The 71,357-nt window shown below is 38.7% G+C and overlaps 6 protein-coding genes across 8 annotated transcripts in view; 5 read left to right on the top strand and 1 right to left on the bottom strand.

Moving 5' to 3' along the window:
* The window catches only part of jade3 (jade family PHD finger 3), an 18,647-nt gene extending 12,337 nt beyond the window's left edge, over positions 1-6,310 (top strand). The window contains 4 exon segments of the mRNA XM_053228014.1: positions 958-1,074; positions 1,158-1,616; positions 1,707-1,824; positions 2,631-6,310. Of these exon segments, the coding sequence (XP_053083989.1) occupies positions 958-1,074; positions 1,158-1,616; positions 1,707-1,824; positions 2,631-3,412 (1,476 nt within the window). The 3' untranslated portion in view covers positions 3,413-6,310.
* Positions 6,311-11,315: 5,005 nt separating this feature from the next.
* On the top strand, positions 11,316-25,171 carry plcxd1 (phosphatidylinositol-specific phospholipase C, X domain containing 1). Of its 2 annotated transcripts, none has more exons than XM_053228028.1 (9): positions 11,316-12,162; positions 12,259-12,389; positions 12,752-12,894; positions 15,945-16,073; positions 17,149-17,304; positions 19,087-19,267; positions 19,339-21,946; positions 22,300-22,406; positions 23,660-25,171. In XM_053228028.1, exons 2-7 carry the CDS (start codon positions 12,266-12,268, stop codon positions 19,581-19,583), a joined length of 978 nt encoding a protein of 325 aa, XP_053084003.1. In that variant the 5' UTR covers positions 11,316-12,162; positions 12,259-12,265; the 3' UTR covers positions 19,584-21,946; positions 22,300-22,406; positions 23,660-25,171. The 2 variants fall into 2 exon arrangements, with proteins under 2 accessions (XP_053084003.1, XP_053084007.1); XM_053228032.1 differs by having other exon boundaries at positions 19,339-20,573.
* si:dkey-66a8.7 (PI-PLC X domain-containing protein 1) lies at positions 22,307-27,669 on the top strand. Its single transcript, XM_053232156.1, has 5 exons — positions 22,307-22,406; positions 25,263-25,426; positions 25,700-25,855; positions 26,001-26,181; positions 27,172-27,669. The coding sequence occupies exons 1-5, from the start codon at positions 22,307-22,309 to the stop codon at positions 27,408-27,410; spliced, it is 840 nt and encodes a 279-aa protein (XP_053088131.1). The 3' UTR covers positions 27,411-27,669.
* Positions 27,574-35,097, bottom strand: gtpbp6 (GTP binding protein 6 (putative)). Of its 2 annotated transcripts, XM_034300293.2 has the most exons (11): positions 34,402-35,097; positions 32,828-32,965; positions 32,669-32,739; positions 32,449-32,579; positions 31,797-31,867; positions 31,542-31,700; positions 30,705-30,755; positions 30,331-30,539; positions 30,088-30,236; positions 29,550-29,702; positions 27,574-27,854 (listed from the first exon to the last, which is right to left on the bottom strand). In XM_034300293.2, exons 1-11 carry the CDS (start codon positions 34,811-34,813, stop codon positions 27,728-27,730), a joined length of 1,671 nt encoding a protein of 556 aa, XP_034156184.2. In that variant the 5' UTR covers positions 34,814-35,097; the 3' UTR covers positions 27,574-27,727. The 2 variants fall into 2 exon arrangements, with proteins under 2 accessions (XP_034156184.2, XP_053083993.1); XM_053228018.1 differs by lacking the exon at positions 30,705-30,755 and having other exon boundaries at positions 34,402-35,096.
* A 2,073-nt stretch (positions 35,098-37,170) lies between these two features.
* Positions 37,171-47,225, top strand: nit2 (nitrilase family, member 2). The gene is made up of 10 exons (XM_026945620.3): positions 37,171-37,254; positions 37,744-37,862; positions 39,270-39,390; positions 39,899-39,987; positions 40,368-40,461; positions 40,564-40,638; positions 41,471-41,549; positions 41,643-41,741; positions 45,094-45,149; positions 45,285-47,225. Exons 1-10 carry the CDS (start codon positions 37,227-37,229, stop codon positions 45,377-45,379), a joined length of 855 nt encoding a protein of 284 aa, XP_026801421.2. The 5' UTR covers positions 37,171-37,226; the 3' UTR covers positions 45,380-47,225.
* A 4,163-nt stretch (positions 47,226-51,388) lies between these two features.
* Positions 51,389-68,274, top strand: LOC113545943 (cystathionase (cystathionine gamma-lyase)). Its single transcript, XM_026945627.3, has 12 exons — positions 51,389-51,698; positions 56,817-56,898; positions 58,230-58,325; positions 58,451-58,560; positions 58,796-58,930; positions 59,592-59,649; positions 59,734-59,811; positions 59,926-60,078; positions 61,237-61,358; positions 61,963-62,015; positions 63,039-63,177; positions 67,675-68,274. Exons 1-12 carry the CDS (start codon positions 51,528-51,530, stop codon positions 67,687-67,689), a joined length of 1,212 nt encoding a protein of 403 aa, XP_026801428.2. The 5' UTR covers positions 51,389-51,527; the 3' UTR covers positions 67,690-68,274.
* The last annotated feature ends 3,083 nt before the right edge of the window (positions 68,275-71,357 follow it).

Here is a 71,357-nt window from a genome sequence, read left to right on the forward strand (position 1 = left end):
GGGTGAATTTTCCCTCAATAAGCCATTAAACAGAAGAATAATAGCTGTGGAAATGTTTATTCTGTGCGTGTGTGTGCATTTACGTAGCTCATATTAGCGATTTAAATCTATTTTAAATAATTATGAGGTTACACTGGCGTCAAACTTACACTTTAAGGTAGATGAGATACAGGAATTGACAGGAAGATTAAATTCTTCGGATATATTTAGCGAAAGTACAAACTTCAAAATAAAAAGGGGAAACAGCTTTTATAAAACTCATGCAGTTGTTCTCAGACAGTAGCTTTTAATGTTGTAACATCAGAAGACATGTAACATCATTGTATGGATGGATAATGTGTGCATTTTATGTTTTCAAAAAAACAGAGCTCCTGATTTGTTGTTCAAATATGAAACGCGAGTCACAAACTGTGTTTCTCGCTGTCTGTTTAATATCAGACTTGGATGAGGTTTTGCGTAAAGAGGAATAATTTAAAACTTGGTAAAAACACAAGCAGCCTGATTTTCAAAAGCTCACACACTCCTCACTGTTATAGTAACCCTGACAGTAAACCTCGCTCCATGTGTGTAACTTTGGATCGGATTTCACATAGCATGAATTCCTACAGATTTGCATAAAATATATTAGACTGGTTTCTTTTCAGAATTACGGAATAAATTTGTGACTAATTATTTTTATTTTTTTTACAGTCGCTGTTAAGTAACACGGTTTGAGTTTCCTGGTCGCAAGAACGCGATCAGTTATGTGTTTAGCTTTTGTAATGTTGATAAAGATTGTGAAAGTGAAGTAGTTTGTGAATGGTGAATGCTTTTGAAATTTAAACTTGAGTCTAAACACAGCTTATATTCAGGATTAAGAAGCTCTTATTAGTTAAAACCCTCCCAGGTACTGCTGATGTGTATAATTTAGGTTTTAGATGCTGTATGTCTCCTAAAAATGCCATTGTGTGTGTGTAGGTGAGCATTGCATGTCCAGAAAGGATGGAACCCATCACTAAACTGTCTCACATTCCACCCAGCCGCTGGTCTCTCATCTGTAGCCTGTGCAAGATCAAAACCGGAGCCTGCATACAGGTAAGACGTGAGGAGAAGTCCGACGTCTGACACTTCCGTAACTTCTGTGCGCTAGTCGTCTAATTCCCCTTAATCCTTTTCAGTGTTCGGTGAAGAACTGCACCATCCCTTTCCACGTCACCTGCGCCTTCGAGCACAACCTGGAGATGAAGACCATCCTGGACGAAGGCGACGAGGTCAAGTTTAAATCCTACTGCCTGAAGCACAGCAAGCCCAAAGCGGGCGAGCCCGGGCTGAGCCCCGCGCGACACAAACCCCCTACGGAGACGGAGAAGGTGGGCCTGAGAGCGCAGAAGCTCCAAGAGCTCGAGGAGGAGTTCTACAAGCTGGTGCAGCCGGACGAGGTGGCGCAGGAGCTGGGGCTGCCTCTCCACCTGCTCGACTTTATCTACCAGTACTGGAAGCTGAAGAGGAAGGGCAGTTTTAACAAAGCCCTTCTGCCGCCTAAAGAGGAGGAGGAGAACCTGCTGAGGCAGCCGCAGGAGGACAGCATACACACACGCATGCGCATGTTCATGCACCTCCGCCAAGACCTGGAGAGGGTCAGTGTCACGCCACGCCACTGTAGTCTGATTCAAACATACATGAGTGTATTTTAATTTCATTTCTGTTGCCTTTTTTTTCCCCCCCAGGTGAGGAATCTGTGCTACATGGTGAGTCGGAGAGAGAAGCTAAAACTGTCTCAGAGTAAAGTCCAGGAGCAGATCTTCAACCTTCATGTCAAACTCATGAACCAAGAACAAGCTGCAGGTAAAAAAAACACGAAGAATGTGTTCAGATTAGAGAGTTTCTATTGTCAGTCTAGCTGTAAAACAAGCATACAGTAGAACGAAACGGCGTTCTCCAAGGCGTTCTCCAAGGCGTTCTCTTGGTGCGACATTACAGAAGTCAGAGTCAACAGATAATCAACACAGTCAACAACAACATATAGAAACTTGAGAGAGACAAAGTGGCAGTGTGCAATACAAGACATTAAACACAACCCAGAACATAATGGTGTGGTGAGAAGGGCAGAAGCACCACTAGCAGCATAGACGTCCCTGAGCTAGAGAAATAAAATGACTCCGTTCCTATGCAGTAATGAGAGGTATTGTGTAGTATTAAATTTGGAAGGGATTAGTCTTTCACAAGGAGGTGGAGTAATTCTTACTGGAGTATCTTTAAGATTTTAGTCCCTATTGAATTTGTCACGTCAAGACTGTACACGCATGTGTCCGGAAACATCACGCTGTATTTCAATGTGTGAACTGACGTGTTGGTAAAGATTGTGTTATATCCTGCGTGAAATGAGGTTTTGCACCTTTTCTTTAGTATAAAGTCAGTCCAGGAAGTGCTCGCTCTTTTCTGTCGTTTCGCCAAAACCAACCTGAGAACATTGAAATACAGACAGTGTTTAAAAGAGCATGGAAATAGCGTCGATTAAATTTTTAATACAATGAGCAGCAATAAGGGCAAATAAAGAACCACAATGCAGTGGAGAGGAAACTAGTAAAAGATTAACGACGTACAAACTTTGCACTATTTTACGATTAATCCACTGTTTTAAATGTGTGCAGAACTGCCGGTGTCGTCAAACGTGGAGAACCTGATTTTCCCGCCTCCTCCCAGGATAACCATCAAACTCAAAATCAAAAGCAAAACCAGCACCAAGTCGGGAAACGGGCCGCTGAGCCCGGATAACAGCAGTAACGTGTATGACGTGAGCGGGACCGGGATAGGGCAGGGCAAACCTCAGCTCCAGCACAGCCGAGCGCCGAGGGAGGAGCGAACCAACGGCATCGTCCCCATCACCAAGCCGACGGGGAAGCCTCTGGCGCTACACGCCGCCCTGCACGGCCACTCGGCCAAGCCCGAGCAGGACAGACCACACCAGCATTCACTGAAATCCAACGGCATCATGGAGAAGCCTGTGGTTCAGAGAAACCCGACTCCACCCGAGCAGGGAACGTGCGAGAAACACTCTGGGAAAGGTCAGCCGGGCGCGTTTCATAAATCCACAATGGAGCACTTCAGCAGAACCCTGAAAGAAGCCACCGTCAGCCTGGTACGGACTACTGCGGATCTCTGGAGCGCCAACAAGAACGGCCATAAAAACAAAGAGCGGACAAACTGCGGGAAAGCACCGAGCGCCGCCGAGCGAGCACCAAAGAGTGGAGGATACCAGGAGAGCGACGGGTACTGCCCCGACCTCGAGCTGAGCGATTCTGAACCTGAAGCCAAAGGCAAGCGACAGAGAGGGGGCAGAGGGTTGAGCGAGAGGAGCCCGGCTGGTGGTTATGGGCGTGGTGGAACTCGGGGGAATGTTTCTTTAGGTTCCAGGACTTCTGTGCAAAGGTGACGAGCTCGCAAAAAAAAAAAAAAAAATCTCCAACCAACTGCTGTAGGTCTGCTAACGTAAAGCGCTGTCGCGTACCGCAGGAGGAACGGTCTCCGGTTGCGCCGGCCGACGGGTCGAAAAAGTGGCGTAGCGGATTTTAGAAAGTGGTCTTTCCATTGTATTGGAGCTGCCTTATAAACTATAGACACGGGAGACCACAGTGTCTGATTTTCAGACCGTCTAGCAGTGTTTGTGTATATACTGGTTAAAGAAGCGATTTTTAGGTTGTGTATATATTAGCTCGTATGTCAGGAGTGTTGATTCCAACATCCTCCAAACATTCTTATAGTTATGCAAATAAATAAAGGCATAAGAACGACACTGTTCGAGTCTGACAACATGGATTTGTGTCTCTCTGATGTTCATGTTAGCATTAGCATGCTTGGCTGATCCTCGTTCCTTAGCGTTCCTGTCGTTCTAAAATCCCGGTGTCTTGTGAGTAGCCGAAACTCGTTTTCTGTCAGTGTTTTTGTACGTGTTGGATGAGAGTCGATTTAATTTTTTAATAATGCTATATTTTTTACTCCACAATCTTTGTATCATGTGTTCATGATATGAATCTGCCAATGAAATTAAAACGTGTTAAAGCTAGGACACTATGTGGCCATTAGGGTGCAGTGTGGGACGAGATTTCAGCATTTTTTATTTTTTTGCTTCAATCACCTTTACGGTTTCGATCGTGAGCTCGCCTTCCCAAAGCATCGCAAAGTTTAACCTGGTGGAGAGAGAGAGTGTTCACTGTGATGCTCGCTCGACCATTTTACGATACTTTTAGAAAACAAGTTCATAAGAACTAAATTAGATACCGGACCAAATCAGCGTTTGTTGTATGAAAGCTGAAAAGAGATTACGTGTCCACTTGCACATTTTGTGTCTTTTCACGTCCTCGCTCTGTATTACTGATGTGTCGTTCGTGAAAGAGTCGACTCTGAGTCGGTTCTTTTTAGCCAAGCGTTGAGAGCTGACTCGCAAATGTGACCGAGTGTTTCCTTCCTCTTTTTTTTTTCTTTTCTAGATGTAGGCAACATTTTTGCTCTTCCAGTGTAAATTTATCAAAATGCTTCCATGAAATCCTCTTTTCAACGTCTGAGCTGTTGGTTAGTGAGAATTAATTCATCTTTAGCAACCGCTTTATCCTGCTCGGGGTTTCAGTAATTATTAAATCAAATAAAACTTTCATTCCTTTGCGTCCCTTATGTCATGATTTATTCGAAAAAAATAAATTCAAAGTATTGCAAACTTTGTAAAAATGGCAAGGAGTCATTTGTGAGCAAAAAGAGTCGACTCTTATTGGTAAGCTGTGCCAAATGATTCACTGACTCACTGAAAAGAACTGGAATTCCCATCCCATGACTTGGCATCATTTATTTAAAAAAAAAAGTTTGCAATATTGCAAAGTTTGTCCAGTTTGAAAAAAATATGGTAATGAGTCATTTGGGAGGCAAAAGAGTGTTCATATTGGTGAGCTGAGCCAAATTGATTCATGGGCTCACTAAAAAGACCTGGAATTCCCATCCCAAGACCAAAAAACAAGAAAAGAAAAACCCTTTCAAAATATCACAGAACTTTGTTGATTTTAGGAAAAAAAAAGGCAGTCATTTGCAAAGAGTCGAGTCTTATTGGTAAGCTGAGCCAAATGATTCAGTGACTCACTAAAAAGAACTGGAGTTCTTATCCCAAAATTGTCCCTTATTTCATCATTTGATCAAAAAGTGTTCAAATTATTGCAGAACTTTGCCCAGTAAAAAAAAAAAGCCAATGAGTCATTTGTAAGCTGAAAGAATCAAGACTCAAATGATTCAATGACTCACTAAAAAGAACTTGAATTCCCATCACACAACTTGCATCCCATATGCCATAATTTCTTTCTTTCTTTCCTTTTTTTTTTTTTTTTTTTTTTTTTTATAAAATGTTCAAAATTTCTCATATGTCCAGTTAAAATGAGTCATTTGTGAACCAGAAGAGTCGACTCTTAATGGTGAGCTGAGCCAAATGATTCAATGACTCACTAAAAAGAACCTGACTTCCCATCTCTCCTCTCTGCTCGTCGTCATTGGGCGACTGTCACTTTGACTCTGGCTTCGTTTTAGTGAAGCCCTCGTCTGATTGGATAAACGTGACACGGCACCCCACCCGTGCTCGTTTGCATAAAGTTCAGATTTGTTTCGCCATCATGCAAACATCACGCACTGCACGAATGCGGCAGATCTCTCCATTGCAATGACCAGCATGTGGCACGTGAAGTTGCGAGTGGACACGTACCATTAAACCGCCCAACCCTGAAATGCTTCATAACACATTGCTTTTAATAAATTTGCATAATTCATTCATAAAGAGGAGGAAGACTGCCATGAGCTAGGAGACTAGCATGTCCTGTCTGTTGTGTATGTACTAGACTAATAGTCTTGCAGTAATGTTATACATACACACACGATCATAATAAGCCAATCTTAAGTGCTTTTTTTTTTTAACATGTCTCCATGTGTCAAGATTCATGACCGAAACAGGGGCTTCTTTTATTTTTCCTCATAAATCACAGGAGAAATCATTTACACGTCTGGTTTCACGCCGCTCTGTGTGACATGAACCTCAGTGTTGCTTCTCTGTAGCTTGTAAAGAGGGCTTAATGATTTTTCTTTATGTTCTTCCAGGAAATCCCCCAAACAGCATTGTGTACTGTGTGCTACTGCAGGCAATAGAGAACACTGTAACAGTGTGCATGAACTATGCGTCACGTTTGGATACGAGTACTGTCTTTTTTTCATTATTTCTTACCTGATGCTATATATTGAAATGGACCTGTTTTTTTTTTAAAGACAGAGCCTCTTGCAATAAACTTTGAATGCTGATTTGTCAGGAGTTCTTACAATTTTGTTCCTTTTTTTTTTTCCCTTGCATTAGCAGTGGAGTGTGTTGGATATGATTTATTGAGTCTGCATTATTTGCGTAGACATTTTCTATAACAGCAGTGCAGGTTTATATTAATGCGCTCCTTCTGATACATTATCGTTTCTATAGAAACAGCTTGTTCACAGGGGACTGAGCCAGCAGACGCTCCATATAAACGTTTGTAATCGTTGATATTGTGAAGTATTCTGTAAGGACACATTTACTGAACATTTCTGGAAGGAGTCTTTAGTGTCAATGCTTTGAAGTAAAACATCTTCAGGACAGACGAGCTTACACTTTGTTACCGTTTCTCAGTAACATGACAAGCTGTGCTTGTTTTAAGAGAGAGAGAGAAAAAAAAGGCTGGTGAGTAAGTGAGTAACTGCTATAAGGTAAGTGAGAACAGGAACTAACTCGTTTTGTGGAAGCACCACAACATTTATCTCTAAACAGATTAAAAAAAAGTACAATGCGTCATTCTTTAATAAATTAAAAATGTCAAATTGCTGTAGTATAGGAGGAATAAAGCACTTTAGGATGTGATGTCTGGTGAGTAACTGTAACTGCTTTATCACACCACCCCATCGTTGATTATTTTATTTTATTTTTTCCCTAAAACAACGTAACACCAAGTGTGTTATTCCTTACATCATGATCATCCTCGCTCCGAAAACAGAAATCAGTCAATAAAGATCTAAATGCACTGGATGAACTTTAAATATTTGCTTGTGGAGTTTATTTGACTAGTTATTGACACATGATTTTAAAGTCAATACACTGTTTCTGTTGGACTTGGTGCTGTTCCAGAGAGCACCTCATGCTCATAAACAGCTATTGGATAAGCCGTGACCAAGACGCCGAGTCTGTAATGACTGATGTGTTTAATATCTGGTAATTTATTGGCTGAATTTGTCTGCATGTATCTCAGACAGAAAGGGATCCTAATTAGCTCACCTTTTTATTTATTTATTTATTTAATTCCAGCTCTGTTTGGAAGCAGTAAAATTAGTGGTACCTCAGGCGTATTGATTATTTGTAAGAGCGAGCTGACTTTGAGTCGAATGTTTGCTTAGTTCAGCCTGAGCAAGTCAATAGGAATCTTTTAGTGGTCATACAGCAGGAACCTGGCGTTAATGGCAGATAATGATAGCCGTCGACTCTACAAAAACGAGTATGCTTTATTTTACAGGGATGGAAAGTGCTGAAATGAGGTTGATGCAGCAGATTCATTACATCCCAATGGAAAGGTTTTCTTAAGATAGCAGTATGAAGGTGTAATGTGGTTTTAAAAAAAACAGTAATGACTTTGGTATGGTTATTCCATACGTGTACACCTAATGCCATCATAAAATATCGTGAATTTATGATATGATTCTATCATAGTCTCAAGCTTGAAATTTTACTTCAAAACCAGACATTGATATACTCTTACTGACCACTTTATTAGGAACACCTGTGTACTTCCTCAATCATGCAATTATCTAATCAACCAAAAAGAATGTTTTTCTAGCCTTAAACTGTACACTTTGAGTCATCCTGTGCCCACTGTAGCCTCAGATTCCTGTTCTTGGCTGACAGGACTGGAATCCAACGTGATCTTCTGCTGTTGTAGTCCATCCACCTCAAGGTTTAACGTGTTGCATGTTCTGAGATGCTTTTCTGCTCACCACGGTTGTAAAGAGTGATTGTTTGAGTAAGCGTATGCTTCCTGTCAGCTTGAACCTCAGCGCTGATCTCTCTCCTCAACAAGGTGGTTCCTTGGATGTTTTTCGCACCATTCTGTGTAAACTCTAGAGACTGCTGTGTGTGAAAATCCCCATTCTGATGTTTGATGCGACCATTAGCTGAAGCTCATGACCTGCATTTGCATGATTTTATGCATTGTGCTGCTGCCACATGACTGGCCTAAATGGATAAATGCATTAATGAGCAGGTGTACAGGTTCCTAACAAAGCAGACGGTAGGCATATAGCACTCCGCTAACGTAAAGAGCTGCTGCAGTGTAATGGTGGTTTGGCCATGAAGTACTTAACTCGTGGCAACTATTGTATTTTAAAATTAGTAAGACAAGAAAAATGGAATAGGACCATTGTTGTCATAGAACCGTAAGTGTGGAGATGCTTAATAATAGTACATTTTAATTCAATCTTTAAATGATGCATAAAGATGTAATGGAGTCAGTGTGACTCCAATGCATACACCATTAGCTTAAGAGTCATCTTAAACAAATTCTCAAAGTGAATTAAAAATTTCACCCGTTCCTGCCAAATAATTAACTATAGGCCAAGTATGATGTTCCAAAACCTGTTAAGTTACACAATTCATGGCCATGACTTTGGTGTCTCATGGCTACAACATTATTCGCGGCCATGAGATACTTAGCTTGTGGTGTCTACACATTAACTATATAACTACTTTACTATATGTGGTCTCTATATATATTAACTATAAACGGAGAAAAAGTACAGTGTCTACGTCTGTTAAAAAAATTGTAATTGTTGGTAAATTGTGATATGAGAGGAATAAAACACTTGGGAACATGCTGTTCTAGGAAAATAATCAACTTCAGGGTTTTAATAGTATCTCTGCTTCCATCACACTTCCCTTGTTGTTGATTAATTTTGTATAACATTACAACCCAGTATGTGTTATTTCTTCCTTCAAAGCACTAAAAGTAAAGCCTAACTGCAATCCTATGTACATTACTATGTATGTAGAAATTATTTTCCATCAGGAAATGTGTTTTCACTGCTAACAGAGGAACGAATACAGAGCTCCACCATACATTATTCGCTTTTAGAGTTTGTGTACAGTATAGAAACACTACAGAATAGCAAGCTGCTGTTATCTAGGCCACATCACATCTTATGGGCACAGTGTAAATGCTCCATTATACCATGAAGCACAGGAGCTTTTTGTTTTTCTTCTATTTTTATGTCACTGAAAAGGTTTTGTTAAGTAAAGCAGGACAAAGAGATAGAGCGAGAAGCTCCATGCCAGCCATTGTAGGGAAATCCACTGAGGTCATTGGAGGGTCAGACGAAGCTGTTGTTTAAATACGGGTTAAAGTGAACGTCCCGGTCAACACAAAACAAAATGAGAGAACATTGTAGCGTAATATGTTAGATTCTGTTAATTCTATTCGTATATTAAAACAAGATATCACATTAATATGAAATTAAATAGCTATACCACAATCCTATATTAAACCAACCTGACGATTACATCAAAGTATGATAGCTGGGATTTCCGCTTGTAGCTAGAAATGACAAACACACCTTGGTCTCATTCTCAACTTTAATGCTGTATGTTAGTGTATGAATGTATCAATGCATCAAACATTTCTTCTACTTTGTCATATGAGACCATTTTATGTCCTTGGTGAAAAAAAAACTGTTTAAGGAAGTGTTGTTGTTTTTTTAAAGGTCTGCATTCTTGGTGATCATAGCCATGATGTTGAACTTGGATTTTGAAAAACAGTGTATCAGAGTTGGGAAGGGTCTCCTTTAATCAGGCTTGTTTTGTCATGTAGATTTGACAATGGAGGTGTTTGAATGTAAGGGGAGTAAAAACAACCTTATCTAAATACAATACAATACAATAAAATAAAATAAAATAAAGCAACAGATGTTTGAAACCTTAAATCAACAGTGTTTTACATCACTACAATCAATTAGGGAAAAAAATCTTTAATAGATTACACCATGTGATGTGAATTCGTGTAATGATTTCCATCAGATTCTTGTTGGTTTTCATTCGGGTTACTACTAAATACAGTGTCTCAGTGTCTTGTCACTGGGGTGGTACCATCAATGGTACATCGGGTACTACCTTTGGTATGTAGGACACAGGAACCATTACAATTTCCATGAAAACCAATACAATTACATTGTTTCCACCTTTGGGAATATAGTACACCTTTAAAAATGATTTAAGAAACATAATTGGACCTTCAGCAGCACAAGATTTACTCTAAAGGTGAGGTACACCAAAAGCACCTTCTGAAGTAAAACACTCAAAGGATCTACATCAGCAACAAGGAAAAGTACAGTTTTTGGTACCTGTATGTATAAGAGTGTATCACTGAAACCCAACCCTGCTGGAAAAAACCCCAAAACAATAGAAACCATCACAGAAATTCTAATGGTTTCCACTACAAATACCGTTACAAACCATCAACTAACCATTAAAACCATTACCATTACCAATCCATAATCGTATCCATTAAACATAACATGTCATCATTAGAAGGCAACAAATTACCAGTAGAGACCCACAGGGACTGTTACAGTTTCCATTAAAACCAGTACAATTACATCGTTTCTACCTTTGGTGTGTATGTTTACTTGAAAATGGGAATATAGTACACCTTTAAGCACCACAAGCTTTACTCTGTAGGTGAGTTAAGGTGAGGTACACCAAAAGCACCTTCTGAAGTAAAACACTCAAAGGATGTACATCAGCAACAAGGAAAAGTACAGAATATGGTCCCCGTATTTCCAAGCGTGTACCACTGAAACCCAACCCTGCTGAAAAAAACAACAGAAACCATCACAGAAACTACAAATACCATTACAAACTACAAATACAGTGTCTGAAATAATGGTAACAAACTGTACTTGTCATTGCGGTGGTACCATCAAGGGTACATCGTTTCTACCTTTAGTATGTAGGACACAGGGACCATTACAATTTCCATGAAAACCAAAACAATTACATCGTTTCTACCTTTGGGAATATAGTAAACCTTTAAAAATAATATAAGAAACATAATTGAACCTTAAGGACCACAAGCTTTACTCTGAAGGTTAATTAAAGGTACATCAAAAGCACCTTCTGAAGTAAAACACACAAAGGATGTACATCAGGATGTCCAGTTTATGATACCTGTATTTCTAAGAGTGTACCACTGAAGCCTAATGGAGCCATGTTTCATAAGCACATGATTACCATCAGACTAAAAATAGCTAGGAACCAGTAAACTACCCTTACAGACCACTGGAAATCCATTAGGAGCTAGGCATCTCTAATGGGTTTTAATGATTTTTGTCAGCAGGGATGGAGGCAGGAGTGTGTTGTGGTTCAGGTGAGGTATTTAGGAAGAAAAGTCCAGCAGTTACTGCAGTGTGCTTCAGTCAGAGCTCAGCATTTTACCGAACAAGCAACATTTCCAGGAACAAAAATAGAAAAAAATATGTATATATATGGTGAAAATGTCATTCAGAGCGGTTATTTTTGTATGCTAGTGTGCTAATTAACCGGCACGCGACCTACAGAACTAGCCGCTGGGGTTTAGCCGGTTGTTGTAGCATGCTACATGCAGCAGAGTGGAAGTGAAACTCCGCCTTAATTTCAACCAACCGGCTCACAAACACCGACCCGGTTTCATCCTTCAGCTCATTTCTCTACCCTAATACAACCACAGCAGGTTGTTGAGGAAGGTGTTGGACTTTTCTCCTTGCTCCAGGATTGATTTTTTTAAGCAGAAACGATGACAGGACGCCGGTTTTCTTGGCGGAGTATTTGTATCGGAAATCCTCTGAACCTGAGACTTGTCATGGCTAACACTTCCTTCCACCTTTCCACTCCTTTCCACCTGGAGAAGCATTTCTGGAGTATTTCCAGTCCTCACTAATGAATGAAGCAGATTTGAATGAACCACTGACAGGCTATAAGATTTCCTGTTTGTATTATTTACAACTCATCAGGGGATTAATCCAACTTCTGGACATCAGGAAAGCAAGTGGTATCTTTCCAGGGTTCCACTCCTACCCTGTCATGTCCATTTGAATACCTTCATTTGAATAGACATTTGGCAGAAGGTTTGTCCTTGCTGCTTTGAAGCTCTTTCGAACTATATTTTCATTTGGGATTTTAATCATTCCAGCACTCCATGATTAAATCAATATAATTTACAGGTTCGACATGTCATCTGAAGCTCCATCAGAAGGAAGCCTGGTGTTGCTCAGAGGCCTGTCCATGGACAGCTGGATGGCGAGTCTGCCAAGCGGACTCTGGGACATCCCTTTATGGAATTTGGCCATTCCAGGTATCCGGGATTTGTTGTCTATACAAATGTCTACCCTTGGAGATATTTCCAGTGTGCTCATTAAAATTTCATTGTAATTGCCACCCAATTGTGCATCATTATAATAACTATGAATCTCTCCCCACTGCGTAATTTGCCATTGTATTTCTCAATAGAGTCCTGTTAAAAGAGATAAATGGCTCACTGAATGGGTGGTGACACAGGCGGTGTCAGGTTGCGTGTTTATGTGCGCCGTCAGCACCGCTTCGTAGTCAAGACTGATGTTAATCCGGGGCGTCCACTTTACAAGATGTCTGTAATGCTTTTCATTCTTCTGTTAACATCATACACTTTGTTCTGCTTTCTTTTTTTCCCCTCCACAGGAAGTCATAATGCTATTACGTACTGTTTGGATAAGAATGACCGCTCTCCCATTGACCTCAAGCAGCCCGATATGCTCCAGAAGCTAGACAAGTGCATGAAGCCCCTCGTACGGCCGTTTGTTTACAAGTGGGCAGTTACGCAGGTAAAGATTACCCTAAAAAAAAATGTTTGTGCTTCCCAGAAAAAGATTATCAGTCTTTACTCTTACCTGGATTCTATAGATTTATACCTAAGAGCTGCTGCTGTAATCATAAAGACTGTCCCGTCGCTCATCCCAGAACACTTATTCACAATTTGCTCATACTGAATATCCTGTATACACACTCAGTCAAACACACTGTTTGTCTTTATAGTGTACAGTTATGGAAGAGTAATTATTTATAATCCCGCTATCAGGGAGTTCCCTTTTGAGTCTAGTTCCTTTCAAGGTTTCTTCCTCATGCCGTCTCAAGGAGTTTTTCCTCTACTCTACTGCCTCAGGCTTTGTGACAATTTCTATTTTTAAAAGTGCTGTACGGATAAAATAGAATCGAATTACAGTCAGCGTGTGTATTCAGAGTATCTACAGTTAGGTTATTAAAAAGTATTTTTAAAAAAAAACATGCCTTAAAAACACTACAGAGTTATATAAATATGAAATATGAAATCTTATGAAATGATACTTTTGAAAAAACAATTGATGGCAAGAAAAATTGTGTTAACGTTACAATATCATACGACAGAGTGCCGGATATCATCTGATCATCTTTGCACTCTGTCAACAAAATTACTTCCACGGAAATGTGGCTGAACAATTCATCAGCTCTTATCACAGGCTTGATTTTCAGAAATATATTTATATTTGAATTTGGTGCTTTCAACAAATCATACACACGTTGTGCCAGTACACCTGAAATGGACTGATTTATACAGAAGGGAAGATCCAAGGTGTTTAAGGCCACCATGAGGCTCCAGAACAGCTTCAGTGCTCCATGGCATTGATTCTACACTGCCTCTGGAAATGTACTAGAGCGATAAACACCGTTCTTCCTAAAAACATTCCTTCAGCCGGTGTGTTTTGGTGATGTCGGTGGTGGAGAGCGCGTTGTAACACTTCACTCCACCAATCCTGCAGTTCTTCTGACTGATCACTTTTATCATATGATGAAATGTTTCTACTCCTTCCTAAGAACATGAGGACACACTCACTGAATTTGATGAGGATGAAAATGATGTAAATCATATGCTTCGTCCTTTACACTCACCAGATCCCAATCCATCGCTCCAGTACAGTTCCAGAGACGTGTAGAATCAGTGCCAAGGTGCATTAAAGATGTCCTGGCAGTGTTCGTGGTGGCTCAACACCTTATTAACACAAACAATTGCTTTGTTTTTTTCCTTTAATTTGTCACCTGTCCAAACAGTACAACGTCCAATCAGATTACTTGACCAGAACTCACTGACTTTTTTTTTTTTTTTTTTTTTTTTCTTCAAGCTTACTAGCTGTGACTAAAGCTGGCTTTACATCGTATGAATATTCAGGCTCAATTTTTCTGCCACAAAAATCACACTTTGTAAAATTAATTGTAGAATGTTTCGGTCGTGAGTTGAGATCAGCAGGCTTAGAGCGCATAATATAAAGTGCTCACTGGCAATTTACTGCCACTGCGACCAACAACAATGAACTTCTGGCAGTGTCTAAAATTATTTTTATGCATGAGCGCTGCTGTAATGCTCGTCCACCAACAGGAAGAAGGCTTACGATGACGCCAAAGTCACGGGACAGCCACAAAACTGGTCGTTTCAATGCCGATACATAAACGACGCATTCTAATAGACAGAAAAAAAATATCCTTATTACCTAAAACTCACTTTGAGGCTTACTTTGGTCAGTTTTATTTAATCACAGATCTACCGTTAGAGGATCTTTATCCCATAGTCTACATTATCACACAGTCTGTTCTAGAAACCTGAAAGATTTTATTGGGATCTCGTACAATGTGATAAGCACTAACCTTAAAAGACTGCTGTAACTGCATAGCCTAAAACCAGCTCAACTAAGCTTCCTTATTTATGTTTATGCTAATATCTTTGCTTTGTCCCTCGTTCAGTATGTTTAATGATTTTGCAGTACTACTGTCCCTGTTCACTGATAATACTCAGATTTGGTGGAACCCATGAAACCCATGAAAATTGCTTCGCAGTGCTTTTTTGCTTTTTTAACCTTAAATCAGCATTAAAAAATACTCACCGGGCATTAAAAAAGCATTACGTTGAATTTGCCTCTAACTGCACATTCTTAGATGTTGGACTTCATTTGCACGTGTAATGCTTTGACATTGACTGTACAATCTACTGCACCGAAAGAAAACCTATTAAACAGGAGCATGTTTCTGTACAGTCTCCGACTCCCGCTGGATCAATCTACCCAGCGGGGAAGAAATTGCCTTCTGCTGCTCTGCAGAAAGCATCCAAGCATTGAAGAGCTGTTTAAGCGCTTTTTTTTCTATACAAAAGCTGACTGAAGAAATGGAAATGTGAAGCTGTGTGACACAGTCAGTGATACAGTCAAGTGCAAAAGGAACTGACAAAGAAATGCAATTTATACGATGATAAGACACAAATACTGTACACTAAAATAATAATAATAGATCAAAATACAGTGCAAAAAAATAATTTTGATTGTGATGAGTATTGTCTAATAACGTATTTCCATCTCCAACCTCTTTCATAACAGCTTTCGGATCCTTTTAGGTCTAAAATCTGGGCCTCCTAGCTCCTTATGCTGCACCTTCTTCCTAATACACCAACATTTCAGTTTTTTTCCTCTTGGATTTCTCAAGAAAAGCACTCGAGTGTACAGAGGGATTAAAATAATTTTAACGCTTATATGACACTATAACACTGTACCAGTGAAAGACCTCTATCCATGCCACAATCGTTCCTCTTTGCTCCACACTCAATCTGGCAGCCATGTCACAGAAAAACAACAGCAATACTGAAAAGAAAACTGTAAATAAAATCGCTACCAGTAAGTGTTAAGTGTTTTCCAATCACCCAATAATTAGAGCAGTGAAAATGCTAATGCCTCATGCAGATATGATCCATTCATTGTTGATTTATGAAGAATAGCTGTAATGTGTTTACCTCGATCAGTCCTGTAGCAATGGCATGTGCATTATTAATGGACGTACTTTACATTATTCACTGCAGGAGCGCAGCGTGCGGGAACAGTTGGACTGTGGTGTAAGATACTGTGATCTCAGGATAGCACATCTGCCCAACGACAGCTCCTCCGATCTCTACTTCTATCATGGAGTTTACACCACTATTACTGTAGAGGTACAGACTTTCAATTCAAAAGCAGTAGTTGTTGTATTTGTCATGCTTTAGTGATCGCTTGGTTGCTTCTCTGGCTAATCCCGGTCACTGATTTTTGGTGGAAGGACTCCTCTAGTCAGAGTCGTGGTTGGAAAAAATATTGTACAACCACGACTGTGACTAGACGAGTCCATCCACCAAAAGTCAGTGACCGGGTTAAGAGGGGATTAGTCAGAGAAGTTGTTGTGGTAACTCTTTACACCAGAACTAATGCTGCATTCGACTAAAGCTTGTAACTTGGAATCTCCAACCTCCGACTAGGCAAAACCAAAGAAAACATCCCCCAACATGGCCGCTCACACCCGTCAACAGTAAATAAAATAACAACTCCCTATCACTATTCCCTATACACAAGATTTTATAGTGGTATTTACTTCAGATCAATTAATGTACACACATCAGTTGGTTAAATCTACTGTTTTCAAAGTAAATACATCATAAACTCATGATCACTAATGGGAGCTGGCTAGCTTGTTGCTAGCAGAACACATGCTGTCATGGAGGCGTCCATGTTTTTTCCCATTTTGTAGCTTGAACAGGACGAGTTTGAATATTAGGTCATTCAGATTTCCCTCTTCCGAGTTAAGTTGATTGCAGCATATTTTAGCATTAATTTTCAGAGAAACAGGGGTGAATATTTATGCAAACACAACTTTTATGATTTTTGCATTTTTAAATAATAACAAACTATTACATTTTATCTGCATCCTGAGTGTCGAGATCAGTTCCGAGTGGTAACGTGACAAACTGTGGAAAAGTTCCGGGAGGGCAAATACTTATGCTATGCAAGCTACTGTATATAGACTAATCTTTGCGACAAACTTGTCAACCCATTTTTGGTAAATTAATTATATAAATAAAATTACTTAAAGTGACTACACAGATATTCGACGACAAAATGTGAGTTATTTGTTAGGTGGAAAAGTTCAAGGGGGTGAATACTTTTGCATGGTCCTGTACTCATTTGAAGTTTCACTGAACATATGCATGAATGATTATTTAGTAGATTGACTACTTGTTTTTTGTTCCATGACAGACCGTACTGAAGGAAATCAGGACGTGGCTGGACGCCCATCCTAAAGAAATAGTCATTCTGTCCTGCAGTCATTTCCAGGACCTGAGTCAAGAGCTCCACACACTCCTCATCTCCACCATAAAGAGTGTGTTCAACTCAAAGCTGTGTCCTAAAACGGTATGACCCGCTTCACCGTGTCCATCTTATAAGACATGATGTGATGTGAGGAACGAAAACTGAAGAAACGTCGGATCACATGCGCTGTAGGATTGGTCCGAGGAATCACTCGAGCCAATCGCTTTACTGCGTCAAATCTTTCTCTTGTTGCTGAAATCGCAGCTCTGCATCGAGCACATACATAGAAAAGAACTCCGCCTGTCACTTTGTCATTTGCTAGTGTGAAAGTCTGGTTACGATACTTACAGGATTATTTGTAACAGCAGGTGAAATACTGAAATAGGCTGATTTGCACCTGGCTGATTTGCACCTAGTCACAGGAAGTGACAGGAATCTCAAGAAAAACGAAAATACAGAGTTAAACACAAGGCAAGACTAAGCACATCAAGAGCAAGGCATTACTAGGACACACACGATGGTGGTGCAAGGAGTTGTGAGTTGTGAGTCCCTGAGTCCGAGCGGTTTAAACAGTCTTTGATTACAGGTGCTGATTAGACTCGGGTGTCTGTAGTGAGCGGGAGGCGGAGCTTTGGGTGATCGTTGTCGGATGGTGGATTCTGATTATATAGATTAGTCTTTGGGTCAGATTTACATTTTTCCATTTAAAGAAGAGACATCTGTGTTAAAAAAAAAAAAAAATACACACAAGCTCATTTTGTGATGTCACTATAATAGGCTCAGTGGCTTTGGACCAATCACGACTGATATGCAAATTATTACATGAAGATAGCATGGTATCTAGAAAATTTTAACCGCAGAACATGCATAATTAGCTAGCTAGAAAGATAACTTAGATGGTGTTGGTTGTTATGGTTACGTTATATAAGCACAGGTTTGCGTGCTGTTAAATAAACGGCTGAGAAAATGACGATAAAAATCGAGACTCCTGTCCCGAAATGTGAACTAGCCAGCTAGCTAGGTGGGATGGCAGGAAAAGCTGGGGGTGTTTTCAGTTTGCACATCACGCATGTTCGTTTTAAACGAGGTTAAAGGTGTAGAAATGTTCCTAGGCCATTTGTCGTAGATTGTCAGTTATTTAAAAGCATTATACCACAGCACTATTGAATTCTGGATTGTGATTGGTCAGAAGATCAAAGCTGCAAATCACAGGTTTATATTAATGCGCATGTTGTAATAGGTTATTGTTTCTATAGTAACAGCTCATACAGAGGGATTGTACAGCGGCAATCCACATAAACAGATTAAATCATTGATATGATTGTTTAACATTTATGGAGGGAGTCTCCAGTGTCAGCGCTTTGTAACACTCAGAGGTAAAGCAGTAACTTTTCCGACATCTTCAGAACGGAGAAGTTTACGCTTTGCAGTTTCTCGGTAACATGACAAGCTGCTTGTTTTTGTCTTATTAACTATGAGAGACAAAAAAGAATGAGGTGAGGGAACGACTGTTTATAGCTGTTATAACGTAAGTGAGAACAGAAACTAACTTGTATTGGGGAAGTTCCACAACATTAAACGTAACTATAAATGGATTAAAAAGTATGATGTCATTCTTTAAAAACTGAAAAATTGTAATTGTTGACAAGTTGCTGGAGTATGAAGTATTTCTGGATGTGCTGTTTTTGGAAAGTTCAGAGTGGTAAGCGTAACTCAGCTTCATCACACCACCCCATCATTGATTATTTTCCTATAAAAGCACAACACGGAATGTTTTATTCCTTACTTATTTAATGATAATTTTAGATAATAAATTAGGAATACTTTGAGACTCACTGCTTATTGTGAATATTGTAAGAATTTCAGTGTCATGTTTTCCATCAGGATGTGGTCACGCTGAGGAGTTTGTGGAGTTCGGGTTACCAGGTGATCGTCTCGTATGAACACAACTTGGCTAACTGCCACAAAGAGCTCTGGTCTCATATACCGTACTGGTGGGCTAACAAATGTAAAGCAGAAGCGCTGATCGAGGAGTTTGAACGCAGAAAACAACACGGCCGTCCAGGTAACGTTCATCAAAATATATTCATCAATCACACACGAAATTTAAAATAAAACATACGTATAATTTCACAGGAAGCTTTTTTGTGACGGGTATCAATCTCACCGTGGACCTGAAGTACATCTGTTCCCATCCCACGGAGTCGCTCAAGGACATGGTCATGTCGACGTACCCGATGCTGCTCAGCTGGGTTCGGGAGCAGAAACCCGGATCCCGCGTCGACTCGCTCAACATCATCGCAGCCGATTTCGTGACCGAGAGCGACTTCATACCGACTGTCGTAGCACTGAATGAAAATCTACTGAGGAGAAACACATGAGGATGTGATGAAGATGATGATGATGATGATGATGATGATCATGCAGCTCTTGGTTTCGCACAATATTTTGGCACATAGCACACAGGAGTTTACGTTTATTTATTCTCTAAAACAGACCTATAGATGTTTGCTGGGACTTTTTTAAAGATGATTTTCAGTTACGGGTAGGATCGTAATGCTATGCACTCGTTATGACTTGAATGTTTTTGTTATTAATGACTCGTATGACTAATGCGCTGTCTTTATTCTAACGTTTTACCTCTTACCCTGGCAATAACTTTTAGTGGATTTTGAAAGCACACACTCAGAAAAGAAAGGGAATAACCTGCAGCGTTGCTTGTTACTGAAGTGCGACCCTCAAGGCTCAGTACTGGGTACGTTTATAATGTATCTTATCACCACTACAGACAAAACTGGCCTTTTTTTACCTTGTTAAGTGATTCACGATTCATCTGTACTTACAAGGCAAATAGATTTTTGTCTGTAACCATCCACTAAAGTGCAGCGTCTTCATATTATTTTGATTACATCACGGTACCTCGGCCTCCCCCAAAGTTGCTCAAGAATCTCGTGATCGTGAGCACAAGTGTTGGCCTCGACATTCGAGTCGCCGCCTCCGTTACCGGCTCGCATCCACCTACAGGCTCGAATAAACATGGCCGCACTCCAGGCACACAATTTTGTTTTGCATTAACAGGATTGTCTCCAACTATAATTTCTCAAGTAGGACTGGGCAATATGACAATATAATATAAATATCGTGATAAATTCTGCCACAATATGCTTTTCTGAGATATCTTAGATACCAAGATATTTTTTTTTAAATCATAAGCAGATGATTTGATAGTTTTCTCCTGTTTAAATCTTTGCACCTGTAAAATATAACTTCTCTTTTACAGATTTTTTTTCTCTCTACTGTATATTAAGGGATCATCAAATACAATTTTTGAAGATTTATTTCTAAATGCAACACTACTGTTTTGCTGGCAGGTAGGAAACCTAAATACTGTAATACACATCTTATATTGTGGAAATGTCTTGCCATATTGTGATACGATGTTTTTATTTTTTATCATATCGCCCGATCCTAATTCTCAAGGCCTGAGACTTTACATAAGCCAAACAAATCCCTGATGTACAAAAACAAGGTTTTGTTAAAGAAAAAATGTGTTCAGATTTATCTTTTCTCCTTGTCTTTAAAGCCCATTCAAGGGCTTTTTCAACAATAGTGGTCCTTAAGGTCGAGTTAGTACCTTAAGTAAGGAATAATACATGACAGGCTATGCTGTTATAGGAAAATAATCAACGACACAAGTCCCTCATACACAAGTCCCTGTGAATGAGCTGTTACTATAGAAACGATAACGTATTAGAAATTCGGCTGTCACTACAGTCAGAGCTGCTGCTACAGAAAATTAATCAACAGATTCTGACCAATCAGAATCGAGAATTCGTGACAACCCAGTAACAAGCAAAGGTACAGGTACTACCTTTTTTTTTCTGAGACTGCATGCTCAGCACAGACTTTTGTGTTTATTTCTCGCCTGAAATCATATCAGTGACCTACACAGGACTTTGTTTCTTTCAAAAACAGGAAATAAGGTCATTATCTCAGGAGGCCTGCAGCTTTTAGAGTGTGAAATGCAGATGAATGCGCATGCAAATGAGAGAATTTTTAAAAATTGTCCATGTCGAATGTGAAATTGCCCTTTATTGCAGGTCTGTATGGAAAGATAGGAAAATACCATTTCTCTGTTGCAGTCAGGATGATTATACCACATGGCCGGGCATGCGATTAACACTGAGCCACTAATAAGCAACTTACTGCCTTTGTGGAATTGATGTCAACTTATTATCAAGGCCCAAGTTTACAGAGGAAAGCATCGAAATATAAAGCACAATCTGTTTCATACACCACATTCAACGGAGCACAGCATGCCTGAAAAAAATCATTCATAACGTGTAATACAGCTCGGCGAATTATAATACTGCTGCATGATGTCATACCATCCAAAGCATGAATGGTCTTTTATGAAAATGACACTTTTAGAAAATGCTGGAAAACAACAAGCGTCTGAATCACTTATTGCTGTACACATTGTTATGACCTGATGTTTAAGAAAAGTTTCAAATAAAATACGCCTGACTGACTGTGTGAAACACATTGTAGTAAAGCTTAATGTGCGTAAATATAACCACAGCTCTATTGAGTTCTGAATTCAGAAGGTGTTGATTTATTTTCTATAACAGCAGCCCTGAAGGTAGTGCAGCTGCAAATCGGTATTCGCAGTTTTCTGTAAGGCGACGCTCTTGTAACATTCGTGGAAGGAGTCTCCAGTGTCAGCGCTTTGTAACAGTCAGAGGTAAAGTTGTTTTTTTCTACGACTCCAGTTTAAATGTATTTTAGCAGTCAATAATAATAATATGTTAGAGATGATTACCCTATCTTAGAGCTTTGTAGTACAAAGTAGCTCACTTCCTCTTGGTATGTAAATGTTACTGTCTTATCACATACACATGCTTGGAGTTGTGCAAGTTTGTGGTAGGGTGCACAAACTTTTGCAATCAGCTATAACCAGGAAATAGAGCCTCTCTTTCTGCGCGTGCCCTCACACAACAACTTGTTTTGAGTGGATTATTGATGATCTCACGACAGATTTGAAGGCTTTACACTGCTATCGTGCTTTTTTTTATTCTTGTTTACATGATTTGTCAGTCTGAAAATGGCGCCAGGTTTAGAAAGCGACGGGGATAACGAAGAGTGGATGAAAACTTTACCTGAAGAACTCTGGGACATTCCTTTAACCAACCTCACTATACCAGGTGTGAAAACAGACACTTTCATTTTATTCACACTATCTTTAAACTCAGTAAGTGAACTCTCCTGACTGCACATCATAGCAACGAAAATCTGAAAACATTAAAATACCGAATTAGCTGCGTTTGTTTTGCTTACAGTTTGTTTTGCTTACAGTTTGACTCCTTACCTTTCCAATATGGCGAACGCACTTACGTATCGTAATAGCTGCTACGTTACGTCGGCACGTCCGCCATATTGGAAAGGTCCTGATTCAACTCCAAGTCTATGGAGTGATATAGGTTTCCCCCACCAAAAAAGTAAAGGTCTTTATAGTCATGTGGACAGAAAGTACAGTGAAATTTGTACTTGCATGTCATTTCTCAAGACTATATTTAACAATGCAGATATATTCACAGCCCAAAGCATTTTCTATACAGCATACATAGATGTACATTGTAAAACACAAAGGGCAAAGTAGGACAGCATGTACAATGTTAAAGTGTTCAATAGTGGCATACATTAACAACAGGAACATTGTGTTTAAATTGTGTTTAAATTGTTCCTAATAAGGTTTTTGAGCTGTTGGAGTTGACCCTAATACATTCAAATGAGATTTGCTTTACTTCTAACCTATTTATATTGTCATTTTATTTTATTTTTGTTACATATGGAATAAATGTCTGCATATCACAGATGGTGCAAATGTAAGTCTGATTCCTGGAAACTGTCATTAAAGCAGTGGTATGTAGCTAAATTTGGAAATTTGGGCGGAAATCATCACAAACCACGATAAGACCTGTCAGTTTAGAGAAAGTGTGTTACTTCTCTTCATACATTTAAATCTACAACACAGCCTAATAATAGTAAAAAACAAATCCTAATATGGTAATATTTTAATTCACATAATCAGCAGTAACAAAATTGAATGCAAGTAATATAATATAATTATTCCTTGTTTACGTAATTTAACATTAGCTAATTGAACACATGCTAGATCACGTCTTTATTCGACTGTATTGATCTGTTATTTATTGCTCAGCTTCTTTTGCTGGTTTAGTCTTAGTTATATACATTCAGACCAATCGTAAGGCGGATAAGCGCACTTAGCTAACTAGCCGTTTTTATGAATGATGCTCAGTGTACACTTGTTCTTAGAAATACTGAGCACAGTTGCCTGATATTCACTACCTGAGATTCTTATAAACAGTAAGTGCTGACATAAATGTGATACTATACAGTTAGCATTGTAACAAGAATGTGACCTTTATCCACACAGGGAGTCATGATGCCATGAGCTACTGTCTGGATATCACCTCTCCACTAGTCAGATCCGAATCTGATTCCTTTAGACTCCTCGACAGAGTTTTCTACTGTTTCACCCGCCCCATCATTTACAAATGGGCTACTACCCAGGCATGTATACACCTGAGTCAGCACATACACACCTGATTCAACAGGTTTACAGGTTTACACCTGAGTCAGCACATACACACCTGATTCAACAGGTTTACAGGTTTACACCTGATTCAGCACATACACACCTGATTCAACAGGTTTACAGGTTTACACCTGATTCAGCACTTACACACCTGATACAACAGGTTTACACCTGATTCATCACATACACACCTGATTCAACAGGTTTACAGGTTTACACCTGATTCAGCACTTACACACCTGATACAACAGGTTTACACCTGATTCAGCACTTACACACCTGATTCAACAGGTTTACAGGTTTACACCTGATTCATCACATACACACCTGATTCAACAGGTTTACAGGTTTACACCTGATTCAGCACTTACACACCTGATACAACAGGTTTACAGGTTTACACCTGATTCAGCACATACACACCTGATTCCACAGGTTTACAGGTTTACACCTGAGTCAGCACGTACACACCTGATTCAACAGGTTTACAGGGTTACACCTAATTCAGCACTTACACACCTGATACAACAGGTTTACAGGTTTACACCTGATTCAGCACATACACACCTGATTCAACAGGTTTACAGGTTTACACCTGATTCAGCACATACACACCAGATTCAACAGGTTTATACCTGATTCAGCACTTACACACCTGATACAACAGGTTTACAGGTTTACACCTGATTCAGCACATACACACCTGATACAACAGGTTTATAGGGTTACACCTGATTCAGCACGTACACACCTGATTCAACAGGTTTACAGGTTTACACCTGATTCAGCACATACACACCTGATTCCACAGGTTTATAGGGTTACACCTGATTCAGCACATACACACCTGATTCAACAGGTTTACACCTGATTCAGCACATACACACCTGATACAACAGGTTTACAGGTTTACACCTGATTCAGCACATGCACACCTGATTCAACAGGTTTACACCTGATTCAGCACATGCACACCTGATTCAACAGGTTTATAGGGTTACACCTGATTCAGCACGTACACACCTGATACAACAGGTTTATAGGGTTACACCTGATTCAGCACGTACACACCTGATACAACAGGTTTATAGGGTTACACCTGATTCAGCACGTACACACCTGATTCAACAGGTTTATAGGGTTACACCTGATTCAGCACATACACACCTGATTCAACAGGTTTACACCTGATTCAGCACATACAAAAAAATGTAGAGTCAGAAAAATGTAAAGAGAAACCTGAAATAAAGAAACTAACCAAATTATTTAAAGGGCAATACTACTAATCATTTTTGTAGCTGTGTTTATATGATCATTACAGGTCTAGAAAGACTTGTAAACGTTACAAATGGCACCTTTAAATATTTCAGCTCAGTCCTTCTCCAACAGCTGAATGAATTTAAAAATTCTCCTTTTAAAATTCAGCCGCTCATAAAATGAACAATATTCCTGTTTTTTTTTTCTTTTTTCAAACAGATAGAAAATATTGTACAGCAACTGCAAGCTGGCATCCGATATTTTGACCTTCGAATTGCCCACAAACAGAATGACATGTCACATGACCTTTACTTCACTCATGTGATCTACACCCAAGTCACAGTGGTGGTAAGTCTATCAGCCTTTATTTTACATTTTTTAAATACTTTTATATTTAAAGTAAAATAATTAAAATAAAAAAATTGTTTTTTTTTTGCTGTATTTAATTTTTTTAATTAAATTAAAATTAATTAATTAAATTAATTTAAATAAAATTGTATTCTTTAACGTTTAATTTATCAATAAAATAAAACTAAAATAATTAATACATTTTAATTAATCCAAAATGAAGCAGAAACGAAGCTGAAGAAACTTTATACGATGCTTCACGATGTTTTGCAGGACACTCTGAACACCGTCGCCACATGGCTCTCAGAGCACCCCAAAGAGATCATCATCCTCGCCTGTAGTCATTTTGAGGGCTTGAGTGAAAAACTGCATGAGGAATTTATTTATTCCCTAAAGAAGATTTTTGGCTCTAAACTGTGTCCTTCTAACGTAAGTTGAAATTTCGAGCCAAAGATATCAAAAATATCTTAGAAGATTTCTTAGTGTCACTTCTGTACTGGAGTTGTTACTGCACTGCCGTTTCATCGTTTTTCTCAGATTGTCATTTTGCTTTTGCTTCGCTCGTCTTGTCCAGGCTGATATAACCTTACGACGCTTGTGGACATCAGGACATCAGGTGGTGCTGTCGTATGAGGATCAGACAGCAGAACATCATAAAGAGCTGTGGCCTGAAATCCCGTACTGGTGGGCAAACACGGCCAGCGCCGAGGAACTCATCCAGTATCTCGAATCGCAGAAACATCGCGGTCGTCCAGGTGATGTGTGTTCCTGTTACACCACAGCAATATGCCAATGCTAACAAGTTTTTTCATTAAAGAACTTACTTTTTTATCCATTTATAGTTATCGTGGAACGTCCATGAAACAAGTTAGTTCCTGTTCTCACTTACATTATAGCAGCTATAAACAGTTCTCCCCAGCCTCTCTTTTTTTCTCTCTCTCTTGAAGTTAATAATTAAAAAAAAAGGAGTTTACCACAAATCATAAACTCCTCTGTCTTCTCTGTCCTGAAGATGTCAGAAAACGTAGTTACAGCTTTACCTTGTTGAGATTTGTATCAGCTAGGATCGCTCACTACTCCTTTAAACGCAACAAACACCATTTTCCTGTTGTCTACTTTAGAAAAAAAAAATTATTTTAATTTAATATCCAGATTTCCATAAAGCTGCTTTGTGACAATGCACATTGTTAAATAAAATTGAATTGAAAAAAAAAAAATTGAATTAAGAAATGGTGTTAATAATTTGAATCCATTGCTAATGATGACAGAAAACAAAACAATTTTCTTTACTTTTAGTGTGTTAGCATTAAGAATTCTCCTTGGAGTCGTTTTCTTTGGAAATGTGCATGGTAGCTTTCAGAAAACTGCATATTTATTTACCATTTATCATAAAGTCAGAACTAGACAGTGATAAGGAATGTGTGATAGATGTGTATGAGTTAAATCCTGACATTACACTCCTAATTACTTTAACTTTAGAAGCTACTGTCATTTTTTCAGTCATGTATGTTTATAATGTGAAAAAAAAAAGTAAAAACATGGAAAACTGCCAGCTCCTTATTGGATTATGGACTTCAAATGATTTCAAATGACTTTAATAGCATTTACACATCAACTTACACAAAGGCATCATTTTAACCCAAATGATCATGAACAAAAAAATCTCAACATCATCTTTAATTTTTAAGAAAAGCATTGAATTAAATTGGTGATGAATTTTCTTGCTTCTTGTGTTGTCCGTACAGAAGGCTTCTTCGTCGCAGGTCTGAACTTGACCGCAGACCGATGCTTCATGGCCTCCAACCCGCACATCACCCTGCGGACCTTAACCATGGACCAGTGGGAGTGTGTGAAGAGGTGGCTGGAGGATCAGAAACCTGGAGCTGAATCGACGAGCCTCAACATCATTGCAGGAGATTTTATAGGGTTGATTCCACTTTGCTCCATTGTTATTGCTCTGAATAAAGTACTGCTGAAACACTGAGGCCCTTAATGGTGGACGTTTGACGTGTTCAAGCTTCTTAGATGAAGGAATTTCCCTGTTGATCAGAGAACTGGATGTACATCTGTCGGACATTTTATTAAACAGATTTTTTGAACTTTTCTCAATCAGCTGAGAAGGAACAGAGACGGAGATGGAGACACGGTTACTTTTGTACAATTTTATTTACTTTGGTTCTACAATAATTTAACACTGTGTGATATTTGAAATGTTTTCATAAATAAATATTTACTCAGCTATGTTCACAGTGAATAAGCAGCGTCAGAAAGAGGACAGACACACGCCTCAGGTGTGTGTTGCTAAGTGACCTGGAACAGCTTCCTGTAGCGTCCGTATGCTGCAGCACTGATCACAACCTTGACGTTGGCGGTACAGTCGTCATCTCCGTCATGCACTTCCTGAACGGTGGCTTCCTTATACAGCCACCTTAAAAAAAACACACACACACACATATGTTTATATGTGTATGCACAAATCTTTTGGACATTATTACAGGGATACGCAATCTATCCACTGCGTATGTAGTGTGATTAGCCTGCTCACTCACTTATAATGAAAGTCTAACTGTACGTTCACGCTAGCAAGCAACAAAGCTACGGACATCTGTTTATTTTCTACATAGACATGTGACATGGAGCCACGGTTAGTGTGACAAAACAACATTTGAACTGAAATTTTCTCAATTCTAAACAAATTAGGTGTCAAATCCAAACGTTAGGCTCGCGTGATTCCTCGGACCGATTCTGTGGCACTTGTGGTCCGACTTTTCTTCAGTTCCCCGCTCACAACTTTAGTTCCTATCTGCATTTAGTTCATGTTAACTGTTTGACGCAAAAAAAAAAACAGAAGAAAAACTTGAACAATAGCCGTGGTTTATTCTTATTGTCATATACAACCTTTCATTAAATGTGTGTTGAGACATTACGAAGAAAAATAAAGCTTGAAAGGAAGTATCAGAGATCGTTGATGCCTCTGGTGAGTGTACGTAGCGAGTAAATCAAACAACTGTTTTTCACACGGATTAGCGCGCTGTGTAATTTGTGATTAACTTGTTAGATTTAATATATAGAACAAAGCAATCTCATCACGCACAATTGACCACAGTAGCAGACACTACACAAACAAAACACAAACTACAAGCAACATAAGTGATTTATAGATCTTTAAACGCTGTAAACATGCAAATATATGATGTAAAAACAAACTTCCAGCTGTTACACTGGACCATTAAAGGTCTGAAGATGAGCCGGACATGAGAGAAAGTTTTACCGAAACTGTTCTTAGGGACTTTTATCCAAATTTTCAACACTGGAGCAATACCCTATCAAGTTGTTCCGGTTACTCTACACCTTCCTAAAGGTTTTGTGGTATCCGTACGCCATCAGTGCCACACTACTATAAGTTATAGGTAATCCTACCTCTAAAAAAAGATGATTTAGTGCATTGAATAAAGAACTGCAAGTGTTTGTGGTAGTGAGGGCGTGGTCAAGCGCAGGCTGTGAATGGGAGGCATTGTCGCAGAGAACGAGCGGGTAATGAGTGATTATCTGCACCTGTATGTAGTTTATGGAAAACTATTTACGTGATTCTTTTCCTCCTCAGTAGGCTGCTAGATGCCAGAAAGCGAGAGAGAGAGAGAGAGAGTGTGTGTGTGTGTGTGTGGGATCTCCCCAGAACTGAGCTGAGGTGAAATAGAGCCGAACAGCGGGATGCCGCGAGTAATTTTATTTCGTATTGATTTTGTTCAGTGTGTGTGTGTGCTTGAAAAGCGCGGAAAAGCACAGCACTCTAAAAAGCGATCGTTAATAAAAGAACACCTCTTGCCATCTGCAGCCTCGTTCCCAACTAAGGGTTATTACAATAAAATATATATAGATGTTTTTTTACATAAAAGTTTCTTGACAGAGTTCAACATTTGCCCTTAGACCTCCATTATAAGTGAGTTTGGAGTAAACATGTTTCTGTTTGTTTCTCACTGCAGGGAAATTCTCAGTTGTAGTAATCTCTCTCTCTCTCTCTCTCTCTCTCACACACACACACACACACTACAGATACAGTGGAGACAAAGATTAGGTTGAAGAACAATGGAGTATTCGTTTGTACTTGTTGACTGACACTTACGCTAACTGAGGGCTGTTGAGATCCACTTTCAGAATCATGGTTTGTTTCCCAGTTGACTTCATGACGGATTCTTCGACTTTGTGCTTTAGCTCGTCCAGTCCCAGCTCATTCAGCGCTGATATTGGCACAGCCTCGGGATCCGGTGACTCGTAGCTGAAAGATCAGTAATACAAGTTTACACCAGCACAGCTTAATGGTTTATATTAATGCACTCGATTTAATACGCTACCGTTTCTATAGCACCAACTCATTCACAGGGACTTGTATGGCGGATGTAATGTGTAACCACTGATATAGTGAAGTTTTCTATAAGGAGACATTTATTTAACATTAATGGAAGGAGTCTCCAGTGTCAGAGGTAAATCTATAACCTTAAATTTACACTTTCCTGACATATCGTCAGGAAGCATTTTGTCTCTTCTGCAGACCACAACGTGCCTTTGTTGGTCATTGTTGAAAAAGAAAGAAAAAAGGTCAAATTATAGTTGAAAAATATAATTATTATAATTATAGGTGAAAAATATATATAGGTCCTTACCCTTCAATGAGGTCAATCTTGTTGTGCACTTCTACGATGGAGTTCATGAGCCTTTCTGGGATCTGAAGATTCTTTAAAACGTTAAGCACGTTGACTTTTTGATTCACCGTCTCTGGATGACTGATGTCCCTCACATGAACAATGAGATCCTGACAACAGAGAGAGGACGTCAGTTATGTCATGCCAACACTATCATTTAAGATTTAAGCCTTTTGTGAGCATTCAGATTCAGTAGGTACGTACAGAATGTGCCACGTCCTCCAGCGTGGCTGAAAACGAGTCAATGAGTTGGTGCGGCAGCTGAGACAGGAAGCCGATGGTGTCCACATACAGCACGGTCATGTGACTGGGCAGCCGACCGGCGTGTACCGTCACGTCCAGAGTGGCAAAGAGCTGATCTTTCGGCTGGAGAGCAATGTCACCGGTCAGAGCTTTGATTAGTGTGGTCTTACCTGAGGAGACAAGCCGAGATGTTCTCACTAGGCATGAAAATCTCTTCTCATTCAATAAATACTATTTAAATTCTCTAATTCCACAGAACTGATGAATTCTGGATTCTGATTGGTTACAAGACATTTATTTATAAATACACATGTTCCTGTTGTTACAGAACATACCAAGGGTAACTCTGAAGGAGATGGAGACATCCACAGCTCGGACAGGAAAAGCTGTTCACATGAAAACCACAAAGCTGGGTTTCATTTCTTAAGAAATCTTGTTTGAAGTTTGACAAAATCCATGTTGGAGACTCAGCAAACATCTGGAAAAAGGTTCTCTGGTCAAATGAGACCAAAATCTAATCCTTTGGCCTTGGCACAAAGAGCTAAGTTTGCTGGAAACTGCTCATCGCCCTGACAACACCATCCTCGCTGTGAAGCATGGTGGTGGGAGCATCATGTTCAGCATTACCCTTGATTGCTTCTCTGTTTAATCCGCTCTTTACCTAGTCACTGACGTTTGGTGGACAGCCTCCTCTAAGCAGAGTTGCATTGCATTGTTCCATATTCTTTACATTTTTTAATCTTGGATATATTATATTGCTCCACATAATGTTCAAATTTGGGGATATTTGTTTGTAACTAAACCCTGATTGATATTTCAGAACTTAGTCCCAGACTTGTTTTGCTCGTTCCTTGGTTCTCTCTGGGTTCTTCCAGGAGCAGGCGTATTTATACTGAGATCACACACTTTAACTGCACACTGGTCCACTCCATTCAACTAATTATGTGACTTCTAAATTCACAACAAATAATTTAGGGGTTGACACCAATGGGGAGTGAATACTTATGCAGATTTTTGCTGTTATGTTCTTTATTTGTAAATAATTCTGATTTCTCCACACACACTTAAATATGAAGAATGTATTAAAGTCTATGTAGAGCTTTGATTCATGAGGTTTGTGGCGTTATGCAGCCTGAGATGTAAATGTAGTGCAACTCCATCGTCCCTCTCACCACAGTTGGTGTAGCCCATGACCGAGACGATGGGGAAGTCTTTGTGTTTGCGCTGCGATCGGAGCATGTGTCTCTTCTTCCTCAGTCTCTCGAGTGCAGAGCGAATCTTCAGCTCTCGCTCCTTCAGGAGCCTCTGCTGCACCTCATACAGAGTTTCACCTGCTCACACACACACACACACACACACACACGCCATACTGCTGTCAAACTGAGCAAAAACCTATAACTGTGTCAAAACCTTAACTGGTCTCTTACCTGAGCCCATGATGTACCTCGAACCTCCACCTTGCTGATCCAAGTTCGCAACTTCGTTCTTCAGTCGTGACCTGGGAAGTCCAAAGAGAAGAGTTTATTTCGTTAATTCAAAACCAAGACCTGAAAATAACTTTAATTAACTTGCTTCCTGGAATACACGTCGTTACATTAAGGTGCTGCTCATTAAGAAGCGTAACTGGGACAAACGGCCTGTATGATGCAAATTAAATCATTTCTTAGGTGAATAAGTGACGGCCACGCCCCTTTCTCAAATTTCTTTTTTTAAATAAAGTTTGCCCACAAATCATCAGTGTTGTTCCATCAGTCTGTTATATTCGGTAATATAATGTGCAATAGCATGTGCAATTTTCAGTCTTGCTAGTCCTGAAGATTGAAAGTCAGAAAACCTAAAGTTACAGCTTTACTTCTGACTGTTACAAAGCGCTGACACTGGAGACTCCTTCCATGAATGATAAATAAACGTCTCCTTACAGCAAACGTCACTGCATTTTTTAAATGTTTAGCATGGTAAAATTTTTAAATAAAAGATATACTGTATCCAAACCAGAAGAGAATTCCTTAATTCTCACCAAAAGTGATCTAAAATGCAGGAAATGATTAGCGGTGAGTTCGCTGTGTCCGAGTCGTGTACCTGAGCAGTGGAATCTCTGCCAGCGAGATCTGCAGTTTGGCCTCTTTGGTTTTGGCGTTACGGCGGAAAATATGCAGAACCAGTGAGTATCTGTCGAACACCTTCACCCCCCAGGCCTCCTGCAGCTCTCTCTGCAACGACAAATCAGGAAACACACAAACATGACCAGCTCATTGTGATTCTTTTTTTTGTTCTTCTTCAACAGATCACCGATTCTCACCTCTGATCCCGGCGACAGACGCTCAACGTTCATGAACACAGCCGAGACGCCGGCGGTTCTTCTGATTTTCTCTGCACAAATTCACCACAAATGAGAAAAGTCTTCAGAATTCACCTTGTAAATTTTTTTCTCTCCAAACAAGACGAAAAAATCGCAGACCTGTGAGCATCTGGAAATTCCCCTTTCCAAAGATTCTTTTCTTTTCCGGTGTTTTGGTGGAGAGGACGATCTTATCCACGACTGTCCAGTTCTGTAAGGTGCTGACCAGACCAACAGCCTCGGCCATCTGCAGATCAGCTTCCAGACGACAGGATTAAAAAAAAAAAAAAAATGTTTATAGTTATATAGTGCAAAAGTTTGTGCACCCTTGGGGAAAAAAAATCAAATGTGTATTTTACTGGGTTCAGTTTCACAGACATTCCTTCATTATTAAAAATAACAAAAGAGTCAAATTTATATTAAGATATTAACAATGGAAAAAAAAATTGTTAGTAAAGGTGGAGTGATAGACATATGAGAAACGATATGTATCATGATGACTTTAACATCTACAAAAATATTTATATTTCTTTTATATTTAAAAAGCTATAGTTTTAGTTATAGAAAGTAAATGAATAAATATTTAACACTGAAAAGAAAAAAAAAATTAACATCTTTTACAATTTTTATAAATCAAGTACAAAATTTTTTACACCACTTCGGCTGCTTCTGGTCAGTTTGCAATTAAATTTTTAAAAACGACATTTAAAAAAAAAATCCCAATATCCGCAATTTCTTAGAAAAGCATATTGTGCATAATTAATCATGATAATGATATTATACCGTCATATTGCTATCCCTAGTGGATATCAGTTCAACAGTTTACACCGCTCTTTCTGAATATTTACTAATCGCTTGTGTGTCAAATCTTTGCGTTTTTTTTTTTAAAGTATTTAAGTTAGTTAAGTACTAAATAGCAAATAAATCACAAAAGCATGAAATGCATGACACACACGGTCTTGCTTTTCATTTGCGACGTGACGACAACGTGCCGTACTGAAAAGCAAAACCTTCACTGCGTTGCTCTTATGTTGCTGTATCTGTTCACTGAAAAACACTCAGTAGGGGATTTATAACGTGACTCGTAGGTCCTGCAGTGAGCTATAAGTATTTTAGACATGCTAAAACTTTTAACATGAGTAAACATCAGTAGTCATTAAAAATTAAAGCTTTGATGATTCAGTGTTCAATGCTATTGGAAACAAAAAAGAGAAATTATATATAAAGTGCATTCTATAATATAGTTTTCAGGCCCTTCTGTGATTCCAGCCACGTCTCAGAGTATAACACAGTGCTGTGATTAGGCAGTGATTGCATTTCAGTGTGGTACGACTGCAACATAGTGATGAAAGAAATGCCGTGTAACAGAATCTTCTCCATGTCCTTCTGAGTGACCTTTCTTTTTGGAAAAGAATCTGTTCTGTGACATAATGCTTCCTTCAAATCACGACCGAGATCCGTGGAGTCGGAGCAAACCGGTTCTTTTCTGTTGATTTCGTGAACTTTAGGAACGTTCAGATGTTTTGTGTAGATCAAATACAGATACTATTTTAGTTTTACCTCGAAACAATGGAAGATGTAAGCTTTTGTACTCCATTCACAAGCAACTCTCCTGCTCATGACTGCAGAGAGGAGACAGGATTCAGGGTTTATTATTGCAACAAGCTGCTGATCCTGTGCGCTGACAGACTCACCTGTGGTCAGGTATTGCTTTTTATGTCCCCACTTCACATCAGGATGAACAATGAACACCCGGTGATCCTCTTCTCCAATTGCTGCAGGTCTCTGCTGCTGAAAAATCTCCTCCACTTCTTCATCCTCAATAAAATCCTCCTCATCTTCATCACTGTGCTGTTCTTCATCATCATGACCAGGGTTGTGGCTTTTGCTCTTCTGTTTCCAGACACTTACTGAGAAAGTCCTGCTGGAGAAACACCACTGCAGAGACTTGAGATTTTTATGAGGACATGGACACAGTGAGATGTCATTTGTCTGGACTGATTTCAACCTGATTAATGGATTTGTCCAGGATGAACAGCTTCTCCATGCAAACCTTCCCACAGTCAAGACATGTTTAACCATAACACTGTATTTACTAGGACCCATTTTAGCTCTTTATAACTCCATATACTTATAACACTCCATAGGAAGTAAGTAAAAGTACATATTGTTTACCACTGAGTCACTAACTTTAGTTAATAACTCACAGCAAAAGTTCAGCGTAAGAAATCTGCTTGAATAAATAGTCCAAATTGTCCAAATAGTACTAAAGTACTAACGAGTATGTAATAATACCTACATAGAGTCTTACTTTAGAATACTCTTAAGTACAGTAGTACGCTAGTATATAACTCTGCTACCGCCTTCGTCTTCTTCTCTTGTTTATTAGAAGCAGGTGCAGTAACAAGCGCGACTCATCAGCGCCCTCTATCGAGCGCTCACACTTACTGCCTCACACTTACTGCCTCATATTTACTGCATTACACTTACTGCTTCACATTTACTGCCTCACATTTACTGTCTCACACTTACTGCATTACATTTACTGCCTCACATTTACTGCCTCACACTTACTGCATTACACTTACTGCATTACACTTACTGCATTACACTTACTGCCTCACATTTACTGCATTACACTTACTGCCTCACATTTACTGCCTCACATTTACTGTCTCACACTTACTGCATTACATTTACTGCCTCACATTTACTGCCTCACACTTACTGCATTACATTTACTGCCTCATATTTACTGTCTCACATTTACTGTCTCACACTTACTGCATTACACTTACTGCCTCATATTTACTGTCTCATATTTACTGCCTCATATTTACTGCCTCACACTTACTGCATTACACTTACTGCCTCATATTTACTGTCTCACATTTACTGCATTACATTTACTGCCTCATATTTACTGTCTCACATTTACTGTCTCACATTTACTGCCTCACATTTTACTGCCTCACACTTACTGCTTCACATTTACTGCATTACATTTACTGCCTCACACTTACTGTCTCACATTTTCTGCCTCATATTTTACTGCCTCACACTTACTGCATTACATTTACTGCCTCACATTTACTGCATCACACTTACTGCATTACATTTACTGCCTCACACTTACTGCCTCACATTTACTGCCTCACACTTACTGCATTACACTTACTGCCTCACATTTACTGCATTACACTTACTGCCTCACATTTACTGCCTCATATTTACTGTCTCACATTTACTGCCTCATATTTACTGTCTCACATTTACTGCCTCACACTTACTGCATTACACTTACTGCCTCACATTTACTGCCTCACATTTTACTGCCTCACACTTACTGCATTACACTTACTGCCTCACATTTACTGTCTCACATTTTACTGCCTCACACTTACTGCATTACATTTACTGCCTCACATTTTCTGCCTCATATTTTACTGCATTACACTTACTGCATTACATTTACTGCCTCACATTTTCTGCCTCATATTTTACTGCATTACACTTACTGCATTACATATACTGCCTCACATTTACTGCATTACACTTACTGCCTCACACTTACTGCATTACACTTACTGTCTCACATTTTCTGCCTCACACTTACTGCCTCACATTTTCTGTTGATACACGTACTTATTTTATATATTTTTTGATTCCAAGTCTGTTGGCTACACCTAATGTAAATTTTATTGTTTGTTAAATATATTTTATTTTTAAGGTAGAAGTTTTTGGATATTTTTTAAATCTCTCAAAACTCACATTTATCACCGTGCGCCTTATTTCTGAAACTTAATGTCCCTCAAGTCTTAATTCTTTCTTTATGTAATTATATTTTTCTTTCTTTCTTTTGTTTACTATCTTGAGTAGGTTGCCTTTTCTTTCTTTTTTGTTTGTTTGTTTGTTTGTTTCTAATAGTTTAGTCGTTTAATAGTTAGTCTAATAGTTCTAGTAGGTTAGTCTAGTCTTGTTAATATTCAGATAAACAGTTGTGAAAGTCTGAATTGGTGTGTAAAATTTTTAGTTAAAAATAATTTGTTTTATAATGGATTCTTGTGTTGTGAAATCCTCATTCCATCCTCAAGTCCTCAAAGTCGTTTAAGTTCAGTTTTAAAAACACATTTGTAATACAATTCTGATATGAGTAAACTAAAAAAATGCACTACGACAAAAAAAGCACTCTTAATAAATTTCATAATTGAACTGGTCTTAAAAAAAAAACAGCCCGCAACCGTGCGGACTCTTATTTTGAAATGTCTGCTAGCTGCGCTTCCGGGTTGTGTTTGGTGGGCGGGTTAAAATAGCGGCGTCAAAAACTAGCGGCTGCGAGTCAAATAGCGTGTAGTGCACTAGATAGTGTGCATAAGCTGTGACGTAACAGGCTGCTTTAATGGAGTGCGGAGTGCACGAGAGTAGGGAGTAGGGCTTCATTCCGGATTAAACCGGAGAGATCTGGTCTGTGGCGGAAGAGAGTCAGGACTCAGTGGACTGAGGTGAGTGTGAACTCTTCATGTCTGGGAGCATAAGAGCTATGTCGAGTGAGTGTAGTAAAGTTATTAATGCTCTGTGAAGTCTTCTCTTTCTCTCTCTCTGTTCGCACTTCAGTGTTTAACCATTTCATGCAAAAAATTTTAAGAACATAAAACTTGTCATTCTTTGTTTTTTTAATTACTTAAATTGCACGTTATGTCATGAATGTGAATAAATATTATATATATATACATATATATATATATGTTAAAAAGTAAACAGATAAAACATTGTACAAAAAAATCTTCCAACATAAACAAAAATTCGCATTTGCTTATAAAATAGCTAAAATTGATTACCAGAATGATATATATATCATTCATCTTGATAAAATATATGCAGTTGCATGACACAAAGGTGAAAAAAATGTCAGTGGCACAAATTTTTATGTAATGTGTAATGGGATTTTTGTGTTAGGAAGTTAAAAAAACATTCCTTAAATTCGCTCTCTGTAAGAAAGGGTTAAAGGGTTAATGAATAAATAACATATTTCACAGAGTTTCGTCTGGCTGTGGTGCAGCTGCACGTGACCAAGTTAAAGGCTGACAACTTGTCTCGAGCTCAGAAGCTGGTGAAGGAGGCAGCAGGTCAGGGGGCAAAGGTCGTGGTCTTACCTGTGAGTATAAACAGTGTGAGAGCAGGTCTTCATTCCTCCGTTCCTAACCCTGACCCAGGTCTTCATTCCTCCGTTCCTAACCCTGACCCAGGTCTTCATTCCTCCGTTCCTGACCCAGGTCTTCATTCCTCCGTTCCTAACCCTGACCCAGGTCTTCATTCCTCCGTTTTTAATCATGACCCAGGTCTTCACTCCTCCGTTCCTAACCCTGACTCAGGTCTTCATTCCTCCGTTCCTAACCCAGGTCTTCATTCCTCCGTTCCTAACCCAGGTCTTCATTCCTCCATTCCTAACCCAAACCCAGGTCTTCATTCCTCCGTTCCTAACCCTGACCCAGGTCTTCATTCCTCCGTTCCTGACCCAGGTCTTCATTCCTCCGTTCCTAACCCAGGTCTTCATTCCTCCATTCCTAACCCAAACCCAGGTCTTCATTCCTCCGTTCCTAACCCAAACCCAGGTCTTCATTCCTCCGTTCCTAACCCAGGTCTTCATTCCTCCGTTCCTAACCCTAACCCAGGTCTTCATTCCTCCGTTCCTAACCCTAACCCAGGTCTTCATTCCTCCGTTCCTAACCCTGACTCAGGTCTTCATTCCTCCGTTCCTAACTCAGGTCTTCATTCCTCCGTTCCTAACCCAGGTCTTCATTCCTCCGTTCCTAACCCAGGTCTTCATTCCTCCATTCCTAACCCAAACCCAGGTCTTCATTCCTCCGTTCCTAACCCTGACCCAGGTCTTCATTCCTCCGTTCCTAACCCAAACCCAGGTCTTCATTCCTCCGTTCCTAACCCAAACCCAGGTCTTCATTCCTCCGTTCCTAACCCAGGTCTTCATTCCTCCGTTCCTAACCCTGACCCAGGTCTTCATTCCTCCGTTCCTGACCCAGGTCTTCATTCCTCCGTTCCTAACCCTAACCCAGGTCTTCATTCCTCCGTTCCTAACCCTAACCCAGGTCTTCATTCCTCCGTTCAGCAGTAATGCAGCACTGACCCGTGTACCTTAAACACAATCCCAAAACTCTGATCATGTGACAAATATGCGATACAGCTACTAATACTAACACAACTAATAATATTTAAGCTTGTAATGAACATGGAATCTAAACTAGACATGAAGTCTGTAGGTCTTTAACCTGGATTTAAAAACATTTAAAAACTTGGTAATATCATAAAAAATTATGTTATGGCTTGTTATGTAAGAAAACGTCTAGCACCAGCTTGTGAAGCTAAAGTGCTCAGGATGGGTTATACTGCTTCAGGAGTTCAGTGAGATACACCGGAGCTGAAGCAGTTACAACTTTATACATCGTTAAAAAATATTGTAGTGATGCGAAACGTAATAAGCAGCTAACTGAAAGTGAATAAAAGTGCAGTGGCGTGATCGGGACTCGTGGTTTTTCTCTGCTTGTAGGAGTGCTTCAACTCTCCGTATGGGACGGGATACTTTGCGGAATATGCGGAGAAAATTCCGGGAGAAACGACTCAGGTCCTGGCGAAGGTCGCGAAGGAGTGTGGGATTTATCTAGTAGGAGGTGAGAACTTTATATCCTTTAAATGCACTTTAGATCACTCCGGTCACTGTGTGTGTGTGTGTGTGTGTGTGTGTGTGTGTGTAAAACGCTTTGTCCATTGGGTTTGTTATTATGGTTAATGCGTGTGTGTGTGTGTGTCTATGTATATGTGTGTGTGTGTGTGTGTGTTTGTAAAATACTTTGTCCATTGGGTTTGTTATTATGGTTAGTGTGTGTGTGTGTGTGAGTGTCTATGTATATGTGTGTGTGTGTGTGTGTGTAAAACACAATGTCCACTGGGTTTGTTATTATTGTTAATGTGTATGTGTGTGTGTGTGTGTGTGTGTCTATGTGTCTATGTGTCTATGTATATGTGTGTGTGTAAAATACTTTGTCCATTGGGTTTGTTATTATGGTTAATGTGTGTGTGTTTCTGTGTGTGTGTGTGTGTGTGTGTAAAACACTTTGTCCATTGGGTTTGTTATTATTGTTAATGTGTGTGTGTGTGTGTGTGTGTTTAATGTTTCAGGCTCCATTCCAGAGGAGGATGAAGGGAAGCTCTTTAACACCTGCTCAGTTTTTGGGCCTGATGGGAAATTACTGCTGAAACACAGGAAGGTTTGTGTGTGTGTTAGAAAAAAATCCACTGATTCAGAGATCAGAGCCATTTGCACAATTTGAGGTCAGGAGCATTTTCGGACCAATCAACTCGTTTCCATGGCAACTCTACTTGTTTTAAAATTTTTTAAAGATTTTTAAAATTAAAATAAGTAAAAAAATAATAAAAAAAAAAATAATTAAAAAATGGCAGAAAAAATAAAAATTAGGAAAAATATTAATTTAATAATAATAATAATAATAATAATAATAATAATTAGACATTAAATGCACACCACTGCATCAGCATACACCCTGCATCTCACAGCTCGGCATCAGCCAAAGAGAAAAAAAACACCTTTTTTAGCATCCAGGTTAAAATCTCTGCTCTCTCCTCACAGATCCATCTGTTTGACATCGACATTCCCGGGAAAATCCGCTTCCAGGAGTCAGAGACGCTGAGTCCGGGGAGCAGTTTATCCATGTTTGAAACTTGTGAGTGATCTCCTGTTTTGTGTTTTTGTGTAGATTTAATAACGTTTCTCTCACCACCATCTTTATTTATTAATTTTTATTAATTTATTATTTTTTGCACAGCGTACTGTAAAGTCGGAGTCGGGATCTGCTATGACATGCGCTTTGCAGAACTCGCACAGATCTACGCAAAGGAAGGTACGTTTGGTGCTGATTAGTGCTTATAACAGCTCGAAGAATTAATGAATGGATTCGTTTAATCATGTGGGAGAAAAAAATTATCATTATTATTATTATTAATTTAAATTAAACTATTTAATATACATAATTTCCCCATTGCTTTACGCTTTCACTCTAGCCAGAATTATTTTTTTTATGACATTAAATATTTTGTAAAACTTCTTTGAACACGTTTTATATCAGCTGAAATCCAGAGCCAGTTAAACCGATGTAAATTCTTCACGATGAGATGTGATGAAGCGGAGTCATCACCGTTTCCACCGTATAGTTGATTATTTTCCCATAACAGCACGCCCTGAAGTGTTTTATTCCTCTTACACCACAACAAGAAGTGCCAACGAGTTAGTTCCTGTTCTCACTTGCGGTACAGCAGCTAGAAACAGTCGCTTCCTCGCCAGATTCTCTTTTTTTCTTTCTCTTGAAGTTAATAAGAGAAAAAAAAAACGCAGCCTACCGAGAACACACACCCTTCTGTACTGCTGTCCGAAAACGTACAGCAACTTAAACACTGGAGACTCCTTCCATAAATGTTCCATATATGGTTAAATCAACCACATATCAAAGCGTACACATGTATTTAATCTGTACAAGTGTGGACAAGTCTCTGTAAATGAGCCGTTGCTATAGAAACGATAACGTATTACAATTACATATGTGGTTTGCAGCTGCACTACTATGAAAGGGAAAAATCTAGTATATACAGTACATGAACACAAAGCTGTGTTTCTAACACTCTAACCCTCTCTAACACTCGGGTGTGTTTCACACCTCCTCTGTTGGCTGTGTGTAGGTTGTCAGCTGTTGGTTTACCCCGGAGCCTTTAACATGACCACAGGACCTGCTCACTGGGAGCTGCTTCAGAGAGCGCGGTCAGTAACCTTACGGTCTGTTTATCACATCCCCTGCACTCGTCTGTCCTCCGCTTGTACGTCAATGTTTGCTCTTGTGTTTCTCTGCCACAGGGCAGTGGATAATCAGGTGTACGTGGCCACGGCTTCACCAGCGAGAGACGAGAGCGCCAGCTACGTGGCCTGGGGTCACAGCTCAGTCGTCAACCCCTGGTCAGTATTGTGTACTTTATTGTGTGCAGATCGAACTTGTTTGGTTTAACATCCCTTAAAGGTGCAGTTTGTCATGTGTCTAGTTGTGTAATAATCATTTACAGACCTGCCAGCACATTTTACGTAAGAGCTCCGCATTTAATTTGACCCGCAGTATTTAATTTTTCCCTGCCGAATATAAACATCACATGATCCAATCGGCATATAAATCTGGAATGATTGACAGTTGCGTAGGTGTTTTGAACTCCCCTGGATGAAAATTAATCAACATATTCTGAACAATCAGATTCAAGAATCCAACAGCGTTGTGGTATAATGTGAAATAAAATCCGTCACTGTATGTTCGACTTAGCTAACGTTAGAGGCGTATCGTTAACTTCAGTTAACATGTACATTTATTACCCATATTTTCTGTGGATTCAATTTTTGTCCACAGATGAAAATGGTCAAAATGTTTTCGTTTTTTTGACCGAAAGAAAAGATGTTGTCTGATCCTAAAAGGTTATATAGATTATTTCAGTGGTATTTTTTTCTTTGCTCTCCTGCGCTGGTGATTGCAGACGTTTGAGCAGAACGATGAAAAATATCATCAGTGTGGAACCTTTTCACGGTTTCCACGAGAAACTATATGGAAAATGTGTTACGTTTTTCCTGCTTTACCTCGTTGGCATTTTCAGAGGTATTTTAAATGTATTTATTTATCACAGAAAAACATAAAAATCATTGATATGATGAAGTTTTTTGGAAGGAGTCTCCAGTGTCAGCACTGACAGTTTTAACACTCAGAGGTAAAGCTGTACCTTTAAATTTTTTGACATCTTCCAGACAGCAGAGTTTACATTTGCGGATTATAACATGACAAGCTGCGTTTTTTTTGTCTTATAAACATCAAGAGACAGAAAAAAGACAGGCTGGTGAGGGAACAACTGTTTATAGCTGCTATAATGTAAGTGAGAACAGGAAGTAAGTCATTTTGCAGAAGTCCCTGCCCCCATTTAAAATGTTCTACACATGCTTCTGGACGTGTGGTTCATCAGGCTGGCCGGATGTTGATTATTTTACTGTAACAACACAACATGGAGTGTTTTATTCTATAATTATATACCTCATTCTCAAAAAGAGTGACAGTGAATTGTGTCAGTGAGAGATTATGAATGAATCAATGCAATTGGATCCTCAGGTCCAGTGTAAAGAACTACATTTATATCTAGTTGCACATCTACAATGAAAGTGCCACACTTCTCTTTTTTCCTTTTTCAAAATGTACATTCTGGTTTGGTTGTGTGATACACTGCCCCCTAGTGCACACATTCATACTGCATGAAAGTATGTTGTTTAAAATGATATAACAGACATTGCTGTATTGTTATTGAGTGTTTTCACAGCCATACACCTAGCTCTGTCGCATCCTGTCGTATCCTGACAAGAAGGGAACATACAGTATGTCAGAATGCTGTTCACTGACTTCAGCTCAGTGTACAGTACAATAATCCTACAGAAACTGGTGCTGAGCTTCACTCCATCCCTCTAGGACTGGATCCTCGACTTAGTGGATTTTACGAATTATATATCATTGCAATTATTTATTATATATCACAATTGTTCCACTCCGTTTAATGCACCCTGAACTGCATTTCTACGTCCACAGTAATGTAAATTACAACTGAGCCTACCATTTCCGCTTAAGGTGCAATATTTGTATATTAGGTGCAATATTTGTATATTAGGATGGTAGTTGTGTCGTGTTGTCTGAGATGTGTGTGCTGAATATATCGTGTTGTGACCAAGCACCAAGAAAAATTCCTAATACATGTAAATGTATACGGAGAATAAAATGATTCGGATTCTGACCGAGCGACCACATACGCAACACCTCCAGCACCATCACACTGAGCGTTCGGTACACCCCAGGGCTTCATGCTTATCCCGTTGCTGCTCACACTGATGACGCATGTCTGTAGAGAGAAGCACAGCTCTAACTGCGTCATCAATACCACAGGTTTGTGATTCATCTGCAACAGCGATGAAACAGCGTACAGAGCCGAAGCAGAGCAATGTTGACAAGGCAAAGATGAATGTGCTCCACTGCTCATCTATGGCCGTGGGACATCATGGAGGTCTCTCCACCTCCAACACAGTACGTCTTTCATAAATCCTGCCTCGGTAAAGCCACGAGGATAGTGACCCCTCTCACCCCTCCTATAAACACTCCATCGCTCTGCCATTCGAGCACAAGTCCATCTGACTCTGCACCAGCTTCCTTCCACAAGCTTTCAGGACCCTCAGAAAATAAACAGCCTCCCACCCACCTGCCTAGGAATTAAAGGTGCAATAGTTGATTTTTTAATTCCCTTCTTGTACAAATAACATGGAAGATATGTAAAACATGATTTAAAAAAATTATTGCGCTGTAGCAAAAGTGTTTTAAGGCACTGAATTTCCATTTGGAAAACTGACTTCCGGTCTGGAATACTTGTTTGTGTTTGGACTGACAAGTCGCTTTATAGACACTCTACAGGCCAGCGTGGATCCTGAGGGCGGAGCTTTGTGAACATGGCCAGGAATGGGCTCAAGGAGTAAAAAAAAACATTCAGATGTCAAACCCACCTAACCGTTAGAGACGTAATTAAATGACCTAATGCACCTTTAATGGCTATGATCCCCCTTCATCACACACTCATCACTTTAAACACTAGTCTGTCCATATCTTGTTCTTTTTCATTACTGTACCACATTCATAGATCCATACTCAGGAATGTGGTTATGCATTGTTCAACTAGATTAGTATTACCGGTCGTACAGGTACAGTTACAGTTACAGTTACGGGATAAGTATTTACTCATCAAACACGCATGCACTATGCTAGTGTACATACTGTATGTTCCACTCTGTTACAACAGTTGTAACACTTGAGTTGTATTTATTGCATTGTGCAGATCCTCGCTCAGTATCATCTTTTGCAGTTTTGCACATTTGCAGTACATATTGTCGGGTATGTTCACTGTAGTCACTTTGTGATGTCGCACCAAGGCCTTGGAGAACACTATTTCGTTCTCCTGTGTACTTGTACACGGCTGGAATAACAGTACAGCTCTCCAATCTCAGAATAAATGTACCAACCATGAAGGATGAAGCCTAGCACATTTGACTAGCACACTATGTGATTGCCTAGTGTCGCTCTGATTGATAGGGGAGAGAGTAACACCGTCCTTCTCACCCTGAGATCACGGCTTATTGCGCTCTCTCGGACGTCTGGCATCATCAGGATTCGAACCCGTGACACCACGTATGAGCTTCACGTAGTTACGGGTTCAAAAAATCTTGATTCTGACTGTGTTCTTTGCTCTTGCAGGGGTGAAGTGATCACAAAAGCACAATGTGAAGAGAGCATAGTGTACGCTGATATCGGTGAGTTTTACTGTTTATTTCTACTACGGCTCTTATCAGGGTGACTTTAATTAACAATGCAGAAGTTTATTCAATTATTCAGTGATCAGAATATTGATCTCCTATGCTTGATCCGTTATTTTGTTTCTCTTGTAGACCTGCAGTACTTGGCTGACGTGCGTCAACAGATCCCAATCACAACGCAGAGACGTAACGATATATACGCGGTTAACACTGTTAACGAGGGCTGAGTCTGCGTGAGAACATCGTTGCTAAAAGCAGACGAACGGTTTGCCTCCCTGTTTACATCTGGTCGTTTCATCTGTCTCAGATCTGGATTGGATTCTGCTGATTTCAGCTTTTCCCATGTGTTTTGGTTAACTGCTTTGAAAGTCATTTGCATGCAGATCAGTTTATGATAATTCACTGCTGGAATTCTGTGTTGCTGCTGATTTGAACTATGCAAAAGATGGGTGCTGTAACTTGAAATTTTGCATGGTGCTTTAAATTACCTCAGACTTCAGCAGTCATGGATCATGTGAATCATGTGTGTTATGATGTATTTCATTAAAAGGATTTTTGGGTCTGGCTAAAATGCATCCGAAACCCCTCTTTCCAGGCATAATCCTGATAATCCTTATCCAGATTTAATAATAATTACTCCTATTCAGACGTAATCCAAATAATCCCCATCCTGACATAATCCCAATAAACCCTAATCCTGGTGATCCCCATCCTTATATAATCCAGATGATCCCTATCCGAATATAATCCTGATATTCCCAATCCAGATATACTCCCAATAACTCCTTTTTGGATTTAATCACACTCTCGTTCTCTTTGTCCTGGTCAGGTTCGCAGTGGATCTGGAGCCTGTCCTGGGACAACTGGGTGTGGGGTGGGAATACACTAGATGGGACAGCAGTCCATCACAGTTCTAGTAATTCCTGTATGGATATAATCCCTATCTGGATATAATCCTGCCAGTCTGTGTCCTGATATAATCTTGTTATTCCATATCCAGATATAATACCAGTATGTCCTATCTGGATGTACCTAAAATATCTTTCTGGATATAATCCAGATAATCTCTATCTAGATCATTTGATAATCCCTGTCCAGATATAATCCTTTTATTCCATATCTAGACATAATCCCTATACCCAAAAATCCCTATCTGTATATAATTCCAATAATTGCTATTTGGATATAATAATGATAATCCCTGCCTAAATATAATCCTTATCATCTCTGTTTGGATATAATCCTGTTATTCCCTATTTACATATAATTCCAATAATCCCTATTGGGATATAATCCTTGTAACCCTTTCTTGGATAGAATCCTGATAATCCCTCTCTAGATATCATCACTATCTGGATATAATCCTGTTATTTCCTATCCAGATATAGGTTTATCCTGATCATTTTTCAGGATATAATCCCTATAATCCCTTTCTGGATATAGTGTCGAAAATCCCTATATAGATAAATTCTCGATAATCTCTATCTGGATATAATCCCTGTAGTTCCTTTTTGGATATATTCTGGATAATCTATATTCAGATATATCCAGATATAATCCTTATAATCCCCATCCAGATATAATACCTATATTCCCTATCTGGATATAGTCCTGATAATCCCTGTATGGATATGATCATGGAGATCCCTTTGAGAACATAACTATGATACCTGAAACCAGCAGGTCTAAACAGTGTCTCTGTTGAATGTTTGAAACGTGATCAGGGAACAGGTTTAACCGTCACAAAGTGCCTGAAAAACCAGCTTTCTCAGTCGTATATCAGTATTCAGTCTCAGGACTGAAAAATATAATTATTTTTAATGTTAAAGAAATTACAGCTTTAAGTAAATCTAGGAAAGTTATGGCGTTTTACTTTTAATGATGTATTTAACATTGTGAGTGAATACTGTGAATACTGTTTAAATCCTCTTGTGGGAAGTGTCTCTGATTGACAGGTCACAGATCGAGTGGATCCTGTTTAAGAGTTTAAATGCTTGTTCTGTTGCAAAGTAAGCTGACTAGAATCAATGCTGTGACAATGGAAAAATAATTAAAATTTCTACTCCAATCTGAGTTATGTTATCTGCAGTTATTAGCAGTAATTAACATATTTAACAAGTGCGGATGCTCTGTGCAATATTTATGTAGGTCAATGAATCCATGAATCAGAAACAGACCAAGATCAAAACCAGGAAGTACAAAAAAAACAGGACTCGGAAAATAAGGCTCGGACACAACGTTAGGAAATGCGCTGTAAGACTACGCAAAAGATACTATGAGACAGCAAGGTGTAAATAGACGAACTAATCAAAGGCTAAACACAAAACAGGTGAACACAATAGAGCAACAAGCCAATGACAGGACAGGGGGCGAAGACAGAAACAAAAATAGGATCATGTGGCTTGTTGCCATGGGAACCACACGAGCCAAGAAGGAATCCCAGCTTTCATTTCGTTGTCATTCAGTAATAATTTACATGTTACATTTAATTTACATAATTTACATGCATGTTTTATCACTTTGCACTTCATGATAATGTAAAAAAAAAAAAAAAACTTGTACAAATCCTCCTTTTTATTTTGCATCAATGTTCCAGCATTTAAAAGTGAAAAAGTGCCAAAAACAAGGAAGAAGAACAACATTTACTTATTGCTTTAGCTCAGGAAGAACTTGTTCAACATATAAAAGCTACATTTATACCACAGCGCTGCTGAATTCTGGATTCTGATTGGTCAGAAGGTTTATATTAATGCACTCGTTCTGGTTATGTGTGGAGTTGGGCCTGTGACGGCAGGCACGGAGCAGTACCTCATCATCAGCACACACACATTCACACACACATTCACACCTAGTGGTTATTTAGAGCTGTCAATTCACCTACTGGCAAGTTTTTAAACATGGTGAGAACATGATCCATGAGCGATCCTGCATCTAATTATAATTTTTTAAAATTCTTAAGTTATTGTGGGATTTTCCTGACAGGAAATTCCCACAATTCTTTAGTCTTTAGAATTCCCTGCATAGTTGCACCAACTGAGTGGTATTTTACAACAAAATTTTTAGTACTTTATTTAAATATGGCGGTGCAGTGGGAAGCTTTGGCGCTTCACAACTCCAGGGTTTGATCCCGAGCTGCTCTGGTTGCTGTCTGTGTGGAGTTAGTTCAGCATATTCTCTCCATGTCCGTGTGGGTTTCCTTCGGGATCTGCAGCTTCCTCTTACCTCCCCCCAAACATTCCAGTAGGTGGAATGACTATGCGAAATTGCCTCAGGCGTGAATGAGTGTGTAAATAGTCTCATGCTGTGGGTGTATTTGTGAATTCCTGACTCACGCTGAGTGTTCCCGGGATAGACTTCGGATCCAGCGTGACCTTGACCAGGAAATTAGCCTACTTACTTGCTTATTCAGCATGTATAACTTTGTGTTGATAATAACTGTTAAAAAAACTTACTTTGCCTACTTTGAAAACCACTATTTTAGCATTTTTAAGATTTATAAATGATGGGATAAAGCTTCATGTTTATGTTCACATCAAACATGAGAATGCAGGAGAAGTGTGATCTCCGTGACTTCAACCGTGGCATGGATGTACAGTAGGTGCCCAATGGGGCTGATTTGAGTATTTCAGAAACTGCTGATCTCCTGGGAATTTCACACACTATAGTCTCTAGAGTTTACACAGAATCTAGGGATCTAAATCTACATCTTCTGTAAAGATTTCTGTAAAGCTGTTTTGTGCCCATGTGCATTGTTCGAAGTGCTGTATAAATAAAATCGAATTGAATTATCCATTCCAGCGTGTCCTAAAGAAAACGATGTGTCAAATAAACAGAACGAGGTACGTTATTACAGTCATTTGTTGTGCAGATGCGAAGGTGCTGTGTTTAAGTGGAGAAAACAGATGAAATAAAATGGAGCTGAATATAAATCATATATTTACTGATAGAGAATTCTGTATAAGTCGCTCTGGATAAGGGTGTCTGCTAAATGCCATAAACGTAAATGGAAAAAAAAAATCTATTTAATTACTATATATTTCTGAAAAGCATTTAATGTGCTTTAACTGGATAACTTGAAGCTGCTTTGGAAGGTTCACTGACCTCTAATCTAAGATATAGTGGCCAATAATGTAACAATGACCACCGACGTCCTTAATCTTGGTAAAATTATTCACAGTTAAGTTACTAGAGCTACTGTTTATGCACTTGCATCTGAAAACCAGTTCTACGAAGCAAATCCGGACCTGGGTGCGGTTGTCTTGCTGTATAAATGATGTCGTGTTTGCTCCTGTCAGACTTCTTCACTCCAACCAGAATAAAACTTTCCTTTAACAAATGAACACAGACTAATATATCAGTCTTAAAGGTGCCTTCTAGATGCAAACTGGCTTTTATTATATAAAGTATTGTGTTATGTCATGCCCTGTAGAACAGGATTGCACTCCAAGCCTGGCACAATGAACAATTTTGATTTATTGTCACTACTAAACACATGCAAGTCATGCAGGATGTATTACATAATACTGGAGCAACAATAATACTTGGAGCAGAGGTCTGAGTGAGTAATAGTCAGACAGTCTGTTACTGTAACACAGGAAGCGGGACTTTTCAAGTTGCGACTGGAGAAACAAATATATAACCCAAAGTCTTAGTTGCGGTTTAATTTTTTCTGCATGTTATGAATGATTTGGATGTTTTTAATAAATCTGATTCATGGTTTTTCTGCTGCTTCATTAAAGAGATAAGAAAGGAATTAAGCACTCTCATTCTTCATTCCTTTATAGGAAAATAATCGACGACTGCGAGGTGTGATCAAGCGGTGTTACTGTTACCACCCTGAAGTTAATTGTTTTCCAATAACAGCATGTCCTTGAATGGTTTAATCATCTTATATGACAGAAATTTGCCAATGATTACAATCTGATATTTATTAAAGAATGATACATCACACTTTTTATCCATTTATAGTTATACATAATGTTGTGGAACGTCCACAAAACAAGTTAGTTCTCATTTTCACTTACGTTATAGCACCTATAAACAGTCGTTTCCTCCTCTTCCTCTCTATTTTCTCTCTCGTTACAGAGAATCTGCAAATCGTAAAGATTTTGGAAAACTTACTGCTTTACCTCTGACTGTTACAAAGCACTGACACTGGAGACTCCTTCCATAAACATCGCTGTACTTTAAGAAAACGTCACCATATCAACAATTACACACGTTTTTAATCCGTTCATGTGCAGTGTCGGCCGTAACCCGTCCCTGTGAATGGGCTGTTACTATGGAAACGATAACATATTATAACGAGCACATTAATATCAAATGATTTGAAGTTATAGAAAATGAATCAACACCTCCTGACCAATCAGAATCCAGAATTCAGCAGCGATGCCGTGTATCTAGTAAATATAACAGTATATTTGACAGTAGTATTCATGATTTTGGAGTTTAATACAGGTTTCGGGACAATCACATTTTGAATTTCCAACTTTTATTGATGAGTGCAGTGGGGTTTTTTTTTGTCGTTGTTTTTTTTTTGTATCATGAAACAATTGGTTGTAAGATTCTACGTAGAACGTTCCTCCAGAGGGACGAGTGCAGAGCTCTTTTGTGAAGCAGTTTCTGGAAAACTCAAACCAGCCCATATGGCACCAACCACCATCCCACAGTTAAAGTCACACAGATCACACTTTCTGTTCATTCTGATGTTTGATGTGAACATTAACTGAAGCTCTTGACCTGGATCTGAATGATTTTATGCCACATGATTGTCTGATTAGATAACTGCAGCTGTAAAGGTGTTCCTAATAAAGTGGGCAGTGAGTGTATAGAGCTTATATCAAATTATATGAAGAAAAAAAAATTCAGTGCATGTTTACTTTCCATGAGCTTTAAGAAATGATAAGTTGTTAATTAGAAAGGTATTAATTATTAATTCCTCTTAATGAGCATTCCAGGTTTAATGTTCTCAATGACAAAAACTGGTATAACTATACATTTTTTTAATTTTAACCAAATGTTTAAAGAGTTTAATGTTGCTATATAGTTGAAGAAGACATGACTGGTGGTTTTAATTTCATTACAGCCGGAAAGCAACAGCAGGAAATGAATGAATGAGTTTAAAAAAATGAACAAAATGATTCCGTGAGCTAAGGAGATCACGTGGTCACGTCTCCTCCTCCGAGGATTGACCAATCATCATGGGTCGTTCAGGTTCCGGAGGCGGTGATTGGTCAGAGTTCATACACGCCTTTGTTAAGGGATAACCTGCACAGCGCATTTCATCATCATCATCACCATCATCATCAGCGGCTCTCAGGAACTCTGAGGATCTCGAGCAGATTCAGGCGGATTGAGCTACACGTTTATCTCCTCATGGCTTCAGACAGCAGCGAGTGTTTGGCTGGATTCTGCCCGGAGTTCCGGTCATTCGCCACGGACGCGATTCACGCCGGTCAGGAACCCGAGCAGTGGAGCTCCATGGCGGTGGTGCCTCCGATTTCACTGTCCACCACCTTCAAACAGTTCAGTCCCGGAAAACACGCTGTGAGTTCCCTTTCTCTCTCTTTCTCTCTCTCTCTCTCTCTGACACACACACACACACACACACACACAAAGGCGTGAGGTCATGTTACAGTCCAGCTTCTCACACGCAGCACTATGTACAATGTCGCAACATATGGAAAGCCAGAAGGGTCATACGCATCACCTCGACACGCGTTTTGTTTTTTTCACACGCAAAACAAACGTTAGACGCTTTTCACGCCTTATGGAGTGTAAATAACGTGTCACCCATGATGTGCTGACGTGTTATCATGCCCTAAAGTGAAAGGTAATAAACATGTTAATTAGGTGATAACCACGCCCTAAAATGACAGGTAATAAACATGTTAATTAGGTGATAACCACGCCCTAAAGTGAAAGGTAATAAACATGTTAATTAGGTGATAACCACGCCCTAAAATGACAGGTAATAAATATGTTAAGTAGGTGATAATCACTCCCTAAAGTGACAGGTAATAAACATGTTAATTAGGTGATAACCACGCCCTAAAGCGACAGGTAATAAACATGTTAAGTAGGTGATAACCACGCCCTAAAATGACAGGTAATAAATATGTTAAGTAGGTGATAATCACTCCCTAAAGTGACAGGTAATAAATATGTTAAGTAGGTGATAATCACTCCCTAAAGTGAAGGGTAATAAACATGTTAAGTAGGTGATAACCACGCCCTAAAGTGACAGGTAATAAATATGTTAAGTAGGTGATAATCACTCCCTAAAGTGAAGGGTAATAAACATGTTAAGTAGGTGATAATCACTCCCTAAAATGACAGGTAATAAACATGTTAAGTAGGTGATAATCACTCCCTAAAGTGACAGGTAATAAACATGTTAATTAGGTGATAATCACTCCCTAAAGTGACAGGTAATAAATATGTTAAGTAGGTGATAATCACTCCCTAAAATGACAGGTAATAAACATGTTAAGTAGGTGATAATCACTCCCTAAAGTGACAGGTAATAAACATGTTAATTAGGTGATAATCACTCCCTAAAATGACAGGTAATAAACATGTTAATTAGGTGATAATAGCTCCTCAAAGGGAAAGGTAATAAACATGTTAAGTAGGTGATAATCACTCCCTAAAGTGACAGGTAATAAACATGTTAAGTAGGTGATAATCACTCCCTAAAGTGACAGGTAATAAACATGTTAAGTAGGTGATAATAGCTCCTCAATAGCACCACAATCTGTGTATCTCATACTTGAAACATTATTTTCCTCAAGTCGTCTGTTATAACCTCTGAAAAAAGTACATTTTAATATTCACTTAACCCTGTTGCCTGAACACATCCTGCCTGTGAACCACTTGGCATATTCCACAAGTCACGTGCTCATCATGCTTCCATCATGTAAATTTCCTGAAGATCACGTGAAGAAGAAATTTACGTTCTCTCATTCTCAGAAATGAGTGTATAGTCTCAGTGAATCTGATTGAATGATGCAAGAGCTATTAAAGTAACAGTCTGACTAAAAATGACAGATACTGTACATCACTTCATATGCTTCAGAATTCTAACCCATGATTGGTTATGGAGAGAAGGAGTTTCTGCACCTTATTGGTGAATGATCGCGTCAAGTAAACACAGGGTTACATGAGGTTGGACTCTCAAACTGCAGGTGGACTCTCAGACTGGATCAAACCGGTTTCTTCTGCCACGCCAAGAAATCAGTAACCAACACGTTGAGAATGTGTGCAGATGATCAACAAGTACAAACATTACAATCATTACAAGGTCCTTAATGTCCTCATGCCATTGACATCAACATTTTGCATATTTCTGTGCTATAAAAGACTCAACACTGTTACTTTGACTCTTGTTAATCATTCTTAAAAGTGAGATTTTTACATGAGTTGGCTTAAGACACTTTTTTCCCTGTTTTCCTAGACTCAGTGACACAAATGCTAAAAAAAAGTTTTTAAGAGATATGAGGGCTAAATGGCATGACAGTCGTGACCATACACAGCTTCAAGATCAAGTACTAACAAGTCACAGCTATGGAAGCTTGTTTACGCCACATCTGAGAAAATATTACACAGATTTATCTCACAATTGTGACTTACGCTATTCCCTACGTCTAACCAAGCCACACCCTCACCGCATGGACATTAGCATGTGTTAAGGCTAACACATTCTCCCGGTTCCTGCTGAAATGAATACTTTAGCTAGGTTATATTGCTTGTTTACACACTGCTGGGTTTTGTTGTGGCTTAATTATTGGAAACGGGAGTCGCAATTGGGTGACATTAATAAGTAATTGTGAGATTAACAGTCACAATCGTGAAATATTAAGTCGTAGTTACGAGAGGTAAAGTCACAATCGTGAAATGTTAAGTCATTGTTATGCGACATAAAGTCACAATTGTGAAACGTTAAGTCGTGGTTACGAGATGTAAAGTCACAATTGTGAAACGGTTAAGTCGTGGTTACGGGATGTAAAGTCACGATTGTGAAACGTTAAGTCGTGGTTACGAGACGTAAAGTCACAATCATGAAACGTTAAGTCGTGGTTACGAGACGTAAACTCACAATCATGAAACGTTAAGTCGTAGTTACGAGAGGTAAAGTCACAACTGTGAAACGTTAAGTCGTAGTTACGAGACGTAAAGTCACAATTGTGTTACCATGCAATTGTGAGAAAAAAGTGTGTGAAAATAACTCGTTTGAGTGATATGATGTGATATGATACGAGATAAACCTGCACAGTACTTTCTCATACGTGGTGGAAACCAGCTTCCGTACACAGATTATTCTAACATGCTTTTTAAATAGAAAAATGTCCAGAGGTTGTTTCGCAAACATTTAAATATGCGCATATTAATTAGCTACATACATGGTACATGGAAGCAGGCACAGTGCGAATTACCCCGGGCCAGGACAAACCGTCAAGGAAACACACACACACACTGTGTCTAATATAAACGTATTGTTTACATTGTTTCCAAAAATAATAATTATGTGTATAAATCACACAAGAAACAAAATGAATCATGTGATAAATGAATCATATGATAAATGAATCATATGATAAATGACTCATATGATAAATGAATCATGTCAAATTATTGACTACATGTGAAAAATGTGTGACATTTGAAGTGTCTATAAACTACGTGTACATTTCACACGTGAGTCCTGACTTTCTTTAAGGGAAATATGAGCAGTTTGATTCACAATTTCCGATCGTTTCCGATTATTTGCCTTTTTTTTTTTTGGAGATCAGCTGCTTTAGGGAGCTTCAGATGCAAAAGTATATGTTCGAATATGTTCTCAGGGTTAACAATGAAATGGCGGTGTATATCTGCCCCAACAAGACGACAGTCAAAACACGAGGCCAAATCAACAGGAAGAATCACAACCCTGAGTCTCTCAGTCTGCAGCTCTGATGTGAAGGAGGTGGAGCTGGACATCTGGCACAATGCCTATGAACACATGTCACGACATGTGTGCGGGAGGGGTTCGGGGTGGGGGCAAATATTTTTAAAAAAATATCTGAGAGGATCCAGCAGCTGCTCAGAGGATATGAAAGCAGTTAGAGGCAGTTATAAATATTCACCATTAAGTTATGTCCTCTCTTTCAGAAAGGGGGATGCAAACTTTTGAACTGTTGATTCGTTTTCTATTACAGCAGCTCTGACAGTAGTTCAGGTTTATATTAATGCGCTCGTTCTGATACTTGATATTAAAAGAAATCGATGATATGGTGACGTTTTCTGTAAGGAGATGTTTATGTAACATTTATGGAAGGAGTCTCCAGTGTCAGAGGTAAAGCTGTAACTTTAAGTGTTCTGCCATCTTCAGGACAGAGGAGTTCACGCTTCTTTGTGGTTTCTCGGTAACCTGACAAGCTGCGTTTGTATTTTTTGCCTTATTAAGTTCAAGAGAACAGGAAGTAACTTTTTTTTGTGGGTGTTCAACATTAAATGTAACTAAAAACGGATAAAAAGTATGATGTACGAGATGGCGAATGTGGTGGTGTTGACGGCGTATTAGTGGATAGTTGATGCGTTTGTGCAGAGGGTACTGACTAAAAAAGACTAAAGCGCCGCTGCGTCGCTCTCTTTAGGCGGAGATGAAATGAGGGATGAATCTCTACTGCAGCGCTAATTAGCAGGTAGTTGAATGGCATTGTGGGTAATGTAGGAAATCGTAAACTAAAGACGTTTAGTCTAAAAAAAAATTCAAATCTGAACATGTAAATCTTGGATTCAGTTGAAGATCATGTTTATTCTTCATGATCAATATGATGATTAACGACCAATCAGGACTCAGGAGGATTTATGGACCAATCAGGGCTCAGGAGGATTCATTGACCAATCAGGGCTCAGGAGGATTCATTGACCAATCAGGGCTCAGGAGCCAAGCAAAGCTTTTGTCCCACTGTGACATATGACTCCAGTCTAGTTGCTTCTGATGGTTTTCAGTTAAAAATATTGTGTCAGAAATCAACAGAGGAATTTTTTATTTTATGTGATTAGCAACCTACTTTTCTAAAGAAAAAAATTATAACAATATTATAAAGATTTTGTCTGGATTTAGCAAAATATTATAATAGAAATGTTAAATATTATAAAATATGTATTATCTAAGTATTATAAAATATGTTTAGCAAAATATTTATATTAAAATATTAGTATAAAGATATTGTTTGCATTTAGCAAAACATTATAATAAAAATGTTAAGTAATATAAAATGTGTAGTGTCTAAGTATTACAAAATATGTGTTTAGAAAAATATTTATATTATAATATTAGTATAAAAATTTGTATGTGTTTAGCAAAATATTCTAATAAAAATGTTCAATATTCTAAAACGTGTATTGTCTAAAGGTTATAAATTATGTGTTTAGCAAAATATTATAATACAAATGTTCAATATTATTTAAAATATTTTATGTTTAGCAAAATATGTTTTATAAAAATAGTATAAAATATCATATTTGTTTAGCAAAATATAATAATAAAAAACGTAAAATTCTATTCCGGAAATATTTTCTGTGTTGCACAAAAATGTTTCTCGTTTCTCAGCGATGGAAATGTTCTGTTTTGCTGCTTTGCTTCACTCCACTTTTCCCTGTGTGCTGATGTAACCGCAGGGTTTTGAGTACAGTCGCAGCGGGAATCCCACACGGAATTGTCTGGAAAAAGCCGTCGCTGCGCTGGACGGAGCTCAGCACTGTAAGTCAGCTCTCGGATCAACAAACCTGGAATTATTTGCAAATCCATTCTGCATGATCCGCTTTGCATACACACACACACACACACACACACATACAAACACATACAAACACACACTATTACATTTCTGAATATCCCACAGAGATAAGCTTAACAATCTCTAAAGAATTAAAACGAATGAATTAATACCAGGTGAATTGATTAAGTGAATTAATAATAATAATAATAATAATAATAATAACAAATACAAATGGGAGATGCATTGTTCGGTTGTACCTCGACCTAAACACTGCCTCACTGAGCACCAAAATAAAACCATTTCTGTTCACTGTGTGTGTTTTTCATCATTTATAAATGATCTTTCACACCGATTTCCGTTCTGCAGTGTAGCAAACCCAAAAAAACTAAAGAGAACCTGATAAAAAAATGATTCTACTTCCAGTTTAAATCCAAAAACAGATATGAATATTCTGAGCACTGACCAGAATCTATCTATCTATCTATCTATCTATCTATCTATCTATCTATCTATGTGCACACTGTTCTTCTGGAGACTTCATTTTACTTTAAAATGATTTTATTTAACTATGTATTTAGTTTTTGTTATGTCATTTTAACATATATATTTTTTGTTAATTTATTTTTTTGAATGAGGAAATAAGAAATTAGGAATATCTATATATCTGTATTATACTGATACGTCTGATGACAGACAGTAGAAGTGGTGACGGTGTCTGAAATTTGTTATTTCGTTATTTTAGGCACCGTCCAACAATCTCGCCTTTTATGCAAGCTCAACTGACAATGATTAAAAAAACGCCGTATGGTTAGATATACAGAAACCTTATGAGTTAGTTGACATTTTATGAACATTATAACGTATTTTCCTGTGCAAAACGTGACGTCTGACACATTTATAATCACCTGCGCTGTATGTGTGTTATGTTTCGGAATATTTCGGAAGGGTTCGAACCCAAAATTCCCGCATATATATATATATATATATATATATATACATAATGAGTATGTTACCCATTAATTTATTTTAAAAATATTATATTAAACATTTTAATCTCAGTCTTCCACAGTTCCTGTATTATATGTGGATATTTTAAATCTATACATCACTCCATATGATAAAGCTTGGCCCTGATTGGTCATCCAGTAGCTCCTAACAACCTATCAGGTGGCTTTCCACTAATTTATGAACTGATGATTTTTCACAGATCTATTGCAATGAACACAAAATCCCATTTTCTGACAATCTGGTCACACACTGAACACCTTTTTATTAATAAATTGATTTATTTTGCTGTGGATTGTTGGATCAGGTGTTGCTCTGGCCTCTGGATTAGCTGCCACCACGACCATCGTGCACATGCTGAAGACTGGAGATGGGATTGTGTGCATGAACGACGTCTACGGAGGTGAGCCGTGTGCTAATGTGATATTATTTACTCTCACGCAGTCACGCGCTGCTGCTTTAGGTGGAGAAAATCTCAGAACGAAGTGGAATCATAACTAAAAAAAAATCATCTTTCATATCTTTCAGGAACCAATCGTTATTTTAAAAGGATAGCTGCAGAGATCGGCTACGACATCTCCTTCACTGACTGCACCAATCTGGACACGTTAAAAGCAGCTCTGAAGCCCAATACAAAGGTTTGAAGATTGCTTGGCGGTGAATTTGATTTTTCACTTCCTGTAAAGAAATAAAGAAAAAAAACGTTACTGCTGTGATTCATCACTAAGCAGGAAAAACAAGGGTGGATTTTACTGAGGGTTTTGTTTCTCACCTTATGCCTCATTTCACAGGATTTTCAATAGGATTATTAGGATAATTATTTAAACGAATGTTGAAAAAAGAAAAAAACTGTCTCTCTGCTGGTCCATGTAGCTGCTGTGGCTTGAAACTCCCACAAATCCAACTATGAAGGTTCTGGACATTAAAGCCTGCTCAGAAATCGCACACGAGTACAACAAGGACATTATCGTGGTTGTGGACAACACCTTCATGTCAGCGTACTTCCAGGTATGACTAATGATCACGTCTTTACATTAGAGACAAGAAAAAAATACTTATTCTTAGATTCATCTAAGACTGAATCATTTTAAAATGATTCTGAATCATTGAACAGATCTCCCTAAGCATATTTTTTTTTTTTTTTTTTTTTTTTTTTTTTTACTCCTTCACTTTATCCTGGTCAGGGTCAAAAGGTCATCCTGGGAACATTGGGAGAGATGCAGCCACACATTCGTAAAAATCGAATTTATTTTTGGCAAAGCTTCCACAGAATTCAGAAAGGACAAAGCAAAGTCAGGTCAATTCCAAGTTCAGCTAAAAGAGCCGACTCAGAGTCGACTCTTTCGCACTTTAATCACTTTAATCACTGTTGTGCTCGATGCATAATTATGCATAACTGTGCAGCGAAAATTGACCACAGAATCACGTTTACTGCACATCATACTTTTGATAAACCTTCTTATTATTTCGAGAAACTTTCCTGACTTCAGTTTTCCTGTGTGGCGAAATGAGCCTCCATGGAGGAGAACCGATTTATGAAATGCTCACTATCTCCTTCTTTTATTTCCTTTTTATTGTTAATCCTATGATTTTATTTTAGCTATAAACCGTGTAATGCATTGTTACTGTCCTGAGTCTGATGTATTGTGGTAATATTTGCTGTAAACAGCGCCCCCTGGCCTTGGGAGCAGACATGTGCATGTACTCTGCCACAAAGTACATGAATGGTAAGCAGCATGTTATTAATATTGTTAAATGTGTGATTTTAGCTCAGGATGTGAGTTATTTAACACATTTTGTGTATGTCTTAGGGCACAGTGATGTCGTCATGGGGCTGATTTCGGTTAGCCGTGAGGACCTGTATGAAAAGCTGAAGTATTTACAGAACGGTGAGATGATCAATATGGCAATGCAACAGTATCAACTACCTCCTGCTAAGTAGTCTCAGTATATCTAGTATATTATAAAATAAGCTAAATATTATTTTTTGCTCTCGTGTTTAGCTCTGGGGGCCGTCCCTTCCCCGTTTGACTGCTACTTGTGTAATCGAGGACTGAAGACGCTGCACCTGAGAATGAAACAGCATTTCAGGAACGCGGTGGCTGTGGCACAGTTTCTCGAGGCTGATCCCAGGGTGGACAAAGTCATTTTCCCAGGTGATAAAAATTGTTCAACGTCACCTCTATTTATTTCAAGTGATCAATAACCCAGCACTCTAGTCGAATCTTTAATTAAAGGAACACTCCTGAATTTTTCAATCCGATCTCTATCTGTTTTATTCTTCAGTAGTTTATGTGTGAGTTCCACTCACAAGAATCATTTCGTCGTGTTTTTCTTCTCTGTGAAATGAACAGAAAACCCGTTCACTCCAAACTCGCTTATAATAGAAGTCTAAGGGCAGGTGTAGAAGTCAATGCAGTGAAAATGAGCTCTGGTTACTTTACACTTTACACTTTTCTGAAGGTTTTGTTGCGTCCATAGTTTCGTCTCTTTACTAAGCACTAAATCCATGAAAAAAATAAAAAGCGAACAAACATGTACTTTATTTTTTCATGTTATATTAACTCATCTCTAACAGGTTTTCAGAATAATGGTATTCTTAGATCTGGACCTTTTTTTAAAATGAATTTTTTTTTTAACTAGCATGAGATTATGTTTTTTTTTGTTTTAAACACTGCCCTTGCTGTAAATGTAAATATAAAAAAGAAAAATATCATACGCCCCTGAGTCACGTGACTACAATGGTAATTTTTTGTCATAAATACAAATCTTCCCTCCGAAAAACGAATTCCATCTCTGACAAAATGAATGTTAGAAATGTAACGCTTCATTTGTATGCAAACACCTTTGCCTGAAGTGTTTCACACTTGAAAAATGTCTCGTTTAAAAATAATAGGTTTAGGAATGGAATTCTATGGAACATCTGCCCTTAAGACTCCCATTGTAAGTGATTTTAGCATGAAAAGGTTTTCTGTTCCTTTCTCAGAGCAGGGAAATGTGCTGAAATTCCATTACAGATACAGCGAATAGAGATTAGATTAGAAAAAAAAACCAACAACAACTAAACACCTGTTATAAGTCAGGGTGTGTTATAGGTTTATATCCACTAGAGGGCACTAATGTATTCAAAAACACAATCCTCTACAGCGTAAAACTGGAATTTACAAATGAGGGTCTCCAGAGTACTCAGAAAAGCCTTGAATATTTAACACAGGGTCAGAACATGTTCTCCTCTTGAGAGAAAGAAAAAGAAGCGGATGATAAATTCTGGATGAGGAGAACTCACTCGTTTTTTTTATCGGTCTATCTGCCAGGTCTGCCGTCTCACCCCCAGTATGAGCTGATGAAGAGACAGTGCACAGGATGTCCCGGGATGATCACCTTCTACATTAAAGGCAAACTGGAACATGCCACTGCTTTCCTCAGAAACCTGAAGGTGATTAGAGAAAGAATAGTTAGAGACCTTAACTTCGCTGGTGCCATCTCTACTTAATAAACTTAAAATAATGCGCAGCCACGAAGTATTAACGCAAGATCATTAAGTGCTCATGAAGTTAGTTGATGTTGAGAGAATGTTGATGACAGAACTTGGAGGAGATACACTAGACAGGTTCAAGTCCAAGGAGGAGATACACTAGACAGGTGACAGGAAGGCTACGGTAACTCAAATAACCACTCTTTACAACCGTGGTGAGCAGAAAAGCATCTCAGAACGCAAAAATATTGAACCTTGAGGAATCTGAGGCTACAGTGGGCTCAGGCTCTCCAAAATGGAGCAGATGAAGATTGGAAAAAGACCAACCGATGTTCCCTCACCATAATATATGTATATATAAATTCCTAATTTATAAGTAGGAATGTCACCAGCGGGGTTCCGTAGATAACTTTCTAACTAGATAACTTTGTAGGCAAAACTCTTACATAATCTTCATCCTTCTGTGTATAGAAAATGCAACTTTAAAAATTTCTGCAACTTTAAACCAAGTGATAGGGATTGTTGTTTTTTTTTTTTTAAACAATTCTATCCTTATCTTTTTCAGTTGTTTGCTCTTGCTGAAAGTCTCGGAGGCTACGAGAGTCTGGCTGAGCATCCGTAAGTACCACACGTTCCTTCACCCACGTGCTGCACGCATCATTGAAACTGAGCACATCTTGTTCATGGCGCTTTGTGCCATTCCTGAAGTTAAAGGAATACTCCAGCGTTTTCCAAATGAATGCCTATCCACAACATCTGCAGTGTGTGTGTGTGTGTGTGTGTGTGTGTGTGTAAAGGCTTTGATTGACATGACAGTGTGCTGGATGTGGCATTGCAGTAGTTTGGTGTTAGAAGGAGTTTAAGAGGAGCTTGAAATGGAATAAAAATATTCCATAAATCAAGTTTATGTGCTAGAACTATGTTATAAATAACGATTGGGAAAATCTCCAGTGATTATCACACACATCATCAGAGCCACATCATCAGAACCTCCCTTTGAAAAAGCACCAGTTATACAGATTTGAGCTTAACTCCTTCTACAAAAACTAGAAAATAAACATCTGCCCTTAGACTTCAATTACAAGTGAATTTGGACAGAAATAGGGAATAGAGATTAGACTGAAAAACGCTGGAGTGTTCCATTAATATGGAGATGGTGTTAAAATGCTGTTACGGTTATAAAGCAATATGCGTTATGAAGATTTATGTTCCACGAGGGGGCACTAACATAGACTAGCGCACAATCTTTAAGCAGCGTAAATCTTCTTTTTTTTTTTCTCATTCATTACGGATTTAGAGTTGATGGTGCACTTGGAAAAAAAAAACTCATTAAATATTTAAACATTATTACTGATCACTGAGTGCCCATGATCAGCACGGCTCGGTGTGTGTGTGTGTGTGTGTGTGTGTGTGTGAGTGTGCGCGTGTTATCTGAAGTGTGTGTACTATATTTAATTTCGTCCTGGTTATCATGTGTGCCTGCTCGCTTATCAAATGCTATAATAACTAAACGATTTTGCCCGTCCAATCAAATTTGGTTGAGCCTGGAGGCTTTGGTAACTTGTTTGTCCAGAGATAAATAATCCTGTGTGGCCTGTATGTCGCGTAATAAGCCGATATGCCCGTGCCGTTCGTTCACAGAGCGATTATGACTCATGCGTCGGTGTCAGAAGAGCAGCGGATGGAGCTGGGAATCACAGACACGCTGATCCGTCTCTCTGTGGGACTGGAGGATGAGGAGGACATTATCGCAGACCTGGATCAAGCACTCGGTGCAGCTGTAAGCACACGCACACACACACACGCTCAGATACATAAACACTCATCTAAGCCTATTCACTGCTGCTTTCCACACAAACACAGCTCTCAAGCAGCCCTGCTTCCTAGGTAATGATTAAACGTGGTGCAAATGGCCAGTGTGCAATCTGTGTCTGGCACCAATGTTATCTCCATGCTAAAGAAATTACCAGAGGTCATGTGATTTTGGCTGGCTGGTGCTCATATTCCTGTATTTGGTCCTTTTTTATGAAATCTAATTGCATGAGATTGCAGTGGAAAAACTAACCCATACATCAACACGATTATTTATACTTATAACCCTATAATATATATAATAAGCCCTGTTGTTGAATTTTCAGTCTCTCCTCATATGTATAAGCATCAAAACTTTTCGAAAATCAGGTCAACATTAGCAGTGTCGGCCATTTTGTGCCAAAAAGCAGCTAAAAAGGAAGTGACAAATAGCTAGCTAGCTAGACTTATAAACAAACAAAAATTCGAAAATGAACGCAAATAATCAAACCGAACTTTATACTTACAATCTATTACATTTTTTTTCCCGATTGGCGAGGATATGTTTACGTTTGAGATATGATCGTTACAGTTTCACTGATTGGCAGTTGGTTAGGAGGCTCCACCCCTTTGAAAGGTCTAGTAATCATCGTAAGGAGAAGCTGCGATAAACAAATAGTGCGCGCGCTGTCCAATAGACGTTGAGATGTTTTTTCGACGTAAATCCCAAGTGTCGGAAGACTTAAAGTTACAGCTTTACCTCTGAATGTTACAAAGCGCTGACACTGGAGGCTCAAACGAACGTTTTCCAACAGAAAACGTCACTTTATCAATGAAAACGGATGTTTTTTAATCCATTATGAGGAGCACTGTGGCAATGGAGACAGTTCCAGTCCACTAATCTGATTGGTCGAGAGGTGTTCCAAGAGTGCCTGTATTTCCTACGTTCCACTGGGACGTTTCAGTGTGTGTATCCCTTTAATGGGAATATACAAATCAATGTGAGCTAGCTAGCCAGCTAGCTGATATGCTATTAAGTGAGTGTGGCTTCTTTGGGATCTATTTCCGCTAGTGGAGCAAAAATAAACATTTGGCCATATTGTGTCCGAAATGCCACTTACACAATGCTAATTTCGAGTCTACAACAAGAGTGCGGATTTCTGAATATCTAGCTACGGCGCTCATCCTGCGGCTTCGTACCTTCAGCCGAATCACAGCCTAACTGCACTCTTGCTTGAGTTGCTTAAATAAGAATGCGTTATTGACTGACAGAAAACTGTTTACCCTATCTGTAGATTACGAGTTCGAATTCTGATGATGCCACAGTCCTCCGTGGTCAGGAGCTAACTGAGCAAAAATGGCTGTGCTCCCTCAGTGGGAGGGGCATACTCTCTCCCCCTTGTCAATCACAGCATCACTAACCAATCGTAGGCCTCCGTAAGCTCGTGTTACTTTCGTGCTTTCCTCCGAGGGTGTTACTATGCCCTGTGATGTAACATGAGCAGCAGTTTGAAAAGATACGGTCGGCTGGCTTGCCGTGTCTTGGAGGACCTTCAGCCTCCGAAGTTGTGTGATAAGGGAGAGCAGGCTGGTGGGGGGGAATTAGAAAATAATTGTGCAGACCAACCTGGATGTTGTTGAGATGTGAAACTTGGTCAGTAGGTAGTTTGTTAATTTGCTTAATATTTGAAACCTACTTCCGCAAACTTCTAAAACTAGGGTGCCTGGACCCCGGAGATCGCTTCTTGTGGCTATATTTATCATTATTATTATTACTACACTCTGCTTTTGGGTGGAGTTTAGTATGAGTAGTGTGGATAATGTGTGAGTGGTCATTTCAAACACAGTCATAGTGTGTTTGTGAGGAACCCTCGCCTCTGCCAGTGCAAAATAACACAAAACACACCAATTAAGATCAGTTGAACCTTGCCTGAGGCTGCCCATTGTCCGAGAGAGGCATTTTGGTGTGAAATAAGGCAGAAGGCTGTAGCTTGTAAGCTGCTGTGTGAGTGTGTGTGTGTGTGTTTGTGTGTCAGCCTCATGTTCTGTTGCTCATTAGAGAGCACAAACGCTGCTCTGTGCTTTGCCAGGGCTGGTATCCTGCTTCACCTAGTTTTCGAGGCGCCTCAGGTCTGTGAGTCTGCACTCGAGGCTTCGCACGTCGATAACTCACAGCAGATCGATAACCCGATAACCCAGTCAACATGCACCGTCTGCCTGTGATTAGATTCCCAGATTGATCACGTTATCCTGGACCTGGAACTCGTACGTCTCAGAATTTTATAAATTAGCTCTGGGCAGTAATTGCGCAGTCGAATAGTTGATTCATCGATATTTAAATGGGTGTGTGTGTAATTACAGTGAAGGGAAAGAAGTATTTGGACACTTTTGTTTTTGTTATACATTTTCAGTGCATATATCAACTTGGAATATAATGTCATAATGTCTTTTTGACTGTGTACTTATAGATAACAAAAAAGTATGTATTCATAAGCACTATAAAGATACTATATTAGAAGATATGTATAAATATGTACATAAAAATAAATTAAGTTCTAGATGTGGCAAAAATGCTGCAAAAATGTTCTTGTGCAAAATCGCATCTAATGTCGTTATAAAAGACGTTGCCATTGGTTTGGGAAATTTCCCGCAGCAAGTAGCAATCACGGTGAAGGTGAAGGAGCTTCCTAAAGTTCTCAGGAACAACATTATTAAACGACACTCGAATGGAAAAAGCTACAAAGCGATAGCAAAGATCTCTTAAAAATCCATGTTAGTACATCGGGTTCAATAATATGCAGGTGGAAAGTTCCTGTAATACTGTACAACTAATGTCCTTGGACACGTGTGCGCCACTTCATAACGTGCTCTCAGACTAATGATAAGGAAAGAAAGCGAGAAGACAACTTGAAAAGAGTTGCAGGACGACCTGAAAGCAGCCGGAACAGAAGTTAGACAGAGAACGATAAGCTACGAACTGTATCGCGATCATCGTCTACACCTCACTCAACTAAAAGCATGTAGATAATAGGACGATGATGTATGATGTCACAAGCTTAGGCATATGAAACCGCCACCCGCCAACCAATCAGAGTTCGCCATAGCAACACATGACCCGCACTTAGCCTCTTGAAAGACTGCATTCGAAGCGTTCTTGCGTCTAAGCAAGCCACGCCTACCCATGAAGCCGAACTCTGTGTCACAACACCAGTTGAATTTTGTAGTAGTAGTAGCTTACAAATCGATCCAGTGGTTACATAGCTGATTACTTTCGTCCGTCACTGTTATAAATTGCTGGGTATTATTTCTTCCCACAAACCTCCTCGGTGCTGGTTAAAGTATCGACTCCTCTTAAGTGATTAGATTCTCCTGCTTTCTGTCTCAGTTCAGTGTGCGCTTGATTATTTATTCTTTACTCTAGACTAAAACCAGGTCAGAAGGGAACGTTTCGGATTTTTTTTTCTAATGTATTATAATGCGAGATGACATCAGGTCTGAGGGCTCCAGCTCGCTTCTGCTTATAGAGGAATATTGATTGTGGCCCATTTCCATCATCCAGATTACCAGAGGTTAATCATCCTCCGGGGGTTAAGTGCTGTCAGGTTTTTTTCTTTATTACTGCTGAATATGCTAATGTTTATGGCTATTATCCAAGCGCTCAACGGCGAGCGTCAGATTGCGTTTTCCCTGAAGGGATGCCATTAGCGAGGCGAAAAAGGCTTGGCAGGGAGGCTGGATTGCAAACTCATCAACCCGGCAGTAGATCACCGAACATCGCGCTGATGACTGCCGTGCTCCGGCTAACTGCGGCATTGTGTCTTACAAAATAAAGGTTTCTTTTAAAATTCCCACGCGAAGCTCTTGTGGTCTATAAAATTCGAAACAGTCCAAAAGCAAAACATAAAATTAGTTACAACACAGTATATTGCTTTAAATGCAAACACTAGACTGAATAAATTTAATATTCATTTTAACGAATGTCTGTGCATAAAAAGACAAAGCGCTTTAATTTAAGGTTCAGGAAAAAGCACATAATTTGTAGTTTTCTGCTTAAACATTAACCAATAATTAGTGCTTGATTAATTAATAATTATTGTATAAAAAAAAAAAGTTTTTATATGCTTTGATATGCGGTATGAAGTTAAACACTTTAATAAAAGATTAATTTAAGTCATATAAATGTACTAATATATTAATGTATTAATATTAGCAAAAATAATATACTATTTTTATTATGTTGCTGTGAAAAATGCTATTATTTTTATTGTTGTTGTTATTGTTGTAAAATTCTATATTATTATTATTATTATTATTATTATTATTGTTGTTAATGTAATTAGCATATGCAACCTGAAAGATGCATATAAATAAATTAAAGGCTATTATTATTATTATTATTATTATTATTATTATTATTATTATTATTATTATTATTATTCACAGTCTTAACCCTGCTATTGATTTTATTTTTATTTTCATTTCACAGCATGCAAAGAATTAAACTCTTCAGCGTGGGCCAGGAGCTGTGACGACTTTTCACATTTTGGCACGTTGCTTTTTTCTTTTTATGTTTTTTTTTTTTTTTTTTTTAGGCGCAGTGATGTAGATGAACATGCTTGAAGTAATTTTGACATCAGGGAACAAACGTGACACGAGTCAGTGCTTCCATAGATCAGGGATTTTTTTTTTTTTTTTTTTTTTTTTGCAGGTGAAATATAGGGTTTGAATGCCTTTTGATACATGGGGCATTTTGCAATTTTAAAAACCTTCTTATTACTTATTACAAATTGGATTGGTGGTTGATTGGTGACGAGGGTTAGAAAGGGAATTCGTAATGAACGCTGCTGCTGTATTTCTGTCCTGACACTGTGCTCATGAGGGACTGCAGAACCATTCAAACCCAAGGATGGTCTATACATAAATGAGCAAGGATACACACTTCTCTCTATGCTGTGTCAGATTTTCTATATCACAGTTTACTTGAATGCACATGAACAAAATGGCCAAGCCATATATTTTTTTAAGGAAAAGTTGCTTTGAATTGTCGTCTGTGCTTTTAGACCCATTAAAACCCATGTGTAATTTATTGCTCTTGTCTCGTTTCTTCTTGCTGAACTTGCGCTAAAAGCTATTTATTTAAAAGGGAGAGTTAGTGGATATGTAAGATTTGATATATAGTATGACATGCTCAGTGTTTATATTAGAGGTGTAACACAACACCACTATCTGTATCTGTATCTCTATCTGTCTAGTGCTCTAAACATCTGTATCTGTATCCGAATTCGAATTTAAATCCGAAATGGGTGTGGCCTAACCTACAACCTATGGGTGTAGCAATATTTTTTTAAAATCCTGTTCTCACTGTTATTATTATTATTATTGTTTGTACATACACATCCACAATATTTTCTAAAGAATTTAATTGGTTCATTTCCCCCCAAAAAAATAAACTAGTAGACCCTGATCAGGCAGTTACTAAGGATGAATGAATGCTTGAATGCTTTATAAGCAGCTTTCACGTTAATGTTAATAATCAGGTGCTGTTTGTATCTGACCGCTCGCTGACCGCATGAAAATAACCACCTTCCGCTGGCAAACTTTCCAAAAATGCATCCTGTCCGTGTGTGTGTTTGTGTCTGTTAAGAACACATTACGCCACAGTGTAGCTGAATGCTGGAATCTGATTGGTCAGAAGGTGTGCAGTATTCGTATGAGCGCGCGGCTTGGAAAGTAGTTCCGGCTGTAACCCGAACGACAGCTTAATATTAATGCGCTCGCTATAATACGTTATCGTTACTATAGTAACATACACATAATCTAAGACTATTAATAAACAGATTAAAAAAAATGCAGATTAAAATAATTGTTATATAATCATTAATTAATAATTATATAATCTATAATTGTTGATACGAGGTGTTTATTTAACATTTATAGAAGGAGCTTTGGGTGTCAGCTAAGTTGCTTCGTGGACGTTCCACAAAATTAAATCTAAATATAACCCGCTGAAAATTGTTCATAAATAAATTAAACATCGTAATTGTTGGCAAATTGCCGTGGTATAAGTGGAATAACATACTCCTGTGTAACATACTGTGCTGTTATGTGGAGGTAACAGTAACTCTGCTTCGTGTCGTGCCGCATCACATCATGCTTAGCGTGGATTATTTTCATTTAACCGTCTTTTGTTATTTCTTACTTATCTGTTCATTCTGGATAACGCGATCATATGTGGTTACATTCCTAGTTTACAGCACCATTAATTACACTATTATAAGTGCTAACTACTTTTGTCTGAAGTCTCATTATGCTATGTTATAAAGCTTCCTGTTACTCCTACTATTATAGATCTATATACTGTATTACACAATGTTCATTCTCATCTCCTACTCAGTGTACAATCAGAATAAAGAAACAAATGAGTGGGAAAAGGAACAGAAGAAAAAGAAAGAAAGAAAGACAGAGGTAAGTAGTAAAAAGATACAAATGAGGAAAATGAATGGGGAAAAATATATATAGGGTTTGCTCTTGATGAATTAATACTTATTATCTAAAGAATAACGTGTGTGCTTAAGAAAGGAAAATTTCCAAAATAACATCTCTTTACCTCTGCTCTAGCGGATGTACCTGCTGTTCTCTCTGGCATCACGCTCTGCCCGCGTTTCTTAAGCAAATTTACTTAGCGAAATTAGTGATGATGCTTGTAAAACCCATAAAGCTCCAAAGCACTGGAACTCACACACACACACACACACACACACACAAAAACAGCAGGGGAAAGTCATGGTCCGATTGTAAATGGACATAAACCTTTTCTCTGGAAAATTATTAAACCTCATTTATACCACAGCGCTGTTGAATTCTAGACTCTGATTGGTCAGAAGGTGTTGATTAATTTTCTAGAACAGCAGCTCTGACAGTAGCGCAGGTTTACATCAATGCGCTCGTTCTAATAAGTTATCGTTTCTATAGTAACAGCTCATTCACAGGGACGTGGACGGCAGACGCTCCACTTTATAAACGGATCAAAAAGATCATTAGTTTACAAACTACAACATTTACAGAAGGAGTCTCCAGTGTCAGAGGTTTTACGCTTTACAGTGTGGAGTTTACGCTTTGCAGTTTCTCTGTAACGTGACAAGCTTTTCAAGAGAGAGAGAGAGAGAGAAAAAAAAGAGAGGCTGGTGAGGGAACGACAGTTTATAGCTGCTATAACATAAGTGAGAACAGGAACTAACTTGTTTCTAACTGTTTAAGAAGTGTGATGTATCATTTATTAATAAAATAAAAATTGTAGGTGTTTTGTGGTGTAAGAGGAATAAAACACTTCGGAACAAATTTTAACAAGCAGTGGTAATGATATATTGGTATATATTTGTTAAATAACATTTTCTTTAAAAAAAAAAAAAAGACTTTAGTAGCAGATGTACAGTAGATTATATGGTGCGTCTGCAATAAAAGTCCCTGTATTAATATATTCGAATCAAAACCTGTGACTCGTCTTGCAGCTGGAATTGAGGTGTTACAGCAGGCTTTGGTTTCTATGCTTCACCGTATTAACTGTTGGTTTCTGAAATGACCAATAAAACATTTGATGGATAGTTTGTTGTTTATGGAAAGATATATACCTAAGTTATGAGTCTTATACAAATGTCTCTCACCTAGACAGAGTTAAATCTTTATTGATACTGCATTAGAAAAAGAAACCATGTGTGTAGCAGAGTAAACTGGTGTTGTGTGGGAAAAGATAAGAGCTATTATCTATGATCACATCTGAATAAAAAGAAATGCGCAAATGTCAGTGTCGAAAAGTTATATCAACATTCTCAGGAGAAGGTTACACGTAGTCAGAGTCGGGTTACGCAGCTAGATAAGTGGATTTTCTGATCTCCCTATTCAGCTGATTTAAATCAACCGTGTGTAGTTCATTATATCTACTGAACCGAGGTCATGAAATGGTAATGAGTGTGTGGAATAGAAGCTACTTTAAACGAGCACACTTTTAATTCACTGTTTTGGTAAAATAATGCCAGTGTTTTAGTCATTTTGATGCTCTCTTGTGAAGAAAAAAAAAAAAAAAGAAGAAGAAGAAGCTGACCAAGTAGTCATCTGCTACACTTACACCTCACTATCTATCTATCTATCTATCTATCTATCTATCTATCTATC

The sequence above is a fragment of the Pangasianodon hypophthalmus genome, chromosome 2 (assembly GCF_027358585.1).
Source record: "Pangasianodon hypophthalmus isolate fPanHyp1 chromosome 2, fPanHyp1.pri, whole genome shotgun sequence".
Taxonomy (NCBI): Eukaryota; Metazoa; Chordata; class Actinopteri; order Siluriformes; family Pangasiidae; genus Pangasianodon; species Pangasianodon hypophthalmus.

Coding starts and splice junctions, on each gene's coding strand:
- plcxd1 (XM_053228028.1), top strand. CDS start 12,266: ATGTCATCTGAAGCTCCATCAGAAGGAAGCCTGGTGTTGCTCAGAGGC. Junction 16,074..17,148: donor ACACCACTATTACTGTAGAG/GTACAGACTTTC, acceptor GTTCCATGACAG/ACCGTACTGAAGGAAATCAG. Junction 17,305..19,086: donor CAAAGCTGTGTCCTAAAACG/GTATGACCCGCT, acceptor GTTTTCCATCAG/GATGTGGTCACGCTGAGGAG.
- si:dkey-66a8.7 (XM_053232156.1), top strand. CDS start 22,307: ATGGCGCCAGGTTTAGAAAGCGACGGGGATAACGAAGAGTGGATGAAA. Junction 25,427..25,699: donor ACACCCAAGTCACAGTGGTG/GTAAGTCTATCA, acceptor GATGTTTTGCAG/GACACTCTGAACACCGTCGC. Junction 26,182..27,171: donor GAAACATCGCGGTCGTCCAG/GTGATGTGTGTT, acceptor TTGTCCGTACAG/AAGGCTTCTTCGTCGCAGGT.
- gtpbp6 (XM_034300293.2), bottom strand. CDS start 34,813: ATGGGTCCTAGTAAATACAGTGTTATGGTTAAACATGTCTTGACTGTG. Junction 32,580..32,668: donor GTCTGTCGCCGGGATCAGAG/GTGAGAATCGGT, acceptor TTGTCGTTGCAG/AGAGAGCTGCAGGAGGCCTG. Junction 31,868..32,448: donor GCAGAGATTCCACTGCTCAG/GTACACGACTCG, acceptor TGGACTTCCCAG/GTCACGACTGAAGAACGAAG.
- nit2 (XM_026945620.3), top strand. CDS start 37,227: ATGTCTGGGAGCATAAGAGCTATGTCGA. Junction 41,550..41,642: donor GAGCTGCTTCAGAGAGCGCG/GTCAGTAACCTT, acceptor TCTCTGCCACAG/GGCAGTGGATAATCAGGTGT. Junction 41,742..45,093: donor AGCTCAGTCGTCAACCCCTG/GTCAGTATTGTG, acceptor TTGCTCTTGCAG/GGGTGAAGTGATCACAAAAG.
- LOC113545943 (XM_026945627.3), top strand. CDS start 51,528: ATGGCTTCAGACAGCAGCGAGTGTTTGGCTGGATTCTGCCCGGAGTTC. Junction 58,326..58,450: donor CATGAACGACGTCTACGGAG/GTGAGCCGTGTG, acceptor CATATCTTTCAG/GAACCAATCGTTATTTTAAA. Junction 58,931..59,591: donor TCATGTCAGCGTACTTCCAG/GTATGACTAATG, acceptor TGCTGTAAACAG/CGCCCCCTGGCCTTGGGAGC.